The sequence below is a fragment of the Anomaloglossus baeobatrachus genome, chromosome 4 (genome assembly GCF_048569485.1).
Source record: "Anomaloglossus baeobatrachus isolate aAnoBae1 chromosome 4, aAnoBae1.hap1, whole genome shotgun sequence".
Classification (NCBI taxonomy): domain Eukaryota; kingdom Metazoa; phylum Chordata; class Amphibia; order Anura; family Aromobatidae; genus Anomaloglossus; species Anomaloglossus baeobatrachus.
In genome coordinates, this window is record NC_134356.1 from 637936944 (window position 1) to 638009032 (window position 72089).

A 72089-nucleotide genomic window follows, 5' to 3' on the forward strand; every position below is an offset into this window, starting at 1 on the left:
ATTAACATTGTTAGAAGTCATGTCAGTACGGGCTGAAGGTTCAGCCCTTGGGGGGGGCCCAAACTGGGAGGTTATCTGCCCCAAATCTGTCCCAAGTAGCACGTTTGCAGGGATCCGATCAGTTACCCCCACCTCCCTCACCCCCCGCCCTGCGCCCCAGTCCACATAAATGTCAGCAACAGGCAGCGCCGGGTCAGTGCCTCCAATCCCGGAGACAGCGAGGGTTTTTCCAGGGATCAAGTCTTGGGGGGACACCATCTCAGGCCGCACCAGAGTCACCTCCGAGGCGCTGTCTCGCAGTCCTATGGTCACAGACCGGCCGACGGTGACAGGTTGGAAGCTGTCCAGGGACCTACCACCACCCCCACCCACACAATACACCTTGGGCGGCCCTTGGGACGGGGACGGAGCCGGGGCCTTGGGACGCTGAGGGCACATGGCCTTGAAGTGTCCAGGTAGGTTGCACTGGTGGCATCGTCTTGGTTCCGCCACGGGCCTGGAGAGGGGAGTTGAGGGGGACACCCCCTGCAGTCTAGGGGCAGGTGGGGCAGTCGCCGAATTCATCTTACCCCCTCTCCAGGTGCTGCTGGTGGCCGCTCTCCTGGCCTCAGGGGCCCGGTTGTTGGTGTAGTCATCGGCAAGGGCAGCTGTAGCCGTGGACCCCTTTGGCTTCTGGTCTCGGATGAACTGGCGGAGATCCTCAGGGCAGTTCCACAAGAGTTGCTCCGTGATGAACAAGTCCAGGATCTCCGGTCCGGTGGAAAGCTGCAGGCCTTGGGTCCAGTGGTCGGCAGCTCGGGCAAGTGCCCGCCGGTGGTCAGCCCAGGAGTCCTTTGGTCCCTTCTGTAGGCTCCGGAACTTCTGGCGGTAGGACTCTGGAGTGAGGTTGTACTGTTGGATCAGGGCCCGCTTGATGGTGTCGTAGCCCTGATCTGCCTCAGCAGGCAAGTCCCCAAGGATATCCAGGGCCTTACCCCTTAAACGGGGGGTCAGGTATTTGGCCCACTGCTCCTTGTCCAGATGGTGCTGCAAGCAAGTCCGTTCAAAAGCAGTCAAGAAAGAGTCCAAGTCTCCATCCTTCTCCAGCACTGGGAAGTCCTCAACACGGACCTTTGGAAGTTTGGTGTCTTGAAGGTCACGTGTGGCTGATGAGGGCCGGAGCTGAGCTAGCTGCAGCTGGTGGTCACGGTCTGCCTGTTGCCGTCGCTCCGCAGCCTCACGCTCTGCCTGGCGCTCTTCACGCGCTGCCTGCCGCTCTGCCCTGCGCTCTGCCAGGAGTTCCTTGTAGCCCTCCTGGTCTCCAGCCTGGAGAAGGGCCATAGCCATTTGAAGAAGGCTATCCGAGCCTCCCAGGCTCGGTGGAATGGCACGTGGTGATCTGCGGCCCGCTGCGGAGCCTGGTGATTCACTGTCCATTGCAGAGCGGAGGGCTGGCATCTGGCTCGTTGAGGACCCTTGGGCGAGCTCCTCCTCATTTTGTCCAGCAGTGCCAGGTTGTGCGATGTCCTCTGCAGAGCTGTTCTCTGGCGTCGGGCTCTTGGAGGGCTCGTGGACAACCTCCTCATCGTCTCTGGCCTGAGCATCGGCCATTCCTTTGGCTTTGCTCCTGGTGCTCTCAGCCATTCTTGCAGACTTTGGTCACTGACACAGAACTGACACCTGATGCCTCCACACACCTTACAGTATCTGCACTCTGACACTCTAGTGTTGAGCTAGTCTGAAGACCCCAGCAGCCACAGCTGCTGCAGGCAGTCTAGTGTCTGGGAGTATGGGTCTCACACTCACACACACTATTATCTCGATCCCACCGCTTGCCACCAATATGTCACAAACCACCGGGGGGGGGTCACTCAGAAATCCCCCGCGCTGGCTACCAGTACGTCACAATCGGGGGGTAACAAGTGGGGGTCACCCCTCCTTTATACCTCCCGACCGACAGAGCACGTGATGCGCTCTCTAGCGCCCCTCTTATAGTCAGGCCAATTATGGAATTGCCCGACAATAAGCAAGGAGGCCGCTATACTACTTATGCCGATTATTGAAGGGTCCCCGGTGAGAGTAAGGTATATATTCCCCCGACCTCCGCGGGCGGAATATATAAAATCTCCCCGAATCTCACTGGCCTCCCCACAATAATCCTTGGCACAATTCGCTGCCACCAACCGATTTACGGTAACTATTAGCCGAACACACAGACGTGGGATTCAAGATCGAGATAACAGAACAGCCCAAGATTAATTATATAATTTAATCAGCCTAAAGCACACTAGAACTACAATATATACAATAGGGAATCTACAGAATATACATATGTCAGAGTACAGTTACAGATAAAGCATGGTTTACAACAGGTATGCAATTCAATCAGTTACCTTGTGCGTCTGGCCACAGGGGGGCGCTGTAGACCAGGTTTCTAGGAACTCCCGCAGATGTTTCCTGCACGTGCCCCCAGCGAAAGAACCCTGGAAAATGGCCGAAGTAGGGTTATCAACCTGGGCAAGTCCAGGTCCCCTCCTACCTTCGTGACCTCACAGGGAGCACTGCTCCACCCCTGGCTTGAGTTATGGACAATATCCCAACATGGAATATGGGCCATAACTTTGCCTGGGAGCGTCGTAGGCGGACGCCAATGCTCTCATTGTGACAGTTATGAATTTAGCTACAGAACGAGGGGACTCATGACCTGTCTGCCAGTTCCCCATTGGCTGATATCACGCCTGGGGCATTTCCCAATGTCCTGCTCCCATAAAAAGGGTGTGCCGGCATCGTCCGCATGCAGAGACACCATTTTTATGGTTGCCATATTTATCGGAAATATGGCTTGCGAGATATGAACCATTTTTTACTGGAGTCGTTCTGTCTGGCTATTTCCATAGCCTTGCTAATGAGATACAACTCTTGTTACAGGGTGACGGCAGGGAGTCATCCTGTGTCCATTGTTCCCACACCACCTCATCTCCATATCACAGGACATGGCCATGGAGGTGTAAGTGGAACACTGAGAACAAGAAGGGAGGGGGCACTGCCAGGGAGTGATGAGGGACTATGACTGGAGTCATAATTCATCTTCATATCCCGGGATTTGCCTCACACCCTGCATCTCCCACCTTCTCACTGGGGCCCGGGATCACCAACCCCTACCCACGGAGGGGCAACACAACAACTAGCTGCTCCATACCATCCTTCCCGGGATCCCCATACAGAGCAGCGGTGGTGTCAACCAAATCACCACAACCGTGGGTGGCGTCACGGACAATAAACCATCCCCACACCCAACAAACCCCCTTTCACTCACGGGCGAGGAGCGCCACTAGGGTCCCCGGGATCCGGCTCATCGCTCGAGCCACCGAGCAGCAGCAGGCCGTAGCAGCTGCGGCAGCCGGACCCGAGCAGCAGTGGGAGAGCGCGGCGTCCCCTCCTCCGCCCGCGACATATCCTCTACAGGTGAATTAGCAGGTTGCGTGAAGCTACTCCCTGATCTACGGTCCTGTACCCCGCCATGCTCGGTATCAGTCCAGTTACTTGACTTTCCGGTGCCGACCGTTCTCCAAACCTAAGTCAGTACACCCTTTTCCAATACACTGCGACCGAGTCTCCGACTCCTCTGGTCCCAAACCATCGTCTGCGACCCAACCAAGGTCACACAGGGAGCTACAGCTCCCTCAGCTCCTCACTCTCTGAGGGCTACTTCTAAACTGACTTCCTCCCTCCCACCAGTCTGCCTGACCCCTAGGCGGGTGGCCTTTTTCCAGCTAGACCACCCACTGGTGTGCCTGACAGGGTGTGGTGTGAGGTGTGGTTAGGATTTGAGTGCTGATGGAAGCAATACCAGTGTGTAGGAACCCAGAACCATGGAGGGTGAGTTCTGCACCATGAGAGACAAGGGTGCAGTTCCCTGTGACACCCTGATAGAGTCAGGGGGCGTCACATAGACTTCCTCCAGCTTGGTATCCTGAACCCCAGATCTGTGCCTGTATTCCTAGAACCAATGAATGGATCCTGTATCTGTGCCTGTTCTTTTTCCTGATGAGGAATCTGACACTATAGTTTGGAAGTGACTGGGAATCAGGACTCCGAAACTGGCTCTCAGGTTACAGGAACCCCTAACTGTCCCTTATCCTAGAGGTACACCTGATGGTGGCGAGGTCTACCAACAGTGTAACCCTAACTCCTGAGAAGCCCTGGTCTTATACCCCATCACCCCCATCCCAAGAAGGGGCCGGGACTGGAGTGATAAATCAGGAGGACGTATTATACGGCAGAGCACACAAGGTCCCATAGCAGAGCTAGTGGGTAAATCCTCTAAGGCTAATTTTATTTTTCCCATGATGCCGGGCACCAGCACCTCCCCCCACCCTACCACTCATAATACTACACGGAGGAATATTTGGGGACCATAATACTATATGGAGGACTATGTGGAGCCCATAATACTAAATAGAGGACTATGTAAGGCCTCTAATACTGTATGGAGGACTTTTGGGGCTATTATACTATACGGAACGTTTATACTATATGGAGAACTACAGTTAGGTCCAGAAATATTTGGACAGTGACACAAGAAATAAAATTATATATATAATATGGGCTGAAAGTGCACACTCCCAGCTGCAATATGAGAGTTTTCACATCCAAATCGGAGAAAGGGTTTAGGAATCATAGCTCTGTAATGCATGCATGCATCTTTTTCAAGGGACCAAAAGTAATTGGACAAGGGACTCTAAGGGCTGCAATTAACTCTGAAGGCGTCTCCCTCGTTAACCTGTAATCAATGAAGTAGTTAAAAGGTCTGGGGTTGATTACAGGTGTGTGGTTTTGCATTTGGAAGCTGTTGCTGTGACCAGACAACATGCGGTCTAAGGAACTCTCAATTGAGGTGAAGCAGAACATCCTGAGGCTGAAAAAAAAGAAAAAATCCATCAGAGAGATAGCAGACATGCTTGGAGTAGCAAAATCAACAGTCGGGTACATTCTGCGAAAAAAGGAATTGACTGGTGAGCTTGGGAACTCAAAAAGGCCTGGGCGTCCACGGATGACAACAGTGGTGGATGATCGCCGCATACTTTCTTTGGTGAAGAAGAACCCGTTCACAACATCAACTGAAGTCCAGAACACTCTCAGTGAAGTAGGTGTATCTGTCTCTAAGTAACAGTAAAGAGAAGACTCCATGAAAGTAAATACAAAGGGTTCACATCTAGATGCAAACCATTCATCAATTCCAAAAATAGACAGGCCAGAGTTAAATTTGCTGAAAAACACCTCATGAAGCCAGCTCAGTTCTGGAAAAGTATTCTATGGACAGATGAGACAAAGATCAACCTGTACCAGAATGATGGGAAGAAAAAAGTTTGGAGAAGAAAGGGAACGGCACATGATCCAAGGCACACCACATCCTCTGTAAAACATGGTGGAGGCAACGTGATGGCATGGGCATGAATGGCTTTCAATGGCACTGGGTCACTTGTGTTTATTGATGACATAACAGCAGACAAGAGTAGCCGGATGAATTCTGAAGTGTACCGGGATATACTTTTGTCAAGGTCAGAATGACGATGATGATGAGACTCAAAGGATCTCTCGATATCCGGCTGCTGTTTCTAATTAAAAATGTCATGTGTGCACACGAGAATAAATAACTGCACAGCAAGTCAGTTATATCTATCTCCATGACTGGCTCTTAACCAAGTGTGTTCTTTATTGTTTGAAAGAAACTCTAGACCAAATAGTAAGGGGGTGTAAACAAAAGTTTTAGTCCAATCAAGTATCGTAAGTCAGGGCTTCATGACGTAGAGAGATCTGCATATTCTCCGTTGATTGGTCAGTCTAGGCTCCAGGAATTTCTTTGTCCATCTGTCTTGGGTGGAGAACAGGAAATGGTGGCCATCTTCAAGCTATACATATATATATATCCTAGTATATACTGAGTTTAAGGAAAATACACTGAATATGCAATATACATATATACATGTTAGTAAGAAACAAAAGCATTCACAAATATGTGAGTTAGTTCACATCTACTGAACTATATAACTGAGTCTATGAAATGGCTGAATGAAGTATTTTTGGATACTCAATTCTTTATCCTCAACAGTCCCCCCTAAAGACTTACTTCTGCCATTTCTAAATTCTAAGGGTACTGTGTTCCCTTAGGAAGAGAGGTAGGAAGATCTGTTGAAAAACCTGCCTAACTGAACGTTGAAACATGGGCGGAAAGGGGAAAGGGGTTTTCTTCACCGGTTTGAGACCAAGGACTCCTAGGCGAGTCCTCACCCTTTGTAGTTGGACTTTCCCATGTCTCAAGGTTCTCTAAGTCCTCTCTTCTAACTGTTCTGGCAATGCTGGTCTAAGACTGTACAGGGTTTTCTGAAAAGGATAAGTATGAGCAGAACGCCCAGTGCAACTCTGGTTGATCAACCCTTCTACAATGCGAGGTGTGGATCCATAGATGTTTCTGCGGTTGGATCAGCTCCTCTAGTGTTGACTTATGGATCTTTCTTGCTTGTCCTTTAGGATCAATCAGTCTCCTGCCTGGAGACCATATGCTAATAGCTCTGATTTAAGATCTGGAATTGGAGAATACACCTGTTTATCACACTATTCAGTCAATTATATAAAAATATACATGTCTATGCTAAACCAAAAACATCTTACATAAAGACCTGTTTATTACAAAAAGAAAACAAAACATATACATTTTGTACACGATGTACTAGTTTCCACTTTTCTATAAAATATACACTTTTTGTAAACACATTTTTCTTTACATACCACCTTCATGTGCTTCTCAACAATAATATCGTTTTCTGCACTGGAATGCCTCTGACCAAACCTGGAGAGAAATTTACACAACACGCACAGACTTGCATACAACGTGCTCATGATATACATCTATAATCAGTTTGCAGTCTCTAAGAATGGGTAGAGTAGGTGCAGGGTGTTTCCACGGACTTTTTACAGTTTTTTTTTTCACTTCGTTCTAGGCACTTGTCTCACGAGACTGGGTGAATCTGCCCACCTGGGTACTGAACCCGGTGTCACCAAAGCACACACTGACAATTGTCTTTCACAGATGTTACCTGGGCCATCATTAAGAAGAGCTCTCATGGCAGAGAAAGCTTACCACCCTTTGTCCACAGACCTTCCTCAGTCAGCTGGCTCCCTGCATGTCACACACTCCATTCCTTGTTGTATCACTTGTTCCTGTAGGGATTTAAGAACACAATGAGTGACAGAAGTCACTGACGTGACCAATGTCACCAAGGCATGGTCGGTATTGGTGAAAGACTCTCAACTCTAGGCCCGTTTACTGCTTCTTGGTCAGCTGCACCTGTGCGAGGATCTCCATCCGAATCCATCAGCTCAGATCTAGACTTTCTTTTCGGCATACCTAATTCATTTGACAACAGGAAAAAATCTACAACCTACATACACCTCTAAAGACTCTTACCCACTCCTGTTCTACCCATCAAGAGAGGCATTTAATGCATCACTGTCTCCTGTATCAATAGGATTGGAGGGAGTGGTCGAATTTAGACTACCTCATGTGGTGTAAACAGCAGCATATCCAGTGCAGAATCGACCACCATCTGATTTCATCTATAAAAACAAAAACTAAAAAATATACATTAGATCATTCTTATAACTTCATCTCTGATCATAATACAGTTAGTGGTCATCTATACTTCACATGACTGAGAATACTAAATAAATAAACAAATAAACAAATAAACATATAAGACAAGACTTTCCTATTTCAGTTAACAGATATACCTCATAGTAATCTAATAAACATAACTTATGGGAAAAAGGTCAGCTTCAAAACCAAGGTCAACTTCAAAACCTATCTAACATGCCTGCTGCGCCCTCCAAGAAACTGGAGAATATAATTAATACCTTATTCCCCCCTTGTTTAATTGTTTATTTACCAATATGGCAAAATTCAACATTTTTATACTGGTATTCCCTAAAAGAAAAAATAAAACAGCAGGTAATAAATTAGCCACATACTAAAACCTAAAATGAACAAACACTGAAAATAACGTATATCTCACAACAATATACAGTTAGGTCCAGAAATATTTGGACAGTGACACAAGTTTTGTTATTTTAGCTGTTTACAAAAACATGTTCAGAAATACAATTATATATATAATATGGGCTGAAAGTGCACACTCCCAGCTGCAATATGAGAGTTTTCACATCCAAATCGGAGAAAGGGTTTAGGAATCATAGCTCTGTAATGCATAGCCTCCTCTTTTTCATGGGACCAAAAGTAATTGGACAAGGGACTCTAAGGGCTGCAATTAACTCTGAAGGTGTCTCCCTCGTTAACCTGTAATCAATGAAGTAGTTAAAAGGTCTGGGGTTGATTACAGGTGTGTGGTTTTGCATTTGGAAACTGTTGCTGTGACCAGACAACATGCGGTCTAAGGAACTCTGAATTGAGGTGAAGCAGAACATCCTGAGGCTGAAAAAAAAGAAAAAATCCATCAGAGAGATAGCAGACATGCTTGGAGTAGCAAAATCAACAGTCGGGAACATTCTGAGAAAAAAGGAATTGACTGGTGAGCTTGGGAACTCAAAAAGGCCTGGGCGTCCACGGATGACAACAGTGGTGGATGATCGCCGCATACTTTCTTTGGTGAAGAAGAACCTGTTCACAACATCAACTGAAGTCCAGAACACTCTCAGTGAAGTAGGTGTATCTGTCTCTAAGTCAACAGTAAAGAGAAGACTCCATGAAAGTAAATACAAAGGGTTCACATCTAGATGCAAACCATTCATCAATTCCAAAAATAGACAGGCCAGAGTTAAATTTGCTGAAAAACACCTCATGAAGCCAGCTCAGTTCTGGAAAAGTATTCTATGGACAGATGAGACAAAGATCAACCTGTACCAGAATGATGGGAAGAAAAAAGTTTGGAGAAGAAAGAAAACGGCACATGATCCAAGGCACACCACATCCTCTGTAAAACATGGTGGAGGCAACGTGATGGCATGGGCATGCATGACTTTCAATGGCACTGGGTCACTTGTGTTTATTGATGACATAACAGCAGACAAGAGTAGCCGGATGAATTCTGAAGTGTACCGGGATATACTTTCAGCCCAGATTCAGCCAAATGCCGCAAAGTTGATCGGACGGCGCTTCATAGTACAGATGGACAATGACCCCAAGCATACAGCCAAAGCTACCCAGGAGTTCATGAGTGCAAAAAAGTGGAACCTTCTGCAATGGCCAAGTCAATCACCAGATCTTAACCCAATTGAGCATGCATTTCACTTGCTCAAATCCAGACTTAAGACGGAAAGACCCACAAACAAGCAAGACCTGAAGGCTGCGGCTGTAAAGGCCTGGCAAAGCATTAAGAAGGAGGAAACCCAGCGTTTGGTGATGTCCATAGGTTCCAGACTTAAGGCAGTGATTGCCTCCAAAGGATTCGCAACAAAATATTGAAAATAAAAATATTTTGTTTGGGTTTGGTTTATTTGTCCAATTACTTTTGACCTCCTAAAATGTGGAGTGTTTGTAAAGAAATGTGTACAATTCCTACAATTTCTATCAGATATTTTTGTTCAAACCTTCAAATTAAACGTTACAATCTGCACTTGAATTCTGTTGTAGAGATTTCATTTCAAATCCAATGTGGTGGCATGCAGAGCCCAACTCGCGAAAATTGTGTCACTGTCCAAATATTTCTGGACCTAACTGTACATTACTGGGAAATTTTAAAACCTTACAATAAACACTGTATCCATAAAGAAAAGAAAAACCTTTCATAGTAGAAACGACTGAGACATGACGAAATGACAGCTGTGACTGGGCGACTAACTTGCAAAAATATATAAATGGTTTAGAAATAATCGTAAAAACAGAAAAGGCGATAGAGTCACAAAATAAAAATATATTGTTCAAATAAATCGCCATTAAAAACAAAACAACACAAATTATATCGCACATCCCATAAAATTTAATATTCCCTATTCAGGTATAAACAGCAAACTAAAAATGGAAAATCCTGAACTCTAAGGGTTAAACCAAACTTACGTCACTATTGGAGAGAGACACATTCCATCAAGACACATTCCATCCCTGTCTCTTAAAAGCGAGAGAGGAAGAAGAAAAAAACTCATCCTTTGTTATAACAAAGACGTAGCAGTGAACACATCCATTACCCATATCTACATTGGATGCATTATACATTTTTCCTAATTCCTTTTTACAAATGGATTTGATACATTTTGACATCAGTATGGGTAAGTCGTTTACAATTTTTGTTTTAAATTAACTAACACAGTACAAAGATATATACATTTACCTTCCTCTATTTTATTTTATGATATAATGCTGCAGGACTTCTAAAATACCAATTGATTTTATGTGAACAGAAAATTCTGTAAAAGTTTCACTTACTTATCTTTGACTTGCATTTATGGGATAGCTGAGTAAACAAATATACTATTTATACTTATTCAAATATGTTAGTCATTTATACCACAGAACACCTCCCACCGGGGATGGGTGGAGAGCTTTGAACAAAGAGCCATTGCGAGGGGTGTGGCTTATGAGGTGTACTGCCATCAGTGGGTGTAGCAAGATGGCTGCCACAGGAAGTTCCATGCACCTGACTTCCGGGTGCAGCATCCATGTTGTGACTCCCTGGGTGTACTGGGAGTGGCTGGAACTACGTAGTAAACCAGGGATACTTTTAGTGCCTGTAAATTTGCATTCCAGCATACAAAGGAGAGATATGATTAGCACCAGATATAATGACTTCTAGAGCAGAACAATGAGGCACCGCTAGAGAAAAACATTTAGTGATTCTACAAACAGCAACAGACAGTGAATGAGGTCTTTGTTCTCCAGGATACTCTCACTGAGATTAATCTGAACTTCAGTACATGGATTGCAGCCTGCCATCTAGTGGTAGTCCAACGATTTTACACAACTTTTTGCAATCTTTTATATTTTTTTCCGTTTTTTGTAACTAGGGCGACAGCGTTCTCAGCTTTTACTAAAAACAACATATTTATCTTTTGAACAGAGTATACCGTGCTTAATTGGACCGGCCGGCTCCAACCGAAATTCTTTCCCGTCTCGTTATGAAGACCTACCCCTTCATAACAGTGACTCACGTTTAATACGCAGGGGAATACGCTAATTCCGACACTTTTACCTTAACTAAAGTGAGTTCCTTTCCCGCCTCGTCTGCCACGCAGACAGTGACATGCGCCTGAACCGCAGGGGAATACGCTAAATCAACTTTAAGTTAACAGAACCCTTCCCGCCTCGTCTATTATTTATCCAACATTCAATATTCAATATTTAATATTTAATATTCAATATTTAATATCCAATATCTAACAAACAGTGGCTGTGTTATCCGCAACACAGGGGAATCGCTAGTTCTCATACTTCTGTTCAAAAAACAAACAATTTAAAAAAACTGAAAAATGCATGAACCCGTTAATTTCTCTCTAATCCAAACCAAAATAACACTTGTCTTTCTTTCAAATCATTACAACTCATCTGTTTGCTTTACTATACAAAGGCTGCAGCCATCTCCTGTATATTAGCCCACTGACCCCTCCTCTCTCCTCGCTCCAAAGAGCTGCGCTGTTTTAACCACTGGTATCTGCCTCTTCACTCTTCCACCCCCCTTGTTTCTCAGCTAAAAAACAGCAGGGACATAGCTATGCAATTTGATCTCCGCTCTGCCTCAAGCAGCTGGTGGACATATGGCCCCCACCTTTTTGCTTCCTCCGAGTGTAAGAATGTAAGGATGTGCTCCCCCCTCTCGCATTCCTTGTTCTCAATAGAAAGACTGTCAGGGATGCCCCTGGGCTTAACCAGACCCCCGCAGTCTGCCTCTTCGCTCTCAGTGAAGAAAAAAAACTGCAGGCAGTGGGTGATTAACCTCCCCCCCTGCTTTTTCACAGAACAAAGACAGCAGCTCCTTAGCCTCCATTTTCTCTCCCTCCATGAACAATAACAGACAATTAACTCTCCAAGAACCAAACAGAGAAATCACAAGCCCGATTAACTATACACTTTATACAACCCAACAGCTACTCAAAAAACACCCCATTTCTAATTACAGACAGCCGGATACTTTAAAACCTACCCCTAGCCCCTATGGGGACTGGGTCCGTTTCTTGCCCACCGGCGAGTGACAGTCACACCGTTAGGTCTCCGGTGCACTACCATTCTCCGGACTAGTGACCACCCCCTTTCGCCAGGTGTCTCTCGAACCACAGGTAAAACAGCACACACAATGTATATGATGTTTACCTGCGAAACGGAGGGTGATCAAGTCCTCGATATCGAGCAACACCTGGATACTTGTGGAGCAGCCCCCAGACGTCCGGAAAATGGAAGCTCTGACTCACCCTTCTCGGTGGTCCCATCTGGGTCGCCAACTGTCAAGGTCAGAATGACGATGATGATGAGACTCAAAGGATCTCTCGATATCCGGCTGCTGTTTCTAATTAAAAATGTGCCCAGATTCAGCCAAATGCCGCAAAGTTGATCGGACGGCGCTTCATAGTACAGATGGACAATGACCCCAAGCATACAGCCAAAGCTACCCAGGAGTTCATGAGTGCAAAAAAGTGGAACATTCTGCAATGGCCAAGTCAATCACCAGATCTTAACCCAATTGAGCATGCATTTCACTTGCTCAAATCCAGACTTAAGACGGAAAGACCCACAAACAAGCAAGACCTGAAGGCTGCGGCTGTAAAGGCCTGGCAAAGCATTAAGAAGGAGGAAACCCAGCGTTTGGTGATGTCCATGGGTTCCAGACTTAAGGCAGTGATTGCCTCCAAAGGATTCGCAACAAAATATTGAAAATAAAAATATTTTGTTTGGGTTTGGTTTATTTGTCCAATTACTTTTGACCTCCTAAAATGTGGAGTGTTTGTAAAGAAATGTGTACAATTCCTACAATTTCTATCAGATATTTTTGCTCAAACCTTCAAATTAAACGTTACAATCTGCACTTGAATTCTGTTGTAGAGGTTTCATTTCAAATCCAATGTGGTGGCATGCAGAGCCCAACTCGCGAAAATTGTGTCACTGTCCAAATATTTCTGGACCTAACTGTATGTGGGGCCCATTATTCTGTATGGAAGAATATGTGATGCCCATGATAATACTATATGGAGGACTATGTGAAGCCCCTAATACTGTATCGAAATTTATGTGGGACCCATTATACTATATAGAGGGCTATGTGGGCACCAGGATACTATATGGAGGTCTATGTGGGGCTCATTATACTGTATGGAGGGCTATGCACTGCCCCTTATTCTGTATGGGGCCCATTATTCTGTGGGGAGGACTATGTGGGGCCCATTATTCTGTATGGAGGGCTATGTGGGGCCCATTATTCTGTATGGAGTGCTATGTGAAGCCCATTATTCTGTGGGGAGGACTATGTGGGGCCCATTAAACTATACAGAGGACTATGTGGGGCCCATTATTCTGTATGGAGGGCTATGCACTGCCCCTTATTCTGTATGGAGGGCTATGTGGGGCCCATTATACTATGCAGAGGACTATGTGGGGCCCATTATTCTGTATGGAGGGCCATGTTGGACCCACTATTCTGTATGGAGGGCTATGTGGGGCACATTATTCTCAATGGAGGACTATGTGGGTCCCATTATTCTGTATGGAGGATTATGTGCGTCCCATTATTCTGTATGGAGGACTACGTTGGACCCATTATTCTGTATGGAGGTCTATGTGGAGCCCATTATACTATACAGAGGACTATGCGGGGCCCATTATTCTGTATGGAGGGCTATGTGGGGCCCATTATTCTATATGGAGGACTATGTGAAACCCATTATTCTGTATGGAGGACTATGTGGGGCCCATTATTCTGTATGGAGGACTATGTGGGGCCCATTATTCTGTATGGAGGGCTATGTGGGGCCCATTATTCTATATGGAGGACTATGTGAAACCCATTATTCTGTATGGAGGACTATGTGGGGCCCATTATTCTGTATGGAGGACTATGTGGGGCCCATTATTCTGTATGGAGAATTATGTGGGGCCCATGATTTTGTATGGAGGGCTATGTGGGGCCCATTATTCTGTATGGAGGACTATGTGGGTCCATTATTCTGTATGGAGGATTATATGGGGCCCATTATTCTGTAAGGAGGGCTAGGTGGGGCCCATTATACTGTATGGAGGATTATATGGGGCCCATTATTCTGTAAGGAGGGCTAGGTGGGGCCCATTATTCTGTATGGAGGATTATATGGGGCCCATTATTCTGTATGGAGGGCTATGTGGGGCCCATTATTCTGTATGGAGGATTATATGGGGCCCATTATTCTGTTTGGAGGATTATATGGGGCCCATTATTCTGTATGGAGGGCTAGGTGGGGCCCATTATTCTGTATGGAGGACTATGTGGGGCCATATCCAGATTGTGAGACATTCTAGATTATCAGAATGAATGTATGCTGCAATACACCAGATTGTGGGACGTTCCCAACGATCTAACTGATGTTACAAGAATTTATTGCCGAGAATGAAGTCTTGGTATGACAGTGCCATTAAAGAGGTCCTGTCATCGGGTCAATATTGACTCTTCCTTCACTCCCGCTGCTCCCCTGACTTGTCTGTTCTTGTTTTTTTAATCTACTATACGGTTCCAGAGACATGGGGCATTTTTATTTTCTCATAATTTTGTATCCCGGACTATCAGATTCCGGATTAAAAGAATTTTCCAGTAAGAACAAAAAAAAAAAAAAAGAAAGAAAGGAGTTTTGTTTTAGCAACAACACGATTTGGGGGTCTTCCCCTCCCCCCGGTTCAGGTTTCAGGCCGTCCATCTGGTAATTCGCGATGGTTTTGGCTGCTGGGTACAGATAAGACTTGGCCTCTTATTACTGGCAGCATTAATGAGATTAATTATTCCCTGTCAGATGGGCAGAATGCCAGTGACGCTCGTCAGCATGTGATGGTGGGTCCTTTAACCCACAACCTGCCGGATGGCTCACCCCCTCTTAATAATAGGCTTGTGCCATGTGCGACTTGCGTCACAAGGCTGGTTAACCCCTTCGCAGCCGCGGTGCCCGGTTGGCGCTCTCGGTCTTTTCGGCAGCACCTGTGGGTTTGATATCTCCAGTTTTACACTTTTATTCCATGTTCTTGCCTGTATTGATGGTCGTCTTTGTCTGCTGCCTCCCCGCTCTATCGCTCGCCTCCCTCCATCACTCTCTCTCTCTCTGTATTTGCTGTTACCCTCCTACTCACTATTTTCCTGCTCTCGCTCGCTCTTCCTCGCCCCATTTCCTTCCTCTCATTCCTTCGCACTCTCCTTCCTCAGCGAGATACCTGCACATATCCCAGGTAGGTGACATCGGCACCTGCGAAATCTTTACATCAGTCTATGGCAATCGATTTGATGCCCATTCATTGATTTGATGGGTGATGGTGCCCATCGTTCTCCGGTCACCGCACCTTGCATCTGAACTTTTTGTACTTATGCAATGCTCTGCAGGGGGTGACTTGTTCTATGAGGGGTCTGACGATTCTTTGCATGCCATACATTGTCCTGGGTGTAGACACAGCACCGGAGCTGCATTGCCTCCTATTCTGAGATCTGACGTGACGCTCTGTTTTAGAATTGTTTGGTGTTGCAATGCTCTGCATGTTAGTGGTCAAATGTGCAATGCTCTGCATCTTAACAGCCAACTGTGCAATGCTCTGCATCTTAACAGCCAACTGTGCAATGCTCTGCATCTCATCCACCAATTGTGCAATGCTCTGCATCTTAGCCGCCAATTGTGCAATGCTCTGCATCGTAGCCACGAAATGTGCAATGCTCTGCATCTTAGCCACCAGTTGTGCAATGCTCTGCATCTTAGCGACCAATTGTGCAATGTTCTGAGTTATAGCAGCCAATTGTGCAATGTTCTGCATCTTTGACAATTATGCAATGCTCTGCATCTAGCCACAATTTGTGCAATGCTCTGCATCTTAGCTTCGAATTGTGCAATGCTCTGCATCTCAGCCACCAATTGTGCATCTTGGGCTGCTTTCACACATCCGGTTTTTGCTGAGCGGAACAATACGGCGCTTTGCAGAAAAAACGCAACCGTGTTTTTTTTGCCGCCGGTTGCGTTTTTTTCCACATAGACTTGCATTAGCGCCATATTGTGCTGCATGGCCTTGCGTTGCGTCCATTTTTTGCCGGATGCGGCATATTTAGCCCATGCAGCAGCCGGATGGAACGTTGCCTGGCACGTTTTTTTGTTCGGCGAAAAATACCGCATCGCGCCGTATCCGGCGCGATTTACAATGCATGCCTATGGACGCCGGATGCGGTTTTTTGAACTGCGCATGCTCAGTATCAAGCCGAATCCGTCAAAAAACGGACGGGCCGCATGGAAAAACGTATGCAACGGATCCGTTTTTTTTGCCGCATCCGTTGCATAGGTTTTTGAGCCGGATTGTGCCTGATGCAAAAAAACTGATGTGTGAAAGCAGCCTTAGCTGCCAATTGTGCAATGCTCTGCATCTCAGCCACCAATTGTGCAATGCTCTGCATTTTAGCCGCCAATTGTGCAATGCTCTGCCTCATGGGTGAATTAAGTATTTCCCATAACAACTCTGTATCTTTAAATCTGATTTGGGGGAAGCTGTGCAATGCTCTGCAGGTGTTATGTAAGATAATGATCTGCAGCATGTGAGATGCTCTGCACGGCATGTGATTTTCCGCACAGCCTGTGACGCACTGCTGGTTGAGCTCATTCTGTGCCTGGAGTTCAGGTTCTGAGTCTTGTCGGTGCGGAGTTGAGCAGATCCCCAGAGACCTCCGCACGGGTATAATATTGCACTTTGGGATAATAGATGGGAGGGAGGAATTTGCAATTAGGCCCTTAGGAATTGCAATAATTTACAGAGTTGGAGCATCATAGTTGGGTGGGATATAGATGCGTCCACAGTGTACCCGTATCCCAGTGTTTTAGGGGGCACAGGCTGGAAAAGTGGGGGCTGTAAGGGAAAATCTAGGCCAGTTGTGAGACTTTTTTCTGGTGTGGGTGGCTTGTAAGCAGAGATACAGCGATTATAACGCCCTCCTACAGACGGCTGCAACCGGCAGTCACATACCAGAACAGGTAATGTATAGTGTTGAGCGGACCCGGATCTGAAAAATCCGGATCCGCACGGTTCCGATCCGAGTCCGACCAGTACCCGGGTTCCGGGGTGCACGATCCGGATCCGTTTCTCTCTCTCTCTCTCCCTCTCTCGTCCCGGATCCGACTCCTCATTCATTTACATAGCCGCGGATTCCGGATCGGATCCAGACTTCGCCGTCAACCCGATCTGGATCCGTCGGACCCGGATTATAGCCGATCCGCTCAACTCTAGTAATGTATTATTGTAACCAGTGTCTATTTACACAGACATAACACTGGACATTATGGCCCGAATCATCATCAATAGTGATGAGCGGGCACTACCATGTACTCGAAATGACCAGTCGGATGCTCGGATGGGCGCGACTTGAGTATAATGGAAATCAATGGGAAACTCTTCCGGACCAATGCTCGAGTTCCCCAATTCTGTATTCTATTTGCACCTTTTTTGTAACTCTATAGGGTGCTTTACACGCTGCGAAATCGCTAACGATATATCGTCGGGGTCACGTCATTAGTGACGCACATCCGGCGCCGGTAGCGACATCGCAGCGTGTGACATCAACGAGCGCAAAAATGTGAAAAATCATTGCTCGTTGACATGTCGCTCCTTTCCCAAATATCGTTGCTGCTGCAGGTACGATGTTGTTCCTCGTTCCTGTGGCAGCACACATCGCTATGTGTGACACCGCAGGAACGACGAACATCTCCTTACCTGCATCCACCGGCAATGAGGAATGAAGGAGGTGGGCGGCATGTTCCGGGCGCTCATCTCCGCCCCTCCCCTGCTATTGGATGGCTGCCGTGTGACGTCGCTGTGACGCCGCACGTACCGTCCCCTTAGAAAGAAGGCGGATCACCAGCCAGAGCGACATCACAGGGAAGGTAAGTCCGTGTGACGGGTGTAAGCGATGTTGTGCACCACAGGCAGCGATTTGCCCGTGACGCGCAACCGACGGGGGTGGGTACGCTCGCTAGCGATATCGGTACCGATATCGCAGCGTGTAAAGTACCCTTATGTTATATGTGCTCGCCTGCTTTGTTTTAAGCTTTGCAGTTGTGCTTAAAAGTTTACACACCCCTCAGTTTTTTGCTTTCTTGGCCTTTTTTCACAGAATATGAATGAGAACACACAACCTTTTTCCCCCACTCATGGTTAGTGGTTGGGTGAAGCCATTTATTGTCAAACTACTCCGTTTTCTCTTTTTAAATCATAATGACAACCAAAAACATCCAAATGACCCTGATCAAAAGTTCACACACCCCAGTTCTTAATACCGTGTATTGCCCCCTGTAACATCAATGACAGCTTGAAGTCTTTTGTGGTAGTTGTGGATGAGGCTCTTTATTTTCTCAGATGGTAAAGCTGCCCATTCTTCTTGGCAAAAAGCCTCCAGTTCCTGTAAATTCCTTGGCTTTCTTACTTGAACTGCGCGCTTGTGTTCTCCCCAAAGTGGCTCAACAATATTGAGGACTGAGATGGCAACTCCAGAACCTTCACTTTGTTCTGCTGTAGCGAATGACAGGTCAACTTGGCCTTGTGTTTTGGATCGTTATCATGTTGGAATGTCCAAGTACGTCCCATGCGCAGCTTCCAGGCTTGCCTCCAGTATTTGCTGATAACGCGCTACATTCATCCTTCCTTCACCTCTGACCAAGTTTCATGTGCCTTTGTAGCTCACATATCCACACATCATCAGCGATCCACCTCCGTGCTTTACAGTAGGAATGGTGTTCTTTTCATCATAGGCCTTGTTGACACCTCTCCATATGTAACGTTTATGATTGTGGCTAAAAAGTTTGATTTTTGTCACATCATTCCAAATTACCTTGTTCCAGAAGTTTGGAGGCTGGTCTCTGTGCTGGCTGGCGTATTGTAGGAGAGATACTTTGTGGCATTTGCGCAGTAATGGCTTTCTTCTGGCGACTCGATAATGCAGCCCATTTTTCTTCAAGTGCCGCCTTAGTGTGCATCTTGACACAGCCACACCGCTAGTGTGGCACCCCTGCAGCTCCAGTCACCACAGAGTATTGTACCTCAGTTAAGGTGTGGTATTCGCCTTGGTTAAGGAGGGGATTAATCACCCGTGTTCCACATTCACACTTTATATACAGCTTAGGAGCCTTCTCACTGGGGATCTGGACTAGGGTAGGCAGGGAGGTGGCCATCACGAGGCATGGGAATTTCCCAGTCACTAGGACAAACACCTGGGGGGCAGGTTCCACTTGGGGTAGAAGTAAGAGCAACTCACACAATAGTCAGTCTACCCAGGACACCAGTTCTGGTAACACGACACGTCCATCTTCTCTTCATCTTTTTCTTTCACGGGGCCTAGGGCTTGGAGCGGAGCACTCAGCCCGGGTTCCTCACTGCTGGAGGGGCAACTCTTACAAAGAACCTTTTTCAAACACCGGTGGCTTCTTCCAACTTATCCGAGGTCAACGGTGCCCATCACAGCGGTGACCAGTGCTACTGTGGCAGTGAACGTGTTACTTAAAGAACTGTGAGTAAAGACACCTGGAACCACAGCGGCCGACTCGGACTCTTATTACCGGCGTCCCGCACCTCGGCGCCAACGGCCACCGCCCCTCGTCATAACACCCGGGGCCCGCTCCACCTGTGGGGAGTGACACCATCTCAGCTGCTATTACCATCCGCCCCGGAGGACAGCGACAGCAGCGTCGGCTAATCCCTGGCCGCGTACTGCAGGTGGCGTCACGACAAACATCCACCTTCTTAACCCTCTTTTATTGTGCACACCTTGGAGCACGAAACCGGGCGGGCCACCGCGACATCCCACATAGCCACACCGGCAAGGTCATGAGTAACAGGTACGAGACCAGACCTGAACCCCCTACCCCCCTGAGTTCCACACTAGTTTTCAGTAAGTCCTGTATTTCAGCTGATGTTATTTTGGGGTTTTTCTTTGCATCCTGAACAATTTTCCTGGCAGTTGTGGCCGAAATTTTTGTTGGTCTTCCTGATCATGGTTTGGTTTATATAGAGCCACTGATTTTCCATTTGCTAATCACAGTTTGAACACTGCTGACTGGCATTATCAATTCCTTGGATATCTTTCTGTATCCCTTTCCTGTTTTACACAGCTCAACTATCTTTTCCCTCAGATGCATTGACAATTCTTTTGCTTTCCCCATGACTCAGAATCCAGAGACGACAGTGGCTGGATGACAGATGTAAGAGTCTGTCTGGATCCCAGAAACGTACTCAGCTTTTAGGCACACACACTAATTACAAGCAAACAGGTCACAGGTGAGGATGTTACCATTATTAGCCATTCAAACCCATTTGTGTCAACTTCTGTGCATGTTATCAGCCAAAATTACCAGGGTATGTGAACTTTTGATCAGGGTCATTTGGATGTTTTTGGTTGTCATTATGATTTAAAAAGAGAAAACGCAGTAGTTTGACAATAAATGGCTTCACCCAAACACTAACCATGAGTGGAAAAAAAAGATTTTGTGTTATTATTCATATTCTCTGAAAAAAGGCCAAGAAAGCAAAAAATCGGCCGGGGTATGTAAACTTTTGAGCACAACTGTACACTATCTATAATGACATATATTCATGTTTTTCTCAGTATCTGACATGAAATCATAATTAACCTTTCCCGTTTTAGGTCAATTAGAAACCAAAATTATTTATATTTGCCAAATGCCAAAATAATGAGAAAGAAAGAATGTTTTAAGGCATTTTTATTACTTTCTGCAAAGTCAAAAGTTTACATACACTAAGAGTACTGTGCCTTTAAACAATATGGGACAGCCCATATGATGATGTCATGTCTTTGGAAGCTTCTGATAGGTTTATTGGCAACATCTGAGTTAATGAAAGACACTGCTGTGGATGTATTTTAATCACACCTGAAACACACTGCTGCTTTGTGTAGCATCATAGGAAAGTCAAAAATCAACCAAGATTTCAGGAAGAGAGTTGTGGACTTGCACAAGTCTGGTTCATCATTGGATGCAATTCCAAGATACCTGAAGGTGCCTCATTCATCTGTACAAACAATTATATGCAAGTACAAACAAGATGGAAATGTCCAGGTATCATACCGCTCAGGAAGATGATGGGTTCTGTGTACCAGAGTTGAAGATGCTTAGGTTAGACATGTGCATATCGACCCAAGAACAAAAGCAAAATACCTTGTGAAGATGCTGGCGGAAGCTGGTAAGATTGTGTCATTCACAGTGAAACTAATACTGTATAAACAAGGGCTGAAAGGCCACTCTGTCAGGAAGAAGCCATTACTCCAAAAGAAACATAAAAAAGCCAGATTACTGTTTGCAAATGCACACAGGAACAAAGACCTTAATTTTTGGAGACATGACCTGTGGTCTGAACACTATCCAAACTGTGAAACATGGGAGTGGCAGCATCATGGTGTGGGGGTTGTTTTGCTGCAGGAGGGACTGGTGCACTTCACAAAATAGATGGCATCATGAGGAAAGAAGATTATGTGGCAATACAGAAGATCATCTCAAGGCATCACCCAGGAAGTTAAATTTTGAGTGGTTACAAAGTGGCTTAAGGATAACAAAGTCAGTGTTTTGGAGTGGCCATCACAAAACCCTGATCTCAATCCTACTGAAAATTTATGGGCAAAGCTGAAAAGACCGGTGCGAGTAAGGCTATGTACAAACATGGCTCAGTTACACCAGTTCTGTCAGGAGGAATGACCCCAAATTCCCACCAACTATTGTGAGAAGCTTGTGTAAGGAGATCCAAAATATTTCACCGAAGTCACACAGTGTAAGGGCAATGCCACCAAATACTAATGAAATGGAGAGAAACTTTTGACTTTGCAGAAAGTAATAAAAATGCCTTAAAACTTTTATCTCTCTCACTCATTATTCTGGCATTTGACAAATATAAATAATTTTGGTTTCTAATTGACCTAAAACGGGAAAGGTTTATTCTGATTTCATGTTAGATAATGAGAAAAACCTGCAGATGTGTCTTTATAGAGAGCGGAGGAAAAACCTGCAGATGTGTCTTTATAGAGAGGGGAGGAAAAACCTGCAGATGTGTCTTTATATAGGGCGAAGAGAAAAAATCTGCAGATGTGTCTTTATAGAGAGCAGAGGAAAATCCTGCAGATGTGTCTTTATAGAGAGCGAAGAGAAAAAATCTGCAGATGTGTCTTTACAGAGAGCGGAGGAAAAACCTGCAGATGTGTCTTTATATAGGGCGAAGAGAAAAAATCTGCAGATGTGTCTTTATAGAGAGCAGAGGAAAATCCTGCAGATGTGTCTTTATATAGAGCGAAGAGAAAAAATCTGCAGATGTGTCTTTATATAGAGCGAAGAGAAAAAATCTGCAGATGTGTCTTTATAGAGAGCAAAGGAAAAACCTGCAGATGTGTCTTTATATAGGGCGAAGAGAAAAAATCTGCAGATGTGTCTTTATAGAGAGCAGAGGAAAATCCTGCAGATGTGTCTTTAAATAGAGCGAAGAGAAAAATCTGCAGATGTGTCTTTATAGAGAGCGAAAAGAAAAAATCTGCAGATGTGTCTTTATAGAGAGCGGAGGAAAAACCTGTAGATGTGTCTTTCTATAGAGCGAAGATAAAAAATCTGCAGATGTGTCTTTATATAGAGCGGAGGGAAAAAACCTGCAGAAGTGTCTTTATAGAGAGCGGAGAAAAAAAACCTGCATATGTGTCTTTATAGAGAGCGGAGGAAAAACCTGCAGATGTGTCTTTCTATAGAGCGGAGGGAAAAAACCTGCAGATGTGTCTTTATAGAGAGCGGAGGGAAAAAACCTGCAGATGTGTCTTTATAGAGAGCGGAGAAAAAAAACCTGCATATGTGTCTTTATAGAGAGCGGAGGAAAAACCTGCAGATGTGTCTTTCTATAGAGCGGAGGGAAAAAACCTGCAGATGTGTCTTTATAGAGAGCGGAGGAAAAACCTGCAGATGTGTCTTTATAGAGAGCGGAGGAAAAACCTGCAGATGTGTCTTTATGGAGAGCGGAGGAAAAACCTGCAGATGTGTCTTTATAGAGAGCGGAGGAAAAACCTGCAGATGTGTCTTTATAGAGAGCGGAGGAAAAACCTGCAGATGTGTCTTTATATAGGGCGAAGAGAAAAAATCTGCAGATGTGTCTTTATAGAGAGCAAAGGAAAATCCTGCAGATGTGTCTTTATATAGAGCGAAGAGAAAAAATCTGCAGATGTGTCTTTATAGAGAGCAGAGGAAAATCCTGCAGATGTGTCTTTATATAGAGCGAAGAGAAAAAATCTGCAGATGTGTCTTTATAGAGAGCGGAGGAAAAACCTGCAGATGTGTCTTTATATAGGGCGAAGAGAAAAAATCTGCAGATGTGTCTTTATAGAGAGCAGAGGAAAATCCTGCAGATGTGTCTTTATATAGAGCGAAGAGAAAAAATCTGCAGATGTGTCTTTATAGAGAGCGGAGGAAAAACCTGTAGATGTGTCTTTCTATAGAGCGAAGCTAAAAGATCTGCAGATGTGTCTTTATATAGAGCGGAGGAAAAACACCTGCAGATGTGTCTTTATAGAGAGCGGAGAAAAAAACCTGCATATGTGTCTTTATAGAGAGCGAAGGAAAAACCTGCAGATGTGTCTTTCTATAGAGCGGAGGGAAAAAACCTGCAGATGTGTCTTTATAGAGAGCGGAGGAAAAACCTGCAGATGTGTCTTTATAGAGAGCGGAGGAAAAACCTGCAGATGTGTCTTTATGGAGAGCGGAGGAAAAACCTGCAGATGTGTCTTTATAGAGAGCGGAGGGAAAAACCTGCAGATGTGTCTTTATAGAGAGCGGAGGAAAAACCTGTAGATGTGTCTTTCTATAGAGCGAAGATAAAAAATCTGCAGATGTGTCTTTATATAGAGCGGAGGGAAAAAACCTGCAGATGTGTCTTTATAGAGAGCGGAGAAAAAAAACCTGCATATGTGTCTTTATAGAGAGCGGAGGAAAAACCTGCAGATGTGTCTTTCTATAGAGCGGAGGGAAAAAACCTGCAGATGTGTCTTTATAGAGAGCGGAGGGAAAAAACCTGCAGATGTGTCTTTATAGAGAGCGGAGAAAAAAAACCTGCATATGTGTCTTTATAGAGAGCGGAGGAAAAACCTGCAGATGTGTCTTTCTATAGAGCGGAGGGAAAAAACCTGCAGATGTGTCTTTATAGAGAGCGGAGGAAAAACCTGCAGATGTGTCTTTATAGAGAGCGGAGGAAAAACCTGCAGATGTGTCTTTATAGAGAGCGGAGGAAAAACCTGCAGATGTGTCTTTATGGAGAGCGGAGGAAAAATCTGCAGATGTGTCTTTATAGAGAGCGAAAAGAAAAAATCTGCAGATGTGTCTTTATAGAGAGCGGAGGAAAAACCTGTAGATGTGTCTTTCTATAGAGCGAAGATAAAAAATCTGCAGATGTGTCTTTCTATAGAGCGGAGGGAAAAAACCTGCAGATGTGTCTTTATAGAGAGCGGAGGGAAAAAACCTGCAGATGTGTCTTTATAGAGAGCGGAGAAAAAAAACCTGCATATGTGTCTTTATAGAGAGCGGAGGAAAAACTTGCAGATGTGTCTTTCTATAGAGCGGAGGGAAAAAACCTGCAGATGTGTCTTTATAGAGAGCGGAGGAAAAACCTGCAGATGTGTCTTTATAGAGAGCGGAGGAAAAACCTGCAGATGTGTCTTTATGGAGAGCGGAGGAAAAACCTGCAGATGTGTCTTTATAGAGAGCGGAGGAAAAACCTGCAGATGTGTCTTTATAGAGAGCGGAGGAAAAACCTGCAGATGTGTCTTTATATAGGGCGAAGAGAAAAAATCTGCAGATGTGTCTTTATAGAGAGCAAAGGAAAATCCTGCAGATGTGTCTTTATATAGAGCGAAGAGAAAAAATCTGCAGATGTGTCTTTATAGAGAGCAGAGGAAAATCCTGCAGATGTGTCTTTATATAGAGCGAAGAGAAAAAATCTGCAGATGTGTCTTTATAGAGAGCGGAGGAAAAACCTGCAGATGTGTCTTTATATAGGGCGAAGAGAAAAAATCTGCAGATGTGTCTTTATAGAGAGCAGAGGAAAATCCTGCAGATGTGTCTTTATATAGAGCGAAGAGAAAAAATCTGCAGATGTGTCTTTATAGAGAGCGGAGGAAAAACCTGTAGATGTGTCTTTCTATAGAGCGAAGATAAAAGATCTGCAGATGTGTCTTTATATAGAGCGGAGGAAAAACACCTGCAGATGTGTCTTTATAGAGAGCGGAGAAAAAAAACCTGCATATGTGTCTTTATAGAGAGCGGAGGAAAAACCTGCAGATGTGTCTTTCTATAGAGCGGAGGGAAAAAACCTGCAGATGTGTCTTTATAGAGAGCGGAGGAAAAACCTGCAGATGTGTCTTTATAGAGAGCGGAGGAAAAACCTGCAGATGTGTCTTTATGGAGAGCGGAGGAAAAACCTGCAGATGTGTCTTTATAGAGAGCGGAGGGAAAAACCTGCAGATGAGTCTTTATATAGAGCGAAGAGAAAAAACCTGCAGATGTGTCTTTATAGAGAGCGGAGGAAAAACCTACAGATGTGTCTTTATAGAGAGCGGAGGGAAATCCTTCAGATGTGTCTTTATAGAGAGCGGAGGGAAATTTTCGATTTCAACTGTATGTGTATTGTGCCATTGAAGAGTCTACAAAGTGCTCAGCAGATTGTAGTTACAGATTGTCTCCAGCTAGTGGTAGAAATTAGTACTGCGATATTTTTCTAACTTCATTTAGGATGTGTTGTGACTTTTTAGCAGATAAACATTTAGTAGGCCATTTTCATATCCCAAATAAAGCTAGAAAAAAAATCACAGTACTATTTCTTACTATTCTATGGTATAACACACACATATATATATCCACAGTACAGACCAAAAGTTTGGACACACCTCATCTCTAGAACAACTGTTAAGAGGAGACTTTGTGCAGCAGGCCTTCATGGTAAAATAGCTGCTAGGAAACCACTGCTAAGGACAGACAACAAGCAGAAGAGACTTGTTTGGGCTAAAGAACACAAGGAATGGACATTAGACCAGTGGAAATCTGTGCTTTGATCTGATGAGTCCAAATTTGAGATCTTTGGATCCAACCACCGTGTCTTTGTAGAAAAGGTGAACGGATGGACTCTACATGGCTGGTTCCCACCGTGAAGCATGGAGGAGGAGTGTGATGGTGTGGGGGTGCTTTGCTGATGACACTGTTGGGGATTTATTCAAAATTGAAGGCATACAGAACCAGCATGGCTACCACAGCATCTTGCAGCGGCTTGCTATTCCATCCGGTTTGCGTTTAGTTGGACCGTCATTTATTTTTCAACAGGGCAATGACCCCAAACACATCTCCAGGCTGTGTAAGGGCTATTTGACTAAGAAGGAGAGTGATGGGGTGCTACGCCAGATGACCTGGCCTCCACAGTCACCAGACCTGAACCCAATCAAGATGGTTTGGGGTGAGCTGGACCGCAGAGTGAAGGCAAAAGGGCCAACAAGTGCTAAGCATCTCTGGGAACTCCTTCAAGACTGTTGGAAAACCATTTCCGGTGACTACCTTTTGAAGCTCATCAAGAGAATGCCAAGAGTGTGCAAAGCAGTAATCAAAGCAAAAGGTGGCTACTTTGAAGAACCTAGAATATAAGACATATTTTCAGTTGTTTCACACTTTTTTTGTTAAGTATTTCATTCCACATGTGTTAATTCATAGTTTTGATGCCTGCAATGTGAATCTACAATTTTCAGAGTCATGAAAATAAAGAAAACTCTTTCAATGAGGTGTGTCCAAACTTTTGGTCTGTTATATATATATATATATATATATATATGTATATATATATACATACTGAATATATACACACTGTATATTGCAACCGATATGTATTAGAATTGGATGGAGATAGATATTCATTATTTATCTATTCATGATCAATCTATCTATTATCAGTGAATAGTGCAGATTAGCTCCACTGAAGTAAATGGCCGGGCTGCAATCCCACATCCGACCTGTACACAAGGGTGGCGCTGTTTTGGAAAGAAAGCTGCTATGTTTTTCTAATCCTGATCAACCCTCTTCATAAAAGAATCAGGGACTGTCCTTAAATAGAGACGTCTTGCAGACATGGACACAGACCCTGCTGCTCTCTTACCCCCCGTCCGTTCCTCTCTGTATTCCTCCCTCTTTTGTGCAACACTGTAAGGACTGGAGCAGCGTTTTTTTGGGATCTTTGTACGGGATGGCTACCCCAACTGCCCTCTCCTTACTTTTAATATGGAGAGAGCTGTGGTTGGTAGACATTTGGGGTCTGTCTAATAAAGTTTGGGGTTCTTGAGTATTAAGGAGTCACAATGGCGTGTGAATATTTTCCTTGTATGTCGCAGGCACCGCTGCTCTGCAGAGTGAGGACTGCACCACACAGCGCGGCTCAGCCTCCTCCATCCCTGTAAGTGTGGCACGGGAGGAGACGTGATATTCTTTTTCTTGTTTTTTTGCAGAGCGTTTTATTACACTTTTATATATAGAATACTTAAAGCACCATTTTTTATTTTTTTTTTATTTTATCTCTGGACATGCTGTTTAAATCTAAGTCCCCTGTCCCTGGTCTTATACTCACCTGCCACAATTTTCATGTTTTTCCAGCACGTCTGTCTCGGGTGATTTGTGACTTGCCGGCAGCTCCAGTGTTGCATGGTGCGCGCTGGAGGTCACAACTCAATATAAGTCTATGAGAGCCTTGTTCTGGCTCTCATAGACTTGAATTGACACCTTTTGATGTCATTTCTGGCTTTCGGACAATCAGAGGTTACAGGCACAAGATGGCCCCATGGGACCAGAGCAGCATCAATAAAATGTAAAAACGCTGAAGGTCACAATTCAATGGAAGTCTATGAGAGCCTCGTTCTTGCTCTCGAAGACTTGAATTGACACTTTTTGATGTAACTTCTGACTTCTGGACAATCAGAGGTTACAGGTTCAAAATAGCACCACGACACCAGAGCAGCGTTGATAAAATGTGAAACCGCTGGAGGTCATAACTCAATACAAGTCTATGAGAGTCTCTTTCTGGTCTCGTTCTGGCTCTCATAAACTTGAATTGAGAACTTGTGATGTAACTTCTGACTTCCGGACAACCAGAGGTTATGGGCCCAAGATGGTGCTGTGAGACTGGAGCAGCGTTGATAAAATGTGAAAGTCACAACTCAATACAAGTCTTTCAGAGCCTTGTTCTGGCTCTCATAGACTTGTATTGAGAACTTGTGATGTAACTTCTGACCAGTCAGAGGTTATGAGCACAAAATGGCGCCGAGGGACCAGAGCGGCGTCTAAAAAGGGTGAAGCCATCAGAGGGTGAGTATAAGACAGGGCAGGAGGCTTAGATTAAAAGTGCAACTCCAGTGCTGAAATAAAAATATAACCTGCTGGAATGGTGCTTTAACTTTTTATTAGTTTTAATGCCACATGACTTTTATATTTGTTTTATGTATTGATATGCTTTTTGTGCCACCTTGTTTGAGTTGGATCTGAAACAAGTCTGTGTAGTGCAGAGAGGCAGTATACTGCAAAGCAAATTGGCGCTTCCTGTGACCAAAATGGTATATATTTATATTTCCTGGGAATTTTGCTATTTATTGTCTATTTGCAGACATTATTATCTGACTGGTGGGAATCAGCCGAATAAAGGGTAATGCCTGTACCTGGTAATGAAGCTCACAATATGCCTGAGCAATAATATGCTGCAATACTACAACCAGCCACTACTAAAATCGTGGCGCTGTGCCTGGTAGACATTGAAAGGGGCTCAGCGCTCAGTCTGCAGCTCATGGGGAGGTCGGGCCCCTAATGATCTTATATTGATAGCCTGTCCTAATGATGTCCTCAGGAGGTATCTATAGTCGAGATATCATCAGCGCCACTTGACGTAAGTGTCTAGAAATGCAATGTTTTTGAAAACCCGTTTAAATGATGGTCCCCATTTTGTGGAGGGCAGAAGTAGCAGTCAACCGCACCCCAATTCCTGAAGGGTCCAAACTAAACCACCACGATTGAGCCTTAGGAGCATCTCGGTGTGCCACCAGGTAACAACCCTTCTCCTATAACTTCTGTCTCCTCCGGTGCAGGTCAGTGATGGAGCCCCCGCTCACCGCTCCACATGGTATTCAGATCAGTGACATCACCTGTGACTCCTTCCGTGTGTCCTGGGAGATGCCACCCTACGATGCCAGGCGGGTCACCCACTACTTCATAGACCTCAACAAGACAGGAGGGCAGAAGGAGAACAAGTTCAAGCACCGGGTAAGCCACACCGGACCTCGAATTCCAAGTAATGTGGCAGGTTATTGTGAATGACGAAGCACGCTCTTATCGTATCTCTCTTCACAAAGGATGTGCCAACAAAACTGGTGGCCAAAGCTGTGGTGCTGCCTATGACGGTGCGAGGACACTGGTTCCTGAGCCCCCGAACTGAATACACATTGGCTGTACAGACGGCAATGAAGCGTAGTGACGGGGAATACACCGTGTCCGGCTGGAGCGAGACGCTCCGCTTCTGTACAGGAGGTGAGGAATCATTCATCAGATAGAAATAAGTTGTATGGTGGCTGGAGTTATATTTTGTGGAAATATATATGCAATCAGAGTATATGAAATGTAAACTGCATAACTAGAGTTTGATGGTTCCCGGTGTAAAGTTTGGACCGTGGACCCCCCTCCACCGATACTCGGGGTACGGGATAATGTCGCTGACACTTGGCTTTTTCCATCAGCACCCAGGTTTCCCATTATCTGAAATCCCTCTTTCTATCAGCACCCAGCTTTCCTATGTTCTGATATCCATCTTGTCCTCGGCACCCAGCTTTCCCATGCTGTGCTATAGATCTTTCCCTCAGCACCCAGCTTTCCCATATAAGAATATGGTAAAGGTGGGTGCTGAGAGATGTACAGCAGAGCATGGGAAAGCTGGATGCTGATAGAAGGAGCCTTTTTCCATCAGCACAAAAAATTACCTTCCCATTCTTGTGTCTGTCCCCCCCTTATATACAGTTCTCCATATACAATAAAGGCCCCCACATAGCCTTTCATATAGTATAAAGTGTCCAACATAACCCTTCTTATATTAGAATGCACCCCCATAATCCTCAATGTGTTATAATGTATTTCCCATAGTGCTCCATGTATAAAGTAGCCCTTATAACCCTCCATTATTATAATGCAACTCCCATAGTCCTCCATGTATTGTAATTCAACCCAATGTCCTCCATATATTATACTGCATCACATAGTCCTCTATATATTATAATGCACCCCCATAGTTCTATATGTATTATAATGCAGCCCCACAGACCTTCATATTGCATTATGCAGTCCCATACTCCTCCATGTGTAATGCACCCCTATAGTCCATGTATAAGGTGTCCTTCATATTACATTATGCAGCCCCATAGGCCTATGTATGTAGTGCAACCTCATAGGCCTCCATGTGTAGTGCAGCCCCATAGGCCTCCATGTGTAGTGCAGCCCCATAGGCCTCCATGTGTAGTGCAGCCCCATAGGCCTCCATGTGTAGTGCAGCCCCATAGGCTGCTGGCTACCATGTACTCACTGATTAAAACTAACAAACAAGCCCTTACCTGTCCTCATTCCCACGAGGCTCCGTCCTCACCTCTCTCCTCGTTCCCCTTCAGCTCCGGTCAGTGTCCTCCCGCCCTGTGCTCTGCACAGTGGTGACGTCACTGCCCTCGGCTGCATTGTGACGTTGAGTGCAGGCACAGGGGGAGAATGGTGAAGCGTGGAGTGGAGCGCTCCGCTCCATGGATTAGCATTGGTGTGTGCGGTGACGGGTGGGGGGTGGGCCCATGCCACCGACACCAGGCCCCACTGACTCATAGTGGCTGTGTGGTCTGCCACAGAACAGCGGAGCTCCTCTCTCATAGAGAGGAGCTGGCTACTGATCTGCAGGCCAGGCCCCTAAGCCTGCGGGCCGGTTGCAATGGCGACCTCTGCAACCGCAGTAGTTACACCCCTGACTGCATTATTAGTATATGGAATATACTTGAAAAAATGAAGGTATTTAGCACATATATTGGGCAACTCATGTGAGCCCATCAACCATGACAAGGTGACCTTTCTTTGATTGGACCCTAACGTAAAAATCACTTTATAATACTCATGATAAAATATATACTACAGCGCTCCGTGGCACTTGACAGGTGCACTGGTGATTGGATTTTCCCTGAAGAAGAAGAACCGTTGTTTCTTCAAAACGCGTTGGGGTAGTTTTGCCCCTACAGGCCTCCGTAGCCTGCTCAGATCGTTGTGACGTCACACGCTCTATTCGCGCGCTGCCAGGCAACCAGTGAAGCCACCGGCCGGGGCTCCTGGATATCTGCGTCAGCTTTCACCGCACGCCGCGGCTCACACGCTAGCTGCTAGAGAAAGTCTCCCCTTGCTCTGCCTGCCATCGGCACCTCGCTAGCAGCCATCAGCCACACAGCAAGTACCTGCCAGCACAGGCTCGCACATGTGTTAGAGGATTCCTCATCACGACTGGAAGTTTCCAGCGGGGCCGGCTCCAGCGTTCTCACCAGGCAAGTTCTATGTGTTTTAACACTTTTTAGTTACCTTTGTTCTGATCATCAGTGCACCTGTCAAGTGCCACGGAGCGCTGTAGTATATATTTTATCATTTTTTTTTGTCTGATATAACCTCACGCGGATTATATCCTCAACAAGCTGCTCTATTTTAGTTATTAGACTATTGTGACACTCTCCATTAGTCTTTTTGGGTATTTTATAGATTTACTTTATAATACTCACCTAAGGGGCAGTTCGGTGCAGACTGGTCGGATGGGTGTCTCTGTTCTCTGGTACCGGCGCCTCCTCTTTCAGCTATCTTCGTCCTTCGTCTTCTGAAGCCTGGGTGCATGACGCGTCCTACAGGGCAGATCAAAGTATTGTAGTGCGCCTGCGTAGGACCTCAATGCCAGCTAGTGTGGATGACGTAGGACGCATCATGCACCCCGGCTTCAGAGGAAGGAGGACAAAGATGGCCGAAAGAGGAGGCACCGGTACCAGAGAACAGAGACACCCATTCAACCAGTCTGCACCGCACCGCTCCTTAGGTGAGTATTAAGTGATTTTTACGTTCTACACAGCAGCCTGGGCTCTTATATACAGCATGTTAGATTGCTGTATATAAGTAACCACTGGTGATGGCCGCAGCTTATAGTCGCGGGGCTGTGGTTAGTGCTGCACAAGACGGTCGCCAACAGATTAAGAAACTGACAGCACCATGGAAGGACGGCTTATGGCTGGTATTGAACAGAATTGTGGTTATATTGGAAACTGAAATGCGTGTGGCACAACAGGAGGGGTACACCCGGGAAGATGTAAAGGAAGGCTCTGGTGATAGACAGGAGAGGAGACACCACGTCACTCTCACCTGTGTCTGATCCCTGCTCTTCCTAACGTCCCTAGATGGGTTATACCACTGCAATCATGTGCCCAGGCCCTGGCTGACCCTGGACTCGCCCTGGCTAGTGAGCAGGTAAGCAAGTCACTAGTCTTACTACTAACCTAAAGATAACACAAGGGAGGGGATACAGATACAAAAGAACTCCAAATCTTTTCCAAAGAGGAAACCCCACTGCATCCAGTGGAAAGCTAACCACAGCTTTTTTTAGAGACAACTTCCTCACATGTCAGCATAGAATGAACTATCACTGGCATATGGGAGAGCCAGGAGTTTAAATAATGAAGGGGAGTTGCATTAAGTTGATTAGCTGAGATTAGAGCTAAAAGGAATCTCAGCAGGAACAAATAACCCTTAACCCTTTCAGCACCAAATGGAATTAAATCGACTCATGTTAAAGAGAACCTGTGATCTGCAAATTGCTGTGACCTTCTAATCACAGATACTGCAATTGTCTCAGCCGAACACGACACACTTGTGACAGGTAGTAACTAGAATTTTACTACTGGTCATTTCTCATCATTGGAACACTTGAATTAAGCAATTTTCCAGGTTCGAGATATTTTCTGATACGATTCCTCTGTGCAGGGCATCTTGCAGACTTGAATATGCTCTGCTGAGTTTTCCTGGATTACAGACCTGGCAATGATACAATTCCTCTGTGCGGAACATCTTGCCTTTGGAGATGCTCTGCTGCGCCTTCCTGAGTTACTGAGCTAGCAGCGTGATTGACAGCGCAGGATTCCATGTTGGTGTTGATCTCTCAGGTGTTTCACCTTCCTGGTAATTGATCAGGCTTCTTTACGGAGCATGCTCGCGCAGGATATCGCCAGTTGTATTCTCTGGTTCTGCAGTTGTGCTGTTAGTTTATGTCTTTGCTAGTGTTCTCACCTTTGTTTTCTGACCCCGGACTGTTATTTGACTACTCTCTGCTTGCACCATGTTCCTGTCGTGACATCCTGCCTTCTGACCTCGGACCATTACCTGACCCCATCTCCGATTTCTCCCTGAACCTATTACGTGTTCTCTTGTATTTCTGACCCTCATTGTGACCGGACTATGCTCCCATTTACTCCTTGTGCTCATACATGTCCTCCCGTTACCAGACCCCAGCTTTCCTGACTACTCTTCTGTCCATACTACCCGTAAGTAGTGACTGGCATTACATTTTCATATTCATGAATAAAGGGCGAATCTGAAAATCAGGAGATTATTATAGTAAGAAGTCCTGCAAGAGAGACCCTCCTTGCATCCGCTCTTCTCTCTTCCTAAGAGATGAGGATTCTGAATCAAGACCCTTCTTTATTAACTCCATAGTCACTAATAGGGTATATGAAAAAGGTTTGGTTTTAAAAGCAATGAGAATGAAAGAAATAAGATCTGATACGTGACCTTCCGGTCTTTTTTATTACAGATTATGCCATGGAGCAGGTCAAACAGTTACAAGAGAAAGCTGAAGGGATCGCGGGACGTATGTTGTCATTCCAGGTCTTCTATAGGAACCAAACGGCAGAATATTTCCAGCATGTCAGGTATGTGGTCACCGGCCGAGATATTGGAATGAGCAGGAAACATAGAGGGTGCAATCAGAAGAGACGCTGGCGAATGTTATTCTGGATCAAAAACTGATCTACTGTTTGGGGCGCAGGGAGGATATGGATTTGGACCCCTTAATTATACAAGAGTTGGTTACAAGACAATCAAATCCACAAGTAAAAAATGTCAAGTAGAAATTCCATAGTTTCGGGAAATCTCCTTCTTAACAGTGAATGTCTGCTATAATCTCAAATTGAAGGTCACTGTCAGATATTCAGACCAGTCAATATATCTGGTATGAATTCCTTCTCAGTGAAGGTGCACATGTGACTTGCTTTATTTCTACAAGCCTTTTACAGAACAGTAAATGGGTTAATCTCTTAGTAAAACTCCTAAGTATGCCATTGGCTATATTAAAGCATATGCAGAGAGCCTTTGACATTTATCCATTTTTGGAATTTCCCCTCTCCGTCCCTTCCATTGCACGCAACGCCGTTGTCATGTAGCTCTGGGGTGCCTTATCTTCAATCCAGCATAGCTCAAGGGGCCCTTGTCTCATGACGTCAGCCACTGACCTTTTGCGTACACATTTGCTTTCCTGAAATGCAACAGTAATAAAAAAACAGGCCCTCTCTTCTTACTCATATAAAAAGAAAGTTTGGTTATAGGAAAGCATATAGAAAGAAAAAAAATTATATATATAAAAAAATATATATATATATGTATATATAAAAATATATATATAAAAAATATATTATATATATATATATATATATATATATATATATATATACACACACACACACACACTCACAGTAAAAAGCATATAGAAAAATATTTTGCATTCTCACAAGAGGGCCAAGTGATATATTGTGATCTGTACAGAGATCTAAGAAAGCAAATAAATCTAATTGGGTGAGGATATAGATGGATGTTATACAGGAGAAAATTAAACTACCCAAGGCTCATTCAAAAAAAAGAAATAAATAGAAAATAGAACCACGTGTTTGGTGGATTAGTTATTGGTTTTAGTTGGTATTTTTTGCACCAGTGCTGCCTCGTCTACTGCGAGTATACAGTTGAAACCAGAAGATTCCCTCTGCTCTATATAAAGACACATCTGCAGGTTTTTCCCTCCACTCTCTATAAAGCCACATCTGCAGGTTTTTCTCACTATCTGACATGAAATCAGAATAAACCTTTCCCATTTTAGGTTAATTAGGAACCAAAATTATTTATATTTGCCAAATGCCAGAATAATGAAAGAGAGCGAATGTTTTCAGGCATTTATACCGAGAGTACTATGCATTTAAACAATATGGGACAGCCCATATGATGAGGTCAAGTCTTTGGAAGCTTCTGATAGGTTTATTGGCAACATCTGAATTAACCAGTGAGAAAAACATGCATATGTGTCTTTTTAGATAGTGTATATAAACTTCTGGTTTCAGCTGTAGCTGTGTTTTTTTTCTTCAGTGATGTTTTTTAATTGTTATTTTGTCCTTTTTCAGTTCATTATTCAAGAATCATTCTGGTGATCTTTTCCCAACCTTTTAACATATCCACAAGTGTCTTTTCACAATGTTGTGTCCAGTTAAAAGGATTATATGACATTTCATTGGTTTTCTTTTAATTGTTCACTTCCTTCCTAAATGGAAAACTAAGCAGAATCATTAACATGTCCAATCTACTTGTTGCTATAGAGTCTGTGCAGCTCCTTCACATAGCTGGCTGTCCTGCTGATTGAGATAGCTGTCATATATTCCCATTACGATATGGCCCCATGCGCTGCAGTTATTGATGCAGTTTGTGGTGCCCTGTTAGTCATATGGTTAGGCCATCAATGTAAAAGTAGTGGACAACCCCTTTAAGCAATGTTGTTTGGTATCGTTCTAATCATTCTGACCTGCAGAATCATGTCGCTGGGTCATTTTTAACGCACACTGAAGGCTGAATAAACAAAACATCTAAAAAAAAAATAAATTCCAAGAACAAAAATTGGCTCCGAAGAAACAACAAAGAGCCAGCACCAATGTGCACTAAGGCATCAAATATTCCAAACTGCATTATAAAAAAATTTTTTTGAGATTTTTGGCAAAAAATTGCAATTTCTTGAGCTGCTTCGCCACGTCACGGCAAATCTCATTTGAAGCAGTCCTACACTAAAATATTTTTATAAAATGTGCCATGCGGCCTCACACATGAATAACAGAACTGCTCTCAGCAGCACTCACCTGGTCTATTGCAGTCCCGTACCCATGACTGAGTCACGGTTGTGGGCGGGACAGGTCCAAGCAAATGCTGCATGAAGTATATATATAGCCTGTGGACAAAGCCTGATGACCCAATGTGAACAGTCACCAAACGCCAAAATCTATACAGATGGAATACATCCCAAATTGGGGTGCGTAGCAAGGTGGAGGTCAACCACCGACCAATTCAACAAAGAAACAACAAAGAGCCAGCACCAATGTGCACTAAGGCATCAAATATTCCAAACTGCATTATAAAAAATTTTTTTTGAGATTTTTGGCAAAAAATTGCAATTTCTTGAGCTGCTTCGCCACGTCACGGCAAATCTCATTTGAAGCAGTCCTACACTAAAATATTTTTATAAAATGTGCCATGCGGCCTCACACATGAATAACAGAACTGCTCTCAGCAGCACTCACCTGGTCTATTGCAGTCCCGTACCCATGACTGAGTCACGGTTGTGGGCGGGACAGGTCCAAGCAAATGCTGCATGAAGTATATATATAGCCTGTGGACAAAGCCTGATGACCCAATGTGAACAGTCACCAAACGCCAAAATCTATACAGATGGAATACATCCCAAATTAGGGTGCGTAGCAAGGTGGAGGTCAACCACCGACCAATTCAACAAAGAAACAACAAAGAGCCAGCACCAATGTGCACTAAGGCATCAAATATTCCAAACTGCATTATAAAAAAATTTTTTTGAGATTTTTGGCAAAAAATTGCAATTTCTTGAGCTGCTTCGCCACGTCACGGCAAATCTCATTTGAAGCAGTCCTACACTAAAATATTTTTATAAAATGTGCCATGCGGCCTCACACATGAATAACAGAACTGCTCTCAGCAGCACTCACCTGGTCTATTGCAGTCCCGTACCCATGACTGAGTCACGGTTGTGGGCGGGACAGGTCCAAGCAAATGCTGCATGAAGTATATATATAGCCTGTGGACAAAGCCTGATGACCCAATGTGAACAGTCACCAAACGCCAAAATCTATACAGATGGAATACATCCCAAATTGGGGTGCGTAGCAAGGTGGAGGTCAACCACCGACCAATTCAACAAAGAAACAACAAAGAGCCAGCACCAATGTGCACTAAGGCATCCGATTGGAATGGGTTAAACTATCACACGCACACATTGAAGTGCAGCACTGATCCTATTTGCAGCATACACTATATTTGGCAGTTTTATCACATCCTACTCCAAATAAAGTCTGTATATTTAGAAGTTCTATTTTTTTCCCGCATTTTAGCCTACGGTGAGGTTTGTATGATCCATTACAGTTAGGAGTATGTACAGTAATTGTGGGAACTTTTTGGATATCCCTAATGACCTTATGTTTTTCTCCTTTTTGTGTCGTTTGGACAGGGACAAGTGGGGAGGCCTTATGCTTCCATCCATAAAAGACCAGAGCGGAAGCCACGGCTCGCCAATCAGCGGCACACTCCATGGCATCTTTTTCAACTGCAACACAGAATTCAACACCGGTTTACCCCCGCACGACTCGCCTTACGGGAGGTGGAGAGTGACGATTCCAGCCGGGTATCTCTTCAACGAAAACACACATCTGTACTTTGCCGACTTCTACTGCATGTACAGCGCCTACCACTACGTCGTCTTAGTGCTGGCTCCTCGAGGGTCTCAAGGCGATGCTTTCTGCAGTGCCCGTCTTCCATTGCTGGACCCAAAGAACAACCCTTTTCTGACCCGGGGAGAGCAGGGAAGTTACTGGCACGCACAAGATCTTATACTGGAGATAGTCTACACTGATCCAGTGCCGATGGGCATGGGGCAACTGTCCGAGATCAAGGGGCATCAGCTGATGAGTCTCTCTACGGCCGACGCCAAGAAAGACCCCAGCTGCAAGGTGTGCAATATCTTTGGTGGGCGCTAGTGAGATACGCGTTGTAGTTCGTCAGCAGTGTTTGTCAAGTTAAAGGGATTTGTTTGTGCGGCTTATGGTGTTGAAAGTGTAATTAGTGCATTTCCAAAACCAGTCCCCACAGAACACCTAGTCCTAGATCTGGAGGTTTCCCGAAGTGCATCCTAAAATTGGGGCACCGAAGAGCGCAGCATCTCCTCCTACTACTACTGAAGAAAGGAGAGACGCTCTAGAAGATAAAGCTTGAGCATTCTAGAGAAGAAAATGATGGGTCTTGGAACGTTTTTGTTTTGGCACAATCAGGGTCCTCATTGGGCGTTAAGTTTTCAAAAAGTCTTAATGAGTAATGGCCACTGGAATCAACTAGGGTTGGGTCTTCACGTTATAAAGGAAAGCCAAGCTCTCATTGTAGGGCCTAAAATGGAAATTTGGGGCCAAATTTAGTATGGTAGACCCATTGTTGGAATATCGTGCCTCAGGGAACAAATTGTATAATTGTTAAAAAAAAAATAAAAAAATATGGCTGTTCTGGTCCTAAATCAGCGCAACATCTATCCAATGCAGTTAATGGGGCTAGACTGCAATACCACACACAACCTGTTAATAAGTGTGGCGCTGTATGGCAGAATTCTGTACAACTCCTTAATACGCAGATCACATAAAGACGCCTATTTAGAGCCATGTATGCTGTGTGTAAACATTCAAGACAGTCGTTCATGTCATCATGTTAACGCGATATTGACAATTCTCATATGCTGTAGATACAATCACCTGAACATGTTGTAGCGGTGATACTTCTTCTCTGGTCGTGCACTTTTATTTTGTTAAACGTACCGTGCCTGTGCATGTTACTGTGTGCGCATGTCGCCTATAATGTTATCTATACCTTCAAATCATTCAATAAAGTTCTGTATTTCTATTAAACCAGTTAATGTTGGAAAAGAGAAGAGTCCGTGTCAATTTTATATTCAGTAGATTATTAAAAAAATGTTTCCCCATGTAATAATCCCATATATAATAATGTAGAATTTAGTCGAGTACACCGTGTGCAGAATTATTAGGCAAGTTGTATTTTAGAGGATTTTTTTTATTATTGATCAACAACTACAGTTAGGTCCAGAAATCTTTGGACAGTGACACAATTTTCGCGAGTTGGGCTCTGCATGCCACCACATTGGATTTGAAATGAAACCTCTACAACAGAATTCAAGTGCAGATTGTAACGTTTAATTTGAAGGTTTGAACAAAAATATCTGATAGAAATTGTAGGAATTGTACACATTTCTTTACAAACACTCCACATTTTAGGAGGTCAAAAGTAATTGGACAAATAAACCAAACCCAAACAAAATATTTTTATTTTCAATATTTTGTTGCGAATCCTTTGGAGGCAATCACTGCCTTAAGTCTGGAACCCATGGACATCACCAAACGCTGGGTTTCCTCCTTCTTAATGCTTTGCCAGGCCTTTACAGCCGCAGCCTTCAGGTCTTGCTTGTTTGTGGGTCTTTCCGTCTTAAGTCTGGATTTGAGCAAGTGAAATGCATGCTCAATTGGGTTAAGATCTGGTGATTGACTTGGCCATTGCAGAATGTTCCACTTTTTTGCACTCATGAACTCCTGGGTAGCTTTGGCTGTATGCTTGGGGTCATTGTCCATCTGTACTATGAAGTGCCGTCCGATCAACTTTGCGGCATTTGGCTGAATCTGGGCTGAAAGTATATCCCGGTACACTTCAGAATTCATCCGGCTACTCTTGTCTGCTGTTATGTCATCAATAAACACAAGTGACCCAGTGCCATTGAAAGCCATGCATGCCCATGCCATCACGTTGCCTCCACCATGTTTTACAGAGGATGTGGTGTGCCTTGGATCATGTGCCGTTCCCTTTCTTCTCCAAACTTTTTTCTTCCCATCATTCTGGTACAGGTTGATCTTGGTCTCATCTGTCCATAGAATACTTTTCCAGAACTGAGCTGGCTTCATGAGGTGTTTTTCAGCAAATTTAACTCTGGCCTGTCTATTTTTGGAATTGATGAATGGTTTGCATCTAGATGTGAACCCTTTGTATTTACTTTCATGGAGTCTTCTCTTTACTGTTGACTTAGAGACAGATACACCTACTTCCCTGAGAGTGTTCTGGACTTCAGTTGATGTTGTGTACGGGTTCTTCTTCACCAAAGAAAGTATGCGGCGATCATCCACCACTGTTGTCATCCGTGGACGCCCAGGCCTTTTTGAGTTCCCAAGCTCACCAGTCAATTCCTTTTTTCTCAGAATGTACCCGACTGTTGATTTTGCTACTCCAAGCATGTCTGCTATCTCTCTGATGGATTTTTTCTTTTTTTTCAGCCTCAGGATGTTCTGATTCACCTCAATTGAGAGTTCCTTAGACCGCATGTTGCTGGTCACAGCAACAGCTTCCAAATGCAAAACCACACACCTGCAATCAACCCCAGACCTTTTAACTACTTCATTGATTACAGGTTAACGAGGGAGACGCCTTCAGAGTTAATTGCAGCCCTTAGAGTCCCTTGTCCAATTACTTTTGGTCCCTTTAAAAAGAGGAGGCTATGCATTACAGAGCTATGATTCCTAAACCCTTTCTCCGATTTGGATGTGAAAACTCTCATATTGCAGCTGGGAGTGTGCACTTTCAGCCCATATTATATATATAATTGTATTTCTGAACATGTTTTTGTAAACAGCTAAAATAACAAAACTTGTGTCACTGTCCAAATATTTCTGGACCTAACTGTATGTTCTCAATCAACTAAAACAGACTCATAAATATCAAAGCTTAATATTTTTGGAAGTTGGAGTGGTTTTTTTTAGATTTGGCTATCTTAGGAGGATATCTGTTTGTGCAGGTAACTATCACTGTGCAGAATTATTAGGCAACTTAATACAACCAAATATATTCCCCTCTCACTTGTTTCTCTTCACCAGGTAAACCAATATAACTGCACAAAATTTAGAAATAAACATTTCTGACATGCAAAAACAAAACCCAAAAAAAATTAGTGACCAATATAGCCACCATTCATAATGATGACACTCAGCAGCCGACCATCCATAGATTCTGTCAGTTGCTTGATCTGTTTACGACCAACATTGCGTGCAGCAGCCACCACAGCCTCCAGACACTCTTCCGAGAGGTGTACTGTTTTCCCTCCGTGTAGATCTCACATTTTATGAGGGACCACAGGTTCTCTATGGGGTTCAGATCAGGTGAACAAGGGGGCCATGTCATTATTTTTTCATCTTTTAGACCTTTACTGGCCAGCCACACTGTGGAGTAGTTGGATGCATGTGATGAAGCATTGTCCTGCATGAAAATCATGTTTTTCTTGAACGATACAGACTTGTTCCTGTACCACTGCTTGAAGAACTTGTCTTCCAGAAACTGGCCATAGGTCTGGGAGTTGAGCTTCACTCCATCTGACTCGCCCACCCCAGGGCTTTGGGTGACCCGGTGTCGGGCCGGACTAGTCCAGGGTTTTCAGCGGTGGCGGGGCCCAACTCCGTGACCCTGGTAGGGTCAATTAATATGGCGACTGTGGGGGTGATGATCAATAATAAAGTTTGTGGAAATATATATTCGTGACGCCACCTGTGGATTGCGGCTATGGAACCGTCGCTGCTGGATGGGCTCTCCAGGGCTGATGTAATGGCAGCTATGGTGGTTCTGCTCCCTACAGGTGGAGCGATACCCCGGGGCAACTGTTGGTGCTTGTAAGAGTCTATGGTGGTTTTGTGAATCATGCGGTGCAGGGCTGACAGGGCAGTGAAAGGAACAGACGACACAGGGCTTGCAGTTCAGATGTTTTACTCACTGTTTAGTTCAATTCGGCCGCGGATCGGTTCCCACGGCGTGCCAGGATCCACTGTCAGGGACCTCTGCCGATCCCAGGTAGTTCAGGAGCCAATGCCGGTGCACCCCTCACTATGTCTCTTTCCCTGTCTTCTCAGCCTTGACTATTAGATGAACTGGTCTTGGCCTCCACCACAGGACCTGAACAAGGGGCTTGCCTCACTGGTTTCTTGGCCTCTTCCCAGGGGGACTGTCAGGTGGTGGCCCTGGGCGCTTGCAACCACCCCGGGCCTTCGGTGTTACTTTATGAGGAAATGTCTTTCTTCCCTCTGTTTGGGGACCGTCCTGGAATGCAGCCAGATCTCTCCACCCGATCTTCCTGTGGAACAGGCCACGAGCCAATATGCCCTTCCGTGGCCCTGGAATCCTTTCTTGCCTTCTTTAGATGTCACCTGGGCCTAACTAGACCCCAGGATCTCCACCAGGAACTTCTTGCTGTCACTCTCTCCTGAGGTAACTACCTCCCTCTCACACTCTCCTCACTCCTCTGCTCCTCCAGACTACACTTCTGTAACTAAAACTGAACTGACTGAACTCGAACTTCCTGGTTCCCTTTCTACTCTTACTTTCTGACTCCTCCCACACACCCACTGGTTAGGCCCCACCCACACTATTGGGGACCAGGAAGGGGACTTATGGCCCCATGAATACATCTATGGGGGTGGTTGCCACTATCCCTGACCCAGTGTATGCCTACCAATTGGTGTGTGTAAGTTTTAGTCTGTGGACCGGCATATGACCCCATTGTTACCCAGGATGGGAAATCACACCTCTGGCTGAGGTACAATATCTCTGTGGCGACAGAAGACTCAGGGGCGCCACACATCCTCAACCAGAAAAGGTCCCACAAGTTCATCTTTGATGATACCAGCCCATACCAGTACCCCACCTCCGCCTTGCTTGCGTCTGAGTCGGAGTGGAGCTCTCTGCCCTTTATTGATCCAGCCTCTGGCCCATCAAGTCACTCTCATTTAATCAGTCCATAAAACCTTTGAAAAATCAGTCTTAAGACATTTCTTGTCCCAGTCTTGACGTTTTATCTTATGTTTCTTGTTCGGAGGTGGTGGTTTTTCAGCCTTCCTTACCTTGGCCATGTTCCTGAGTATGGCACACTTTGTGCTTTTTGATACTCCAGTAACGTTGCAGCTCTGAAATATGGCCAAACTGGTGGCAAATAGCATCTTGGCAGCTTCACGCTTGATTTTCCTCAATTCATGGGCAGTTATTATGCATCTTTTTTGCCCAACACGCTTCTTGTGACCTTGTTGGATATTTGCCATGAAACGCTTGATTGTTCGGTGATCACGCTTCAAAGGTTTGGCAATTTCAAGACTGCTGCATCCCTCTGCAAAATATCTCACAATTTTGGACTTTTCAGAGCCTGTCAAATTTCTCTTCTGACGCATTTTGCTAAAGGAAAGGAAGTTGCCTAATAATTAAGCACACCTTATATAGGGTGTTGATGTCATTACACCGCACCCCTCCTCATTACAGAGATGCACATCACCTGATTTACTTAATTGCTAGTTTTCTCTCAAGCCTATACAGCTCAGAGTAGGACAACATTTATAAAAAGTATCATGAGAGCAAAATACTCATTTGCCTAATAATTCTGCACACAGTGTATGTTGCTTAGCAGGGTCAAAGAAAAAGACTGATGGCACATCCTACTTTTTTCTAATGTGAACAGGTGCAAACTGAGCATGAAACGTAGTAACAAAAAGGAGACAGTTGCACGCTGTAGTGCTAAGCAGTAATGCATGTAAAAATTGAGATATTTAGCACACAAAAATGGCCAGGTTTATGTGAGGCCAACAGCCAACGGCAAGGTAACCTCTTTTTCTTGGATCCCTATCAAACTAATGCTTCTTTTTCGGTTAAATAAAGAGACAGAGTAGGCAGGGGTAAAAAAAAAAAAGAGGTTGTCTTGCAGTTGGCTGTTGGGCTCACATAAAACTGGGCATTTTTGTGTGCTAAGTATCTAAATTTTTTACATGTTTTCCATAGCAGTAATGCATGTCTATATTCCCATACTCATTGTTACACATATCTTAGCACTACAGAGTGCAATTGTCTTCTTTTTGTTACTATGCTTAGCAGGGTCAGAGACATTAAAAATGTGCAAATGCACAATTGTGAGTTTTATTGCCTTTTTTTGGGGGGGGGGGGGTGTTTGACACGGAAATGTGCCAAAGGAAAATTGCTATATCCCATATAATACTTCATATTGAATAGAAAAAAAACCCAAAACAATGGAAAAAAAAAAAAGTGTAAAATTATGTTCTTAAAACCACACCAAAAACCACAGAGACAACCTGAAACATTCATGTGCAGCATTGGAGAGGTGCTTTTAATCTGAGGTCCATATGCTCCCAGTCTTCTACTTGCCCTCCTGTGTTTTCACATTTTATCAGCATGGCACTGGTCCCACGGCGCCATCTTGCAATCACAACGTCTGATTGGCCAGATTTCAGAAGTTATGGCATACGGTCTCAATATAACTCTATGAAAACCAGAATGAGGCTCTCATAGATTTGTATTGAAGAGTGATCTCCAGCCACTACATGAAACACTGGAGTTGACGGCAGGTCAGAAATCACCGAGACCGACCAATACGGGGATGATAACAAATGAAGATGGCAGAAGTTTAGTATTATTTGAGTAGAGGCAGAGATCTTAGAGTAAAAGCACCGCTCCAGCACTGAAAGCATGTTGCTAAATGGGTTAGTCTTAAAATCACAAGTTATTCACTGTCTATGGAATAAGAGATCAGTTGCGTATCGCTGAGAGTCTAAGGCTGAGCACACACAGCGAGTAAAACGGAGCCAGGGGAATGCGGAAAAAAACCCCAAAATCGCATTACACCCAGCCCCATGTTACTTTGTTTTTTTTTTTCTCAGCCCTAATTGAACTGAGAAAACAATTGCAGCATGCTACAGGTAGAATCAGATTAGTTTTCACCCGCACCCATACAAATCTATAGGTGCGACAGAAACATTGCATTGTACTCGCATTACACCGGTGTAATGCGAGTGCAGTGCGAGAATCGCATCCACTGACAGTGGAAGATATAGGGAGATTTCCCTCCCTCTCATCCACAGCTGTGCTGAGATTACAGGATCGGATCACAGTGGCTTGACAGTCCAGTCACATGACACTTGGCTTACACTCCAGCAAAGCAGGATCTGAGTGTCATGCGATTCTCTCGCATTAATGAACATGTGGCCCCAGCCTAATTGGTGGATCCCTCAGCGATACTTAATCGGGACTCTGGATTCTTAAGAACTAGGCTCTACAGCCTCATCTTTTATGGAATGGAGGTGGGTATGCTCAACCATACAATGTCTCTTTGAGAAAGTCAATCTTCATCTTTTGGCTATTTCCAGCATGACCAGTTAAAATTAAAGGAGCAGGGGCTGAGTATATTCTTCTCCATTCCACTTAGGATCACTTAAAGGTCCAAGAAGGTCAAAACCCCAATGGATAGGGAATAACTTGTCATTTTAGAATAACCCTTTAATAACAAAAATATATTATTATAATAATAATATAAAATAAAAAAAAGGGTTTGCAAAAAGTGGGAAACAGGTTTTTTTTGCAGATTTGGTGCAGTTTATCGTACAGATTGTGGCCCAAATCTGCATCTCTTTCTGTATGCCAGCAAAGTGTCTGAAAATTCTGAAGCGCTGTGCGCACATTGCTTATTTTTTCCTTGTAGTTTTGGGCGCAGAAAAAAAAAAATTAGCAGCATGTCAATTGTTGATGCGTTTTTTTTTTTCCTGCATTTTTTGCCCTACCAGGTATTGATTTAAATTAAAAAAACAAAACAAAAAAAACACCCAAAAATGCACCAAAAAACACACTTTTTGGTGCGTTTTGTGCCACAAGATACATTTTCGTTGCAGAAAATGTCTGCACCAAATCTGCAGTGTGTGAATATAAAACAGGAGGACAAAAAATGGCTAATATGCAAAAGATAACATGTATTTATTAAATAGTAAACAATTCATTACAAAAATGTCGTGGAGAAGATGGAAAAGGCATGACAACAAACTGGCACAATAAATGATATAACAGTTAATACAAAAAGCTGCACAAAAGGCTAGAGTGGTAAAATGCAATACAGTAACAGCGTAAGTACATAGTCAATCTAAAGAACATACCCAGTGCAGCCAAATTAACCAGGAGTAGAAAACTAGTAAAGTGCCAGTAGTGCAGAGGACAGAGGTCTGGATACCCCCCTAGGAAGGGTAACGCGCGTTTCGCGTGAAAAGAGTGACACGCTTCATCAGACCGTGAGGGATAATGGATTGCTATGGTATTCTAACTTTGCTTTCTGTGTTTTGCACAGTGTCTCCATTTACGGCTATGGATTTCCATGTGGCCTAATGGATTGCTATGGTATTCTAGTGTGTGAATATAGCCTTAAAATGGAGCTCTTGTTTTAGTGTATATAGGAGGGAGATATGGCAGATATGACATAGTGGATTGTGATTGTCACCAGTAACCGCAAAAGGCGCTGACTTACATTCCTAATTTGTATTATGGGGCCCCCCATAATCAATAGACATGCCTGACAGGAAGGCACAATGCTGTGAAAAAAATAATGCATTTTTTCCATAATTGTTTTTTTACATATATTCTATTTTGACCCAATATAAAACCTGTACATAGCAAGGGGGGCATTAGCTTTATGTGCCATTTACTTATGGTCAGATATGACAATACTGTTTTTCTGTTGAATTAAAGCCATAAAACCTCTGTCCGTTCTGTGGCGGCCATTGTAGCGCTCCAGAAGTCTCACACTATGAGCTAAACCAGTCGTGTATGTGTAAGTATCATGGCAACCCGCTAATGAGGCTGCAATCTTGAGGTCAATATACCTTGGACGCCCCATCCCCTGTACCCTCAGACCACCCCCACCAATGCCTTTGTTGTTACCATGGATACAAGTTACTTTGTGCCTTCAGGCTCGAGCCCTGCCTTGACACACAGGACAACGCTTTATGTTCTCTTGCAAATGACAATAGAAAATCCTATTGTATACGTATAACAAAAGTGTCTGTAGTAAAGATAAGAAGAGCCCACACAGATGATCAGTATGTAATGTGTGGAGATGACCGGCCCAGCACGGAGGGAACCACTCTGCATCCTGACACATGGAGGATGGTGAAATTGAGATGCCAGAACAAATCATAGAGATACTGAAGTTTTTGTGATGAGAGATCTGCTTTATAAAAAGACATAATACCACATCAAAGTCACCAGTTTTTGCTCTTATTTTACTCCAGCTGTTCCCCTGAAAATTCAGTTTTTAGTTATTTTAAAATCCGTCACACTGCTCCAGAGATATGGGCGTTTTAAAAAGGGGTGGTGCTGACAGGATCCTCATGGGCGGTGCTGACAGGATCCTCATGGGCGTGTCTTCAGACTGCTCTGCAAAGTTTTACCCTCAAGCAATACTGTCTAGGTAAAGTCCCGAAAAATTAGCAAAAAATAGAAAGACCCGTATTTTTGGGTTCAAATAACATAAAAAATAAAATGAAAACTGCATACCTCAATGAAGCAGTGGAATAAAATTCGAGAGAAAACTGCCCCTTTTGACCTCCTCTTACGTTCCCCTTTAGTCTGGGACAACTCAGCGAATTTCACAGCATCTCTCTGCTACATCAGAACATATTGAAAGCTGGTATGGGCACATTGCCAGCCAGAGGAGGCCAGGAGAATTAAAACCTGCTAGGTTTCTGATAATTTGTGTTTCTTGGCAACTTGCGGGTTAGGACACAACCACATTCACCAGAGACGAAGTATAGGTTTTACTTTGTGGCCAAAGGTCGCTAGGTATCGCAGCACAATACAAGTTAATGAAGTCAATTTATGACCCCCAATGATATTGCAACGGCATCGAGAAAGTCGCAAAAAATTTTTTTTATGAGGTTAGACATATTGAGACTTGCTGTGATTGTTGTACCCTCAAGGTCCCAATATGGCCCCATTCACCTCCACTGTGATGTAACAGCAACACCTATTGAACTGTGTCCACGAGACACGTGGCCAAAAGCAGTGTAGGCCTGGCCTCATCTCTTCTATCAATCACCAAGTGACCAAACAGCAAGACATGTATAAAATGGCAGTCAATACCCTCTTCCTTAAAGGGGGTCTCCCATCAATCTGGGGCCATCTTCCATAGAGCGAGAGCCGGCCAAGTCATTGAGGGATTCGACCTAATACAGCAAATTCCAAAACTTTTTACATGAGCTGTGCATGCTACTGGGGCATTACACAACCCCTTAAGAGATATTGTCCGGCTGTAATACATCTAAACTGTTTTTTTTTTTACACCAACAGTCACACATTTGCACTTTATTTATATACACTACAGTTCAAAAGTTTGGGGTCACGCAGACAATTTTCTTTTCCATGAAAAAAAAAAAAAATCACACTTTTATTTATCAAGTGAGTTGCATAATGAATAGAAAATATCGTCCAGACATTGACGAGGTTAGAAATAATGATTTTTACCTGAAATAATAATTTTCCCCTTCACACTTGGCTTTCGGCACAGAATGCTCCTTTGCAGCAATTCCAGATTTGCAGAGCTTTGGCATTCTAGCTGTTAATTTGCGGAGGTAATTTGGAGATATTTCACCCCATGCTTCCCCCCTCCCACAAGTTGGATTGGCTTGATGGGCACTTTTTGCACCATACGGTCAAGCTGCTCCCACAAAAGCTCAATAGGGTTGAGATCTGGTGACTGGGCTGGCCACTCCATTACAGATAGAATACCAGCTGCTGCTTCTTCCCTAAATAGTTCATGCATAATTTGGAGGTGTGCTTTGGGTCATTGTCCTGTTGTAGGATGAAATTGGCTCCAATCAAGCGCTGTCCACAGGGTATGGCATGGCATTGCAAAATGGAGTGATAGCCTTCCTTATTCAAAATCCCTCTTACCTTGTACAAATCTCCCACTTTACCAGCTCCAAAGCAACCCCAGACCATCACATTACCTCCACCATGCTTGACAGATGGCGTCAGGCAGTCTTCCAGCATCTTTTCAGTTGTTCTACGCCTCACAAATGTTCTTCTGTGTGATCCAAACGCCTCAAACTTCGATTCGTCTGTCCATAACACTTTTTTCCAATCTTCCTCTGTCCAATGTCTGTGTTGTTTTGCCCATATTAATCTTTTACTTTTATTAGCCAGTCTCAGATATGGCTTTTTTTTTTGCCACTCTGCCTTGAAGGCCAGCATCCCGGAGTCGCTTCTTCACTGTAGACATTGACACTGGTGTTTTGCGGGTACTATTTAATGAAGCTGCCAGTTGAGGACCTGTGAGGTGTCAATTTCTCACACTAGAGCCTCTAATGTACTTGTCTTGTTGCTCAGTTGTGCAGCGCGGCCTCCCACTTCTCTTTCTACTCTGGTTAGAGCCTGTTTGTGCTCTCCTCTGAAGGGAGTAGTGCACACCGTTGTAGGAAATCTTCAGTTTTTTAGCAATTTCTCACATTAAATATCCTTCATTTCTAAGAAGAATAGACTGTCGAGTTTCACATGAAAGGTCTCTTTCTAGCCATTTTGAAAATTTAATGGAACAAATTTAATGCTCCAGATTCTCAACTAGCTCAAAGGAAGGTCAGTTTTATAGCTTCTCTAATCAACAAAACTGTTTTCAGCTGTGCTAAAATACTTGCACGAGGGTTTTCAAGGGATTTCTAAACATCCATTAGACTTCTAACACAGTTAGCAAACACAATGTACCATTAGAACACTGGAGTGGTGGTTGTTGGAAATGGGCCTCTATACGCCTATGTAGATATTGCATTAAAAACCAGACGTTTGTAGCTAGAATAGTCATTTACCACATTAACAATGTATAGAGGGGATTTCTGTTTAATTTAATGTTAGCGTCATTGAAAAAAAAAAAAAAGTGTTTTTCTTTCAAAAATAAGGAAATATCTAAGTGACCCTAAATTTTTGAACTGTAGTAATATCTATATCTCTATATATACATATATTAAACAAATAAAAAACACCGTCTTTATTACCTATAACAACCAATCAGAACAGACTTTTCAATCTGCTCTTGTAAAATAAAAGCTGCTTGGTGATTGGTTACTACGGGCAACAGTGAGTTTTATTCAACATTCCAACTAATGTATCTCAGTTACCAAAACTTTGTTGCCTATGGCAACCAGAACGCTCTCCCCGACCCCGAGCAAAAATAAAAGCTGGACTTACATTGGATGCTATACATAACTAGGTCCATTTTTCAGGAAGTTTTGATAAATGAGGACCAATAATTTGGCAAATGTTTGGACCCATTTAAAGGAGTTGTTCACTACTGTACAACCCACTCCTGAGCCTTCTATAAAAGATAAATCAATGGATACCCATTTTCCATAGCAGCATGGTTCCAGAGACAAACACCAACACTCCTGGTAGTCACCTGACATTGTTGTATTAAAAGTCTGCTGCAGCCAATTAGTGGCCGCTGATCGGCTGCAGCTCATCAGTATCCATTATTTTTCATTATATATTTTTTTTTTTTTTTTTTTTATTAAGTGGGGCCCTGAATTGATTAAGCTGGGGGGAGGTTTGTGGGGGTTTTTTTGTTTTTCTTTTTTGTTTTCGTTTTTTTACAGTGGTGGACAATCCCTTAAAATTTTTTCACAACCTTTCACCACTTTAAAAAATTTCCTCCGGGTACTCCGGTTTCCTCCCACACTCCAAAGACATACAGATAGGGACTCTAGATTGTGAGTCCCAATGGGGACAGTGTTGCCAATGTATGTAAAGCACTGTGGAATTAATAGTGCTATATAAATGAATAAAATTATTATTTAAAAATACCCATCGTTGTAATTATACACATGAAGATAAGAAATTTTGTTATTAATCTTAACAGAGAAATCTGATTCTTTCTCCTCCTGAACTGATCATTTATTCACAAATTCGCCATTCACAGGTAAAATGTGTCTTCAGTGAATACAGATTTGCCCATTACTAAGAGATGACAGTTGGTGCTCATAACATTCTATGGAGAGCTGTAACTTGTGGTTTCAGGAGAACTTGCAGCAGAATGTCTGTCGGCCTCTCGCTCTTCTATACAAATGTGAAAGCACCAATTGTCCTCATCCCAGTACGGGGAAAATCTGTCTTCGCTGAATACAGGTTTTACCCATAAATTGATAATGAAAGTTCAATTGAAGAGGATATTTTTTAGATATATTATAAAGTTTGTCATTTTTATGCTTATTATTGATGTATTAAATACAAATGGTGGTTATGCTTTAACTCTAGTGCAGTAATTTTGCTCTGTATCCATTTTTTACATCCATAGCATATAGAGGGGGGGGGTTTATAAATCTAAATGTAACAAAAAACCGCTAACATTACACCAATGTCTGCCAGAAGCCGTATACAGACATCCGCCACCCATAGAGCTATACTGTATACCTAGCAGCTCATTTTTTTTTTCACTTGGGATGTAATTTTCCTGTACACATTCTGTCTCAAATAATTATTTATTTTTTTTTAAAGATCTTTACTTATTGACATCGAGTAGGAACCTTCACTGGGTAAGAGAAATATAAAAGCTCACCACTTCGTTGGAATATGATATGTGGAGACTGCTGATAAATACAGCAATCAAATGGAAAGTGAAGAAATGGCGTAATCCTCGGCACAACCATCCGGCAATACAACGCAAGATTCTTTATTGAAGATGTATTAAGGAAGAAAAAAAAAAAAAAAGACAGGATCCATAAAACAAAATTGACGCGTTTCAGGTGATACAAACCCTTAATCATTCTCTATACCAATGTTTCTTAACTCCAGTCCTCAATACCCACCAACAGATCATGTTTTCAGGTTTTTCTCAATCAGGTTTTCAGGATTTCCTAAATGTTGCACAGGTGATGGAATTATTCCTTGTCTAACAATGAGGAAAACCTGAAAACATGATCTGTTGGTAGGTCTTGAGGACTGGAGTTGAGAAACACTGCTCTATACTATGATTTAGGCCCTGTGCGCACTGGAAAATGGAATTTTCTCAAGAAAATTCCGCAGACACTGAAAGACTACCGCACCCGCAGTAAAAAAATGCGACAAACCGCACCCGAAAACCGCATGCGGTTTTGCCACGTGCGGGTTGGTACATGTGCTTTATTGCATTGAATGCAATTAAGCACATTGAAAAAAAAAATTCCTTCTGAGATAGATAGCATACAGATAAATAGACAGATAGAAGAATAGATAGATAGATAGACAGATAGAGGAATAGATAAATAGAGGACAGATCGCTACATTTCTCCCGAGCGGTAGCGAGTTCACATTACCGGCCGTGGGAAATGCCCTGTGGTTACCTCTGCTGTCTTGCTGCGAGGCTGCATTCAGCGATGTGTGTCAGTCGCGGCTGGATGCAAGCATCGCAGGACGTGGATTACGCCGGAGCTGTGTGTTTGGGAGGGGTTAATAAAAGGGTGAACGAGGAGGCTTATTTGTGTTTTATTTAAAATAAAGGATTTTTCGTTGTGTGTTTTTCCACTTTACTTACGGGTTGATCATGTCAGCTGTCACATAGACGCTGCCATGATCAAGCCTGGACTTAGTGACGGTGATCCGCCGCCATTAACTCCTTATATTACCCTGACTGCCACCGCATCACGGCAGCAGGAAGAGCCGGGGACACTCCGGTACTGTCATAATGGATGCGACAGTCCCGGGGCAGCTGCGGCTGATATTCTCGGCTGCGGGAGGGGGCGGGACATTAACCCTGCCCCTCACCCTCCCCAGCCTGAGAATACCAGGCCGCCGCTGTGTGCTTACCTCGGCTGGAAGGTAAAAATACAGCGGAGCCCACGTGTTTTTTTTTCTATATTTCCGTTTGATTTGTATGTGTATTCTATATGTCTGTGTCTGTGTGTGACTGATCTGTGTGTGCGTTTACTCTGTGCTCCGCTTCCTCTTCCTGTAATGACATCACTTCCCTGCGGGATTTCACAATTACATTGTAGTCAATGGAGTGAAATGCCGCAGCTACCTGCGGAAAAGAAGTGACATGCAATTGTTTTTGCTGCGGGAATCCCGCAGCAAAACATGCAGATGTCAAGTTCCGCATAGTGCGCACAGCATTTTTTTTTCCCCATAGGTTTTGCTGGTGAATCACTGCAGAGAGGTTATGAACATTTTCTGCAGCGAAACATGCAGCAAAACAGCAGGAAATCAGCGGGAAAAAACGGTAAGTGCACACAGGGCCTTAGGGCTTGTATCATCTGAAACGCAATTTTTTTGTTATTATGGATCCTGACAGATTAAAAGAAAATGACAGAATCCATAACAATTGTCATGTTTCAGGCGATACAAGCCCTTAATCCTTCTCTATACTACGATTAAGTGCTTGTATGACCTGAAACGAATCAATTTTTATTATGGATCCTGTCATTTTTTAATGTCAGGATGCAGAATAAAAAAATGTATGCGTTTCAGGCGATACAATCCCTTAATCATAGTATAGAGAATGATTAAGGGCTTTTATCGCCCGAAACGCGTCAATATTTTATTATGTATCCTGTCATTTTTTTTATATAATCCATCTTCAATAAAGAATTTTACCGGATAGTGCTGCTGAGGATTACCGTACTCTATTTCTTAACTTTCCATAGGATCGTTCACAGTTCATTTCCAGTAGATTTAAAAAAAATAAAATAAAAAAAAATCATGTAAAAACCTCTGGATACAAAAAGGTGCCCGGCTCATTACTATAGCCCTGAAAGATTTCGGTTGTATTAGCTGGCCATTTTTGTGCCCATCACATCATCAAGATTTTTATCCACTAAAAGTACCTAATGAAAGTTCCTATTCAATGACTGCAAGCAGAGATCTTGGAAATGTAAGGTCTTATTCCACTTCTCAGCAAGTGTTATGTATTATTCATTCTACAAAGAATAATATTAATTTGCCCAAAATTGAAGAGCGATTCAAATCCCTCTTCTGCAGCACCTGGAGTAATCAAGTTCAACCCAAAATGATAGATAAAAATGGATTGAGGGGCGCTTAAGATTTAATTCTGGAATTAGAGGTAATAATTAGACAAGGAGTCAATGACTACATAAAGTATACACAGCTGCAATCAACATTATTCCCCCTTCCCCTCCAGTTGTAAATAAGAACTATTCCCAAATTTTACAAACTTTGAGGTTTGTAAAAAAATAAATAAAAAATTTGTTCTAACAAGTGGTTTCTCAAAATTCAGCACAATATACTACTTTTACGACTTCTGCAGAATTATTCATCTCCTTCATGACCAGAGTATTGAGTACTTAAATCCAGTTGGATGATCGTACACTAGGTGGGCTGCACTAACACAGCAAATGGATTCTTCAACAATGATAATCGTAAGTTTCTTTATCTATAATGCGTTTCAGCACAGTACCGGCGCCCTTATCAGTATTTAGTAGAGCACCTCTGGCTGTTATGACCTGCTGCAAATGTGATGTATAGCCAGATACCAACTTCTGGCAGCGTTCCTGAGGATTCCTAGTCCATGGGCAGTGGCCTCCAGATTACTAATATTTTTGGGTCATCTAGAGAGTGGTCCAAATATTTAGGAGATGTATTTATAGCATTGCACAAAACATGGAAAAGGATACAAATAGATAGAAATTAAAATGTTACTAGAGATACAGGTAGAAGCTTATAGAACATCAACTAGATTACTTGGAGGTGGACAGCACCAGTGAGAACTAATTCTAAAACTTAACCTTTAATCTTAATCATTAAAATTGTGTAATATATTAAATTACATACAAATTTGGATCACCCTGCGGGTAGCCAAGGCCCGTATTCTTACACTGAGTTGGGATACCAATGGACAAACACCATTAGGGGATAACAATATAGTGTGTTTACGGTGATGGTAAGACTATTATACTGCACAGTAATACAGGGGTGATGGACAATGGTCCTGCTATTAGCATACAGTATATATATATATATATATATATATATATATATATATATATATATATATATATATATATATATATATATATATATATATATATATATATATATATATATATATATATATATATATAGCATCAAATCCCACAGTTACTGGCAACAGAATATAGCCTTATACCTCTTTTTAGGTTTATTAAACACACAGACAGAAGCAAAATTGGAAGGGTCTCACCCATTTAGATGATCTTCCTAAGTTTTGCACAGCATTTCCACATTGGAGGGGTCACAGCGGGGCTTGAAAATCCGGGCTCGATGTAGCTTGCCCTATGCCCCCTTGACTCCCGTCCTTACAAGGACGGTCCACAACTGAACCTAAGTCCTTGTGCACAACTGCCCCACATGCCTCCCTACGCGTTTCGTCACAATGAAGTAACTCATCAGGGGACCGGGCATGAGGTGAGACCCTTCCAATTTTGCTTCTGTCTGTGTGTTTAATAAACCTAAAAAGAGGTATAAGGCTATATTCTGTTGCCAGTAACTGTGGGATTTGATGCTATATATATATATATATACACTGTATGCTAATAGCAGGACCACTGTCCATCACCCCTGTATTACTGTGCAGTATAATAGTCTTACCATCACCATAAACACACTATATTGTTATCCCCTAATGGTGTTTGTCCATTGGTATCCCGACTCAGTGTAAGAATACGGGCCTTGGCTACCCGCAGGGTGATCCAAATTTGTATGTAATTTAATATATTACACAATTTTAATGATTAAGATTAAAGGTTAAGTTTTAGAATTAGTTCTCACTGGTGCTGTCTACCTAAATTGATTGTGAGTATTGTCCCTGCAGAGTCACCAACTGGTGAATCTAGTTGCTTTAAAAAATAGATTACTTGGAGGTGGCAGAGCGAAGAAGCTGTCACCGGCTGCCACCTTATTCCAGATACCCTCGAGTGACTGAATAAGATCTACAGCAAGAAGTGGTGGCAGAACACACTGACGTTTCAGTTTGTGCAGTAAGGATATGTGCACACAGTGTATTTTTATGGGGTTTTTTATGCATTCTTGAGCGCAGTTGTGCCACAAAACTGCATACAATTCCTTATGCCAGTAAAGTCAGAGGTTTTTTTCCCCATTGCAGGTTTGCAGCAGAAAATAAACTGCAGCATGTCAATTCTTTCAGCATTTTTGCAAGTGGTTTTCCACCTCAAATGTATGAACATCAAAATAGTAAAACTCTTAAAAAACTAACCAAAAAAAAGTGCCGCAAAAACAAGTGATTTTTCTGCCAGGAGATGCAGATTTGGTGCAGAAATCTCTGCAACCAAATACTCAGCATGCGCACAGAGCCTAAGGCGCATGCTAAACTTGGAAGGTCTCCATGTCCGAACTCCAGGAATTAGACCTCTACTGACTGATTAAACAAAACTGGAACTCTTTTGTCCTATGAACCAAGGGTTGTTTGGAAAAAAAAAAATTAAGTATAAGCAGGAAAGAAAAACAACAAACCTTACCATGTCTACAGTGAAGCATAGAGGTGGCTCGGTGATGACTATAGTAAAGCGTGGTGGTGGCTCGGTGATGACTGCAGTAAAACATGGTGGTTTGGTGAGGACTACAATAAAGCATGTGAATCAGTGAGGATTACAGTAAAGCATGGCGGTGGCTCAGTGAGGACTACAGTAAAGCATGGCAGTGGCTCAGTGATGAAATAAATACAGTAAAGCATGGCGGTGACTCAGTGATGACTACAGTAAAGCATGGCAGTGGCACAGTGATGACTACAGAAAAGCATTGCGGTGGCTCAGTAATGACTACAGTAATGCATTGCGGTGACCCAGTGATGGCTACAGTAAAGCATGGCGGTGGCTCAGTGATTATTACAGTAAAGCATGGTGGCTTATTGATGCCTTCTCTTGCACTGCAAACCTGCAGCATTTGGAGGGCAAAAAGGAGTCAATCAAATATCAGGACATCCTAGGAGAAGACACCCTCCTACTGTGAAAAAGCTGAAGCTTAAATGTCATTGTACTTTCCAATAAGGCAATCCTTCCAAGCATAACGCCATCTCATCTCCACCAAAACTTGGTGTCAGAAGAAGAGGATTCTGGAGTGGCCGTGGCCATCACAGTTGCCTGTTCTGAACCCCAGAAATCTTTTGTTGGATATGAAGGTGGGGGGAGGGGGGGAGGGAGGTGCAGCGGCAAACCCAAGAATATTAGTAACCCGGAAGCCACTGCCAATAAGGAATGGGCTAAGATTACTCAAGAACGCTACCATAAGCTGGTGTCTGGCTATCCATCAAGCTTGCAGCGAGTCGTAACAGCTAGAGGACACTTACTAAGTACTAAAGATACCTAGTATTGACAGATTCGGTGCATTGAGTAACTTATTAAGGCTCAGTCACACACAACAAGTTACCAGCGATCCCGAAAACGATCTGCGACCTGATAGGGATCGCTGGTAAGTCGCTGGGAGGTCGCTGGTGAGAGGTCACATAGTCAGACCGTACCAACGATGCAGGAACGATACAGGTTGCAGTAGCGACCTGTATAACGATCTCAGCAGTCACTGTGACCCTGTCACACAGTGTCAAACACAGCGATGTGTCCTGCCCAGCAGGACGTCGCCTTTGAAGGAAATGGCCTGGACCATTCGGCAACGACTAGAGATCTCACAGCAGGGGCCTGATCGCTGGTAGGTGTCACACATAACGAGATCGCTAACGGGATCGCTACTGCGTCACAGAAACCGTGACTCAGCAGCGATCTCGCTAGCGATCTCGTTATGTGTGACGGTACCTTAAAGGATCTTGAGTCGTACGGCAGAAAGAGCTTATCTTGGTTTGGAAGGATGAACTCCTTCAAAATGGACATTTTACCACGATTTTTATATATCTTCCAGACGGTACCCATTAACCCACCGGCGGCCTTCTTTAAGACTCTTAAATCAGCACTGATATGGTATATATGGAAAGGAGCCAAACCCAGGATTAGCTACCAGACTCTCACAAGATCAAAAATAAATGGAGGGGCGGGACTAACAGACCTGAGAGTTACCATCAAGCATCATTGTTGGCCCGGCTTATTGATTGGCATTTTCATGACCAAACTAAGCAATGGGTATTACTAGAACAAGAATGCTCCTGGACAATGCTGAAAAAATTACCCTGGATCTCCCCTAGACAGGACACATTGTATGCACCTGGAGGGATCTTGCCTGCGGCTACGTTAAAAGTATGGGACAAAATTAAAACCACAAAGGGGTTAACTAGTGCCAGTTGCCCACTGACCCCCTGTTTGACAACCCCGATTCCCCCCCGGGGTGTCTGGTGGAGGAATTCCTGGGATGGAACAGGAGGTCAGATATCAGAATGGGTGACATAATGAGAGAGGGATCTTTACCATCCTTTGAGGAACTACAGACCCAATCCCCCTCTAGACAATTAAAGTGGATGGCATATATACAGCTAAGTTCATTTGTAAATTCCAAATATGGGGGGGGGGGGGACGATCTCCCCGATTACTATCGACCACACCATTTGAACAACTATTCTCAAGGGAGACACCACCCACACACCAGATCTCATTAATAAGTAACTTATTAACTCGACACGGGTCGGTGGACCCCAATTATATCCGGGCATGGGAGAAGGAATTGGGTTATGACCTCACAGAGGAAGACTAACAAAAAGCATACATATTTTCCCATAAAATATCTATAGCGAGTAATGCTCAAGAAAAAAGTTACAAGCTACTGACGAGGTGGTACCAATGCCCCACTAGAGTCCACAAGGCATTCCCTTTGGTATCAGATCGTTGTTGGAGATGTGATAGGGAAAAGGGAAGCATGGCGCACATATGGTGGGAGTGTCAAGGGGTGGCCCCATTCTGGACAAAGGTGTATCAGGTTTATAATCAAATGACGGAGGAATGAGTCACGCCGTCATTCAAAATCGCAATTCTATCAATCCTTCCCGGTTCCATAGGGCAACAGAAAAAGAGTCTGCTGCGCTTTTGTCTAATAGCGGCACGAGCAGTTATCCCACGGCACTGGCGATCGACGACGCGACCTAGTATGACAGAGTGGCTGACGGAATTTTCCCATATATTTCGTATGGAGGAACGCTCGTCTGAACTCTCAGACTCACAGGAAAAATTTGTAAGGTTGTGGCAACCTTGGATATCATTTAAGGAAACAGCAGACTTTTCTAATATATTCCGGTAGCAGTATCCAATCCCCCCGTTTTCCGTTGTCGTTGGCTTTAGATCTCTCCTCTCTTCTTGGTTCTCTCTTGATCTTAATTCCTTGTTTCATATGTATTAAGTTGGAATAAATCATTATGTTCCAGTGGTCCAGAGAAAGCTGGATTAATAGTAGATTCTGCAATGGAGTCTGAGGACTACCCCAAGAGTACAGTGATAATAATACAGGGCAGAAATGACATGAATATATGAGAATATGTTATATATCTACGTTGGGTTTGATATTAATGTAATACTTCCCTACACTCCTCTTTTTTTTTGCTTTCTGTATTTCCTAAAATTCTTTTAATAAACAGTGATTGATTATAAAGATACTAAAGGCCGCTTTACACGCTGCAATGTATCTTACGATGTGTCGGCGGGGTCACGTCGTAAGTGACGCACATCCGGCGTCGTAAGGTACATTGTAGTGTGTGACAGCTATGTGCGATTGCGATTAAACGGTAAAACATTCATCGCACGCACATCGTACATTTCTCTAGAATTGAACGTCAGATTGTTCATCGTACCCGGGGTAGCGCACATCGCAGTGTGTGACACCCCGGAAACGAAGAACAGATCTTACCTGCGTCTTGCGGCTCCTGGCAAGCAATGCGGAAGGAAGGAGGTGGGCCGGATGTTTACGTCCTGCTCAGCTCCGCCCCTCCGCTTCTATTGGCCGGCTGTCGCGTGACGTCGCTGTGACGCCGAACGTCCCTCCCACTCCAGGAAGTGGATGTTCGCCGCCCACAGCGAAGTCGTATGGACGGGTAAGTACGTGTGACGGGGGTTAATCATTTGTGCGGCACATTCAACAAATTGAACGTGCCGCACATACGATGGGGGCGGTTACGATCGCATACGATATCGTATGCTGAATCGTAAGGTGTAAAGCAGGCTTTAGTTAATAATTCTGAAACTGCATTTTGTGCTGAATTTCAAGACGCTACTTCTAAGGCCCGTTTCACACGTCAGTGAAAAACACTGACGTTCTTCACTGGCGTGTAAAACACGCACATGTCCCTCCGTGTTCGTGATTCACGGCACATGTGGGTTGTCCATGTGCAATCCGTGATTGCATATTGACATTACTCACCTGCCTCGCTCCTGCTGTCCATGGTGCTGAATTCCTCGTCTCAGCAGCTACTTCCGGGTCGGCTGTTCCTGCTCTCATGAATATTCATGAGCCAGGCAGGAGCTGCTGAGAGCGGAGGCTGCACAACGAATCGCAGGCAAGGTAAGTTGAAATTATTTAATATATAATATGTCCGTGATTTTCTGGTGCGTGTTTCACGGATCACACCATAGTGTGGTCCGTGGGTCATCAGTGATGCCAGAAAAAAAACTGACTTGTCTCCGTGCAGAATCACGGCCACGGGTGTACGCTGCACGAAGACACGTTCAGTGAAAAATCACTGATGTGTGAGCAGACTCATTGATTATAATGGGTCTGCGTATGTCAGTGATTCTGGTACGTATAAAAAAAAAAAAAAAAAGCACAAATGTACCAGAATCACTGACGTGTGAAGGGGGCCTTATAATTATTTTTGTTATTTACATTGGTCTTCTTTGATTGGTTTATTGCAAACATCTTAAAGTTTGTAACTTTTGCTAATTAACCAAATTTGCAATGGGGGTGAATAATTCTGATTGCATCTGTAGATACCATCTTCTCATATATCAGTGTTATTGTGTGCATGATTTAGCCTTGGCAAATGTAAATTACCCTGATACGGCTAAAGTATCTGACATACTCGGGCACCCATCACACTCGTGCATTCCCATTTAATGGTCGTTCTCGTAGATTTTCATCATCACCATGAACAGAGCACCAACCCAACACTTAGAATCACAGTGGCGACCATCTTTAATGAGTCCATAGCTTACACACATTTATGGCAAACGCTCTCGCCGAGTGCTACCGGTCCGGAACTTGTGTACATGGCTCAGCGAGTACAATACTAGTCTTTCCAAGATAAGATGAAGCAAGGGGATGCCTATAAAATAAGGGGGAGTCTTTACAAAAGCTAAGGATGTGAGGCAAAAAAAAAAAAAAAATCCCATATTTTAGAGGGGTAGAATAAAGTTTAGAGAAGGGGGTCAATACAAAAAGTAAAGGGGGCGGAAATTCAAGGCGGTACAAGCGTACCGGCCATAGAGAAAGTGATTAAAGACCTAGGAAGCAGAATTCACAGGATAACGACGGACCCCCATCCACATCCCCTTAGCACTCAGCACAGCACCCACGTTTTAGGCAGAGTGTATGTCATGTGTGTATACGCATGTACAAATAAGAGTGTGTAAATATATATTTATATATGGAAATAGTCTATTTTCTTCTGCCGGCATGAGTCTGTGCCCTTGGATATCCCTGAGGCTCATCTAGTCCATTATCCCATGTGATGCGGCTTGCAACCTTACATCCACAGATCAGATTTTGAGGGGGTCCCGCAGCTCAGGATTCATCCCTGAAGACGGACTTGGTCCCAGATTCAATGAGGCAGAGGACAGAGTGGTTGGGTGTCACTTGCGGGCATGAAGAGTGTCCTGGAATTTAGTGCTGGTGTATCGAATATGAAATCCCTTCTTGTTAATTGAGTCGTCCGAGTGGAACCGGATTGTCAGTGAGTCACCGGATGAATAAACTTCCTCTGGAGGCTGTGGGAGGACAAGAAAATAGGTGATCAAGCTTTTCAGATTAGGGATAATACAAAAAAATTCAATGGTGACAAACAACAAAAAAGCGAAAAGCGTGAGTGATTTATTCATTGTAGCGACAGGAACATAATAAAAGAAACTGGGGGCTGTGACCATGTAAAAGGGTTAAGGCACAAAGGCCACACAAAAACAACAGGCCCCAGCTCCTGGGTCTATACACGGCTGGGGAAGCCAGCTCAATGACGCCGACATCCAGCAGACTGCTCCTTATTCTCTCATTTATATTAGTGTTGGGAGAAGACAAAGAACCCACAAGCCATGAAGTGTAAGACAAACTTTGAGAACACCTCCATTATTTTCATCATGGAGCCATTAGCAGTCAGGACATGGGGTGTACTTATCAAGTTGCCACCAGGTATTGCTCCGTTTAATAGGGGGCTACTAACTGTACATCAAAATATATGTACTGGAGAACATAATGTAATTTCTATAGTGCCAATAGAAAGAGGACCCAATATGAACTCCCTCTAACCGGACAAATCCCCAGGTGCAATGGACGGGTAAAGTGCAACTCACAAATACATTTTGCCCTTCATTTTACACCTTATTCCATTCTGTCCTTCATTATCCGGTGTAATTTATTGTATTTTATTGAGATTTTGTGACTTACCAAGACTAAGTAATAAGTATATGTGAAGTGTAAAGGAAATGCTAAATGGTTTTCTAGAGATATAAATGTGAAAATTGTGAGCTGCATTTATATTCAATCCCCTGTAGTCCGATACCCCTAAATAAAATCCTGAGTGACCAATTACCTCCAAAAGTTACCTAATTAAGTAAATTGAGTTCGCCTGTGTGTAATTAATTCTCAATATAACTACAGCTGTTCTGTGAAGACCTCAGAGGTTTGTTTGGGAACATTAGGGATCAAACAGTATCATGAAAACCAAGGAACACACCAGACAGGTCAGGGATAAAGTGGAGAAGAGTAAAGCAGGGTTAGGTTATAAAAAAATAGCCCAAGTTCTAATCATTTCGCGCAGCACTGTTGAATCCAACATCCAAAAATGGAAGGAGTACGTCACAACTGCAAATGTACCTAGATATGGCCGCCCACCTAAACTGACATCCCAAGCAAGGAAAGCACTAATTAGAAAAGCAGCAAAGAGGCTCATGGTCACTCTGGAGGAGCCGCAGAGATCCACAGCTCAGGTGGGAGAATCTGTCCATAGGACAAATCTGGCCTTTATGGATCAGTGGCAAGATGAAAGCTAGTTTTGAAAGCCATAAAAAATACAGTTTGCAAAAAAGCCATTTAGGCGGCACAGAAGAAGGTGCTCAACTGATCTAGCAGCATTAGATCAATGTATGTTTTTTGGACATATGGTCCATATTGATTGCATACTGTCCCCTCTGTATTTTGTTTTACTTATACCAGCATTCCTCCCATTTGATCCAGGTAGCATGAGATGGCAGGAGGGGTTCCTCCTATTTTTGTACTCAAGTAATAGTTTGAGATGATGTGGAAGGTAAGTTTTTCAGTCCACTTCACTTGTGTTGTTGCTGTCTGGCAACCATTATTGCTGTGATGGTATGCCTGTGGGGTGAGTGGCCTCAAGCCATGGGGGTTTTGCCGTGCAGTATGGGGTGCTGTGGGGCGCAGATTGCTCCTCCTGCTGGGATAAACACTGAACATCACACTGAAAACACCATGCCCACTGTCACACATGGTGGTGGCAGTTTTTTTTGATACACCCGCGCCCGGTTGCAGATCTGATCAGCTGACGTGCAGCTAACATATGCGGAGAATAATGCAGGCTTGTCGTTTGAGCCCGCATTAAAGAGACAGATATGACCTTGGACATATAAATACCTACAAGTTCATAAAGGGGTTCAAATTCTTCCAATAATAGCATTGCCCAAGTTTCAGTAGTTAAATAGCCACGTGTTTTGGATGTCGCAGCATCCTTAATCATGAACTTTTTTGCTCTGTCCGTTAAAAAAGTGAAGGCTTCTGCTTTTTTTTTTATTTTTAAAAGCTGAAGAATCTTATGCAGATCATGGATATTGATCACTTATGATGGTGTCCGTAATATTTTGGATAATCTGTCCAGAAAAGACAAGAAGTGAAGTTGGCTGTCCTGCTAAGGAGTTGCTGTTTTATGCAGATCAACAATAGATGTATCTTTAGAAAGACCCTGAATATGGAGGACACTCTGCCACCCGGCGCTGTGTACTACAAGCTTTAATGATCCGTACACGGTGATGGGAAGTCCAGCTGTCTTCTTTTATAGAAACCGGGTGAATCATTTCCTGAGAGCTGCAGAATGGAGTCCTGTTCTGTCTAGGACATTACCCACAACCATTCATTTTCTGCATGGAAATACCCACAGCGGGCACCGAGGCGGTCACTGTCCACCGGACCTCAAATGACTGCTTGTACTGAATGGAGCAATTACGGCTACGATCAAAGCCATCCGGTGCCAGGTTACTATTTCCGAAGTGCCACCTACATGGTGTACCCAGTAGGTGTAGCGGAAAAAAAGTGTTGAAGAGGGCATTTGTGGCTACTTTCTGTCCAGATTTCCTACAGAGGGCCACACATGTGGATTCAGCAAACAGAGGGTTAACAGCGATAGATGTTCTGGCCCAGAGGTTTACAATTAATACACAGCTTCACAGCACGTTACTCTTTGTACCCGTGCCGAGGCGGACAGTGCTCAAAGCCTTTGGAGATTTTGCGGTGATTAAAAACAGAGATTTGTGCACACTGCTGCAGTTTTGCGCCAGTGTTACTTCCACCCTGCCACATTTTTGGGAAGCAAAATATTGGGGTACAGTATGCCACCCATACAGTGCCATAGTAAACTGAAGACTGTCTAATAGGTCCTAAAATTAAACATCGTACATCCAACATTTTGTCTGAATTTCGGTGCAATTCGTACGACTTTCATCAAATTCGACACCTAAATAGGTTGTCCACTTTTTAGGACAATTTTTTTTTTCTTAGATGCATGTATTCCGTGCAAACAAACAAATCATTTTTGCTATAAAAGGTTTCATCAAACAAATGTGCACCATTCGTTTTCCTGCATATTCAATTTTGAAGCGGTCTGTGGTCATAAATCAACTGAAAAAAACACTCCCTCCCAGATTGTCAGAAGACGCTCACTGATGGATCTCAGTTAACTCACTCTGCAGCCTACAGAGGGCAGACTGTGCAAATGTATTATTAAAAGACAATTGCAATTTTTTTTTCTAACCCCCAAATACGTGCATTTGAGCAAAAAAAAAACAAAAAAAAATTTAAAAAAGGGAACCTGTCCGGTCCCCTATGCCCCGGGACCACAAGCAGTCCTGGGTGCATATTGCTAATCCCTGCCTAACTGTTCCTGTATCTAGTAGCATATAGAAAGAGATCTTTAGAAAAAGTATTTCTAAAGATCCCATATATGCTAAGCTAATGAACGAGGGGACTAGTCTTAAGGCTATTACTTCCCTTGGCTAGTTGGCCCCCTTAGTAGTAAGCTTGCCCATGTGGGCGTACTAACATGCTAATGAATGCGCAGTGTCAGAATATGGTCACGCTTACCTCTCTGCTGCCACTGCGTCTGACTCTTGGATTTCGGCTCAGTGCGCATGATCTCGGACTTTTGGTCATGCGCACTATGAAGCTGGGTGTTTGCGTCCTGGCTTAAAAATCATGTATTGCACATGACCGAAAGTCCGGCATCATGTGCACCGAGCCGAAATCCAAGAGTCAGGCACGGTGGCAGCAGAAAACTGAGTGAGATCATCCTCTGACACTGCGTATTCATTAGCCTGTTCGTACACCCACAAGGGCAGGCTTACATACTAAGGGGGCCAACTAGCCAAGGAACTAACGCCCTTGTGACTTGTGCCCTCGCTCATTAGCATATCATAAAGGATCTTTAGAAACACTATAGATCTCTTTATTCATATTGCACCTGACAGGTTCATTTTAAAGGGGCTGCCCACTTTAGGGAAACTACGTGACCCAATTAAAACAAGATCAGAATTCTGGTACTCACGCCTATATTTTTTAAGAGAGAAGGATATGTATGTAGCAAAACGGTCAAAAAGTCTACCCGTCAATCTCTTTAATGGCTGATAACAGGGAACAATAGATTGTAGCCAACTACGTAGGAATTAGAGAAGTTAGATTTTAGGCTTAGTGTCCCCTTATTATGGATATATGTTTTTAATTGCTATGCCTTGGAGCGCCCCTTAAAGCAGCGGACCAGTGGGACTCCCACCAATCTAATATTCTTCTGAAGAATTAGCCATCAATTTAAAGAGCCCGATAACCAATTCTCCCAAATACACCTGGGAAACTTCAGAAACTTGCGTTGACTTTCTAAAAGGAGCCATTGACCATGAGAATTTAATGCCAAAAATACACGCATACATAAGCAGCCATGGTGGCGGCATACGTACCCCTGACCCGCAGTATCTCCCCATCCTGGGGGAAGTCTCATTAGGCCCATCGTATATCTCTATGTAGTCGTAGCCACAGTCCTGCTCCTCCTCCAGCTCAAAGCTCTGGAACACCAGCTCCACGCCATATTTTCCCTCCGATTGCAGGTGCCACGTGCATTCTGTGGCCGGTGGGTGCACGTCATCGCCAAATTTAAAATGGGAGTATAGGTCCTTAGTGCGGACTTCTGCCAGTAATGTCCCTCCACACTCTGAAAAGGAAAAAACAATCAATCCTAGCAAATAAAGTCTCACAATCCCACCACTAAACCATTTATTTAGGGTTAAGTAATGAGGCTAATGAGTTATGAAAGTTATTAGCACCGATTACTTTCAGACTGAGAAGGAAAGATCCTTATCTGAATGTCTACCCCTCTAGAAAAAAAAAAAAAAGAATGGGTGATAAAATATATAGAAGACAGGGAGAGGAGGGGGATGCAGCTGCAGCTTCTTACATAGTGAAAAACACATGAAGCATGAAGAAGGTGGAGCAGCAAGGAATGAATAAAAAATTCTTGCGTGATACAATATGTAGAAAAGAGGGAGAGGAGGGGGATGCAGCTGCAGCTTCTTACGTAGTGAAAAACACATAAAGGAGGTGGAGCAGCAAGGAATGAATAAAAAATTATTGGAGGATACAATATGTAGAAGAGAGGGAGATGATGGAAACACATGAAGGAGGTGGAGCAGCAAGGAATGAATAAAAAATTATTGGAGGATACAATATATAGAAGAGAGGGAGATGATGGAAACACATGAAGGAGGTGGAGCAGCAAGGAATGAATAAAAAATTATTGGAGGATACAATATATAGAAGAGAGGGAGATGATGGAAACACATGAAGGAGGTGGAGCAGCAAGGAATGAATAAAAAATTATTGGAGGATACAATATGTAGACGAGAGGGAGAGGAGGGGGATGCAGCTGCAGCTTCTTACGTAGTGAAAAACACATGAAGGAGGTAGAGCAGCAAGGGAAGAGGTTGATTGGTTTGCAGATCGTTTTAGGAAGGGCCTGCTTCCTCAGCAAACAGAATATATAGGGAAATGAACCACCCAAATATATTAAGGTCATGATTTTGGACCTTGTGAAATATTGGACTAGTCATTTCGAACCCAATTCTAGCATTCGTCAGTAAAGAGCAGCTGTCATGTGTCTCACCAGTTGTCACCTCAGCCACGAATCCCCTTTTCTGTACCGAATTGTCAGAAAGGAATTTGAGAAACATGTGGCTTCCTGGGGCGATGACCGGATCGGGGACCTTGCTGCCGCACAGACGTTTTAGGACCGGGGCCTGGGCATTTACACCGGAGTAAACTTCAATGTGGTCATACAAACACTCCTGGTGGGACTCCATCTCCAGCTCTTTCACCACCTGCCAGGCAGAACAAAGGGGGAACATCAAGTGACCAATCAGAAAACAAAATAAAAAAATCTTACTTCAGTCCATTATTTCTCTGTAATCAAGTTCTCTCAATGTTAGAAAAGTAGGACAGAGCGTTGGATGTAATCCAGTCACCTCCCTTCAATTTACCTACATCAGTTATTGCTTTTTGTGTCTTTCTAAAATAGCGGTTTTCCGATATTTGGCGTAAAAAAAAAAAAAAAAATTCTTAGGGGTCGATCACTTTACAGGACTTGCCAAGGTTCAGCTGCGTTTTTCCAACCGGACTTAAAAATTACCGTACATCCAGATGGTCCAGGAAGCCTCAACCCTGCTCCCTTGGCAGCCATGGCCTCTCGTGCCTTCTGTCACATGCATCGTTGGCTCACCCTCATTTTGCCAACTAGAATTAGTGCAGGATGTTCTAATATTTGCCGTCTATCTTTTTCGTTGCACAATTTATTTGCTGAACTATATAGGTAACAATAAGTGAGTGGTAGCACCATCCGAGTCTCATTTTCTTTTGGAAAAAAGGTCTTTGCAAGGATTTTTTTTTAAAGGCATTAATTTTTGGGGGGGGACCATTTCTTTGCAGCACTGTCTATTAGGAACACTAAAGGCCGCTTTATACACAGTGACATCGCTAACGAGATATCGCTGGGGTCACGAAATTTGTGACGCACATCCGGTCTCGTTAGCGACGTCGTTGCGTGTGACACTTATCAGCGACCGCTAACGATCCGAAAAGTGCCAAAAAACGTTGGTTGTTGACACGTCGTTCGTTTCCCAAAAATCGTTGCTCGTTTGGGATGCAGGTTGTTCGTCGTTCCTGAGGCAGGACACATCACTACGTGTGACACCCCAGGAACGACGAACAACAGCGTTCCTGTGTCCTCCGGCAACAAGGTGGGAGTGTCGTTCATGCGGCTGCTCTCCGCCCCTCTGCTTCTATTGGTTGCCTGGTGTGTGATGTTTTTTGCCATCAGTCACAATCTGTCGAAATGTGAAAAAAACGGATCCAGCTCTGGATCCATTTTTTTGTCATTGACTTGTATTAGCAACAGATGGCCTCACATTTCATCCGTCGTCCAACAGATCCATCAAGAAATGTGACGGAGACTCGCGCTCTCTCTCTCTCTCTCAGAAACTGATGTGTGAAAGAGGCCTTAGAGAGGCACCATCCGATTCACAGTGTCCCCTTAGGGGGGCACCATCCGATTCATATCTAATAGGGGACCCCAGCCGAGTAACAACATGTCTTGGGGGCACCATACAATTCATGTTTTCTCTTGGGAGGCCCAAGCCGAGTCACACACCATCTCTTGGGGGGCACTATCCTAGTCACATCATCTCTTGGGGGGCACTATCCTAGTCACATCATCTCTTGGGGGGCACTATCCTAGTCACATCATCTCTTGGGGGGTACTATCCTAGTCACATCATCTCTTGGGGGGTACTATCCGAGTCACATCATCTCTTGAGGAGCACTATCAGGGTCACGCCATGTCTTGGGGGGGCACCATTCAAGTTACAAGATCTCAAATATGTTACCTAGTGGCACATTTTCGGGGTTACCCTTTTAAGTACATGATGGCACTTTGTAATACAATTCCCATATGGCAGTATTCTAGGCACAGGCAGTTTTGATGTGACTGTTGCTTACCAGTTTCACTCGGTGTCCCGGGGTCGCAGATACGAGCCACGTGCACACTTTCTTGTTGGGGTAGGTGTCGGGCCAGTTGGGGCTGGTGATGTTCTGATTACTGGCGGTCACATTGTGGTTACAGCCCGCTAAAATTAAAAACTTAACGTTAATAATCTGTGTAATAAGAGGAGAAAAGATCCTAGAGCAAGTAGTATAAAAACGAGGGTCCATTTATTTATTGGTTTGCGGTAAATCTGCTCATTCCTCGGCAGTTCCCTTCATAAACCAGGCCGCACAAAACAAAACAACCTTTCCAGCAAACAGAAAACAAAACCGCACATAAACAACAGTCCGTATATATGCAGGGTCAGCCCACACAGAATTAGGGTTCAGCTCTTTTTAACAAGGGCACAGCACTGGATGTCTGCTACCTCCATACACAGAACCCCTACTGATTCCAGAGGCCTTTCTTTTACCTCATGGACTACACCCCGAGCTGGAGATATGGTGAACAGCCATCACGCCTATCTCTTTAGCTGTTCACAAAAACCCGGCCCTGTTAAAAGCTTTCAGCACCTGGTATACAGTAGAATACACCTCCAGGTTCACATCACTGAGGCTAATAAGCTCAGTGCTACATATCTCCCCTCTTGTATTTTACCACTGACCACCTTACAGGATATGCACTTCCTTTAAGGCCCCCTTCACACGCACGTGAAAAAAACGAACCGTTTTTTCACGGATGTTTTAAAGTTTGCTCCCAGTGTGTGTTTGTGGCACATGCGTGTTCTCCATGTGTTATACGTAATAACACATGGAGAATGGAAAGCCCCGCCTTACCTGATTCTTCCGGAGCTGTCTGTGGTGCTGAATGACAGTGTCCGGCACAGGCCACGCCCCGCTGACGCTGCTTCTGGCCCCCAGTGAAGAAGATGCGTTGTTCAAATTTACTGGGAGTTGGATGCAGGTGACAGCCGCAGCAGAGACTGCAGGGCTGGTTGAGGTATGTGTCGCGGGCGGAGGAGGGGACGCCGCGCTCTCCCCACTGCTCGGGTCCGGCTGCCGCGGCCGCTGCGGCCTGCTGCTGCTCGGTGGCTCGAGCGATGGGCCGGATCCCGGGGACTCTAGCGGCGCTCCTCGCCCGTGAGTGAAAGGGGGGTTGTTGGGTGTGGGGATTGTTTATTGTCCGTGACGCCACCCACGGTTGTGGTGATTTGTTGACACCACCGCTGCTCTGTATGGGGATCCCGGGAGTGATGGTATGGGGCAGCTGGATGTTAATCCTCCCCTCCGTGGGTAGGGGGTTTGGTGGTCCCGAGGCCCAGTGATGAGGTGGGTGATGCAGGGCTTGGTGGGATACAGGGACGCGGGGGCAGCTCTGTGCCTTGCGGCACTGTGGTACTCACTCAGCCTGAGACGATGACACAGTTCTCGGTAAAACACATGGCTGGAAAGACTGTTCCCACGGACGGCTGCACTTTCTTTCCCTAGTAGGTAACGGTGACGGTCCCTTTTTCCTGCACCTAAGATGATGATGGTTGCGATGGGTTCCCACCGGTAACCCGCTTCCCGGCTTGGATATGGGCCGGAGGAGCCCTACTTTGCCCGCAGGCGCTGGCCCTGAGAAACTGGTGCCCTGGCGGTGGCGGTGTCTCTCGATTACGGTTGGACTGTTGCCTTCAAATCGGGACTTGGTTGTTGGGAGACAGTCGTCCCCTTCACTGACGGATTTGGCAAATTATGGCGACTCCTAGCCTTGACGGGATCCGAAAGGCCCCTGCCCTGGTGCTGACTGCTCTTTGTATACCGCTCCGGTACCGCCGGGCCACCACCCGTCCGCGGTCCTTCCAGCAACTTCCAAACAGTCACCCCTGCAGACAGCCACCGCCGTCTGCTGAACTTGCTGTCTCTCAGTCCGGGGCACACACCCGGACTAACTTCAGGCTTTTCAAAGTCACTTTGCTCTTTTCTCTTGCTCCTCTACCACTTCACTCCTTACTCCTTCACTTCCCTAGCTTATCTCTTCTGCCTGGTTTTCCCGCCTCCAGAGCTGTGAACTCCTCGGTGGGTGGAGCCAACCGCCTGGCCCACCCCCTGGTGTGGACACCAGCTCCTGGAGGAAGGCAACAAGGATTTTTGGGTTAGCTTTGGTGTTCCTAACTGGGGTGTAGGGTGTGGTGGTGTTGTGACCTGTGACCCCTGGGTTGCCCAGGGCGTCACATTTGTGTTTTGGTTTTTTTTTTTACAATGACACGTGTGTTTATCCGGCACGGGCTCACGCCTGCTCCACACGGAGGTACGGGCCAATGGCTGAACACGTGCGTGCACATAAACCCATTGATTTTAATGGGTTTACGTGTGCCCGTGTCTCCGGTACATGCGGGAACGGACCTAGCACGTACCGGAGACACGTGTGTGTTTCATTAACTTTTGTTCATCCATGCCCCGTTTAATATCTATGCAGATAATACAATTATCATCCTTATGCA

At 44.1% G+C, this 72089-nt stretch overlaps 2 protein-coding genes across 5 annotated transcripts in view; one reads left to right on the top strand and one right to left on the bottom strand.

Moving 5' to 3' along the window:
- The first annotated feature begins 15060 nt into the window (after positions 1–15060).
- On the top strand, positions 15061–39271 carry PHYHIP (phytanoyl-CoA 2-hydroxylase interacting protein). Of its 4 annotated transcripts, none has more exons than XM_075343050.1 (6): positions 15062–15133; positions 27561–27622; positions 29298–29472; positions 29562–29736; positions 34061–34178; positions 37811–39271. In XM_075343050.1, the coding sequence occupies exons 3-6, from the start codon at positions 29305–29307 to the stop codon at positions 38334–38336; spliced, it is 987 nt and encodes a 328-aa protein (XP_075199165.1). In that variant the 5' UTR covers positions 15062–15133; positions 27561–27622; positions 29298–29304; the 3' UTR covers positions 38337–39271. The 4 variants fall into 4 exon arrangements, with proteins under 4 accessions (XP_075199164.1, XP_075199165.1, XP_075199163.1 ...); XM_075343048.1 differs by lacking the exon at positions 15062–15133 and adding an exon at positions 15142–15376; XM_075343049.1 differs by lacking the exon at positions 27561–27622 and having other exon boundaries at positions 15061–15133.
- A 21995-nt stretch (positions 39272–61266) lies between these two features.
- Positions 61267–72089, bottom strand: part of BMP1 (bone morphogenetic protein 1) — a 161456-nt gene continuing 150633 nt past the window's right edge. The window contains exons 17-20 of the mRNA XM_075346448.1: positions 69619–69746; positions 67733–67946; positions 66534–66784; positions 61267–62075 (exon numbers count right to left, since the gene is read on the bottom strand). Of these exons, the coding sequence (XP_075202563.1) occupies positions 61941–62075; positions 66534–66784; positions 67733–67946; positions 69619–69746 (728 nt within the window). The 3' untranslated portion in view covers positions 61267–61940. The remainder of the gene's footprint in view (positions 62076–66533; positions 66785–67732; positions 67947–69618; positions 69747–72089) is intronic.

Bases quoted from the DNA above. Each gene is read 5' to 3' on its own strand.
- PHYHIP (XM_075343048.1), top strand. From the start codon at position 15,170: ATGTTCTTGCCTGTATTGATGGTCGTCTTTGTCTGCTGCCTCCCCGCT. The intron at 15,377-27,560 runs GTAGGTGACATC...TGTATGTCGCAG, and splicing joins GATACCTGCACATATCCCAG to GCACCGCTGCTCTGCAGAGT. The intron at 27,623-29,297 runs GTAAGTGTGGCA...CCTCCGGTGCAG, and splicing joins GCTCAGCCTCCTCCATCCCT to GTCAGTGATGGAGCCCCCGC.